The 72,089-nt window shown below is 31.6% G+C and overlaps 2 protein-coding genes across 4 annotated transcripts in view; both read left to right on the top strand.

Annotated features, from left to right (window-relative positions):
- The window catches only part of LOC139501636 (uncharacterized), a 108,756-nt gene extending 94,939 nt beyond the window's left edge, over window positions 1–13,817 (top strand). Inside the window, exons 12-14 of the mRNA XM_071290763.1 lie at window positions 6,782–8,011; window positions 9,386–9,440; window positions 12,728–13,817. Of these exons, the coding sequence (XP_071146864.1) occupies window positions 6,782–8,011; window positions 9,386–9,440; window positions 12,728–13,551 (2,109 nt within the window). The 3' untranslated portion in view covers window positions 13,552–13,817. The remainder of the gene's footprint in view (window positions 1–6,781; window positions 8,012–9,385; window positions 9,441–12,727) is intronic.
- Window positions 13,818–43,688: 29,871 nt separating this feature from the next.
- On the top strand, window positions 43,689–71,431 carry LOC139501639 (uncharacterized). Of its 3 annotated transcripts, none has more exons than XM_071290767.1 (9): window positions 43,689–43,934; window positions 51,866–52,017; window positions 55,300–55,863; window positions 56,909–57,475; window positions 59,104–59,202; window positions 60,245–60,535; window positions 63,704–63,898; window positions 67,014–67,052; window positions 69,659–71,431. In XM_071290767.1, exons 3-9 carry the CDS (start codon window positions 55,329–55,331, stop codon window positions 70,498–70,500), a joined length of 2,568 nt encoding a protein of 855 aa, XP_071146868.1. In that variant the 5' UTR covers window positions 43,689–43,934; window positions 51,866–52,017; window positions 55,300–55,328; the 3' UTR covers window positions 70,501–71,431. The 3 variants fall into 3 exon arrangements, with proteins under 3 accessions (XP_071146868.1, XP_071146867.1, XP_071146869.1); XM_071290766.1 differs by lacking the exon at window positions 43,689–43,934 and adding an exon at window positions 47,448–48,571; XM_071290768.1 differs by lacking the exon at window positions 43,689–43,934 and adding an exon at window positions 48,915–48,992.
- Window positions 71,432–72,089: the final 658 nt, after the last annotated feature.

Raw genomic sequence — 72,089 nt, 5'->3', positions numbered from 1 at the left:
ATGCCTAACTCGAATCCAATCTATTAGAAAAATCAGTTATTACAGAAGAGTGTCTACCTTGCACTGCACTTATACTAGAATTTCTTTTTACGACCCGATATGAACATATCATATATTTTTTGTATATCATGTATATAGAATGATCATATATTCAAATGGATGAAAATCATGTACATTTAACATGCGTGTAAGTGTATAAACAAATATACAACTATGTATATAACAATAAACCAGAGTATATACTGATTTGTATCACTACAATGTAAAATAGTTATTACGGTGACGTAATTACCTGTCATTTTATTTATTCATCGTCCATCCACGAACTTTTCTCAGAAAAAAATATATCTCTGTCATGTCTGTTCACATAGTACATTTACCTCACTTATACATGTAGGTTTATATATGTGATAAATTTGTTGAGAAAAACCCGGCGAAATATAAACTCGATGGTTAATATGTTTGCGTCCATGTGGAGAGCTATTAATAAAGACAGTTGAACCTCAAATAAGACACCACTCGGTACAATAACAGTACACAGTTGAGTAAATCTGACTAGACTATTAAAAAACCCGGTAAAATAATATAAATTCAATTTAAATACAAGATATTAACGAATATTTCAGTGTTTTCCATAGCTACAAAAGATGCGTTGAAAGTTCAGCATAACTGAGATTTTTTTTATTTATAAATCAAAATTGTTAGAACGGAGTACGGTAACTTGTATACTTTTCAAATAGTCACAAAAAGCTTAAAAACAAACAAATGAATTCTAAAAGTGTCCATGTCGTATGAACTAACCCCTAGGCAGTTTTCTACGGGGATAAGTTTGATAAGTGTGTATATTCCCGCTGCGTTTATAGTATATTGACCGTTATTATAAAGTAATGTGATTCTCAAATTGGAGGTAAAACCTTACATGCATGAATGATTTCACAACTAGGTTATAAAATTAAAACGTTGTCATTATGATAATTTCGAAAAGTGTCTAATATTAAAAGATACATTTTTTTACAAATAAATTGAGACACCTTGTTCAATTTATCTAACAGGTGTATGTCCCAGGAACCAGTCCCATGTGAAATTGCAGATATCAAACGGTGGGCTTGGTTTTTTTTCGAAGAGATGCGAGACAAGGGAGTGTCAATTGAGTTATTAATTTACAACATTTACCAGATAAGCGGGGAATCCCAAAATTTTCAGCGGCAGATATTTCAATATGTTTTTTGTTTTTACAATCAGTTTCTATTTATACTAATTTATTAAATGGGTGTGACGGTTATGTCTTTTTTATAACAACCTTTTAAAAAAATTGCACACGATGTAATTGTATTTAAAATATTTAAACCTATCCCGGACTGTCAGATAGAAATTTTGTATCCGTGACTTTTAAGTCTATAAAATGACTACCAATATTTGAAAGTTACGACACTTATGGATTATTCAACTGTTGCTGTATAATGGTTGTAGCAATCATATTTTAACTGTAACAACCTTTTCGACGTTTAAACAGTTTATTTACGACTGTTTCAACATTTTGCGTGTTGGGACAGTTAAATAACTGTAACAACTTTTAAAAGGTTGCAACAGTCGTGACAACATTTTCGGTGTTTTAACAGTGTATTTCTGACTGTTACAACGTTTTTCGAGTTGGGGCAGTTGTAAACCAACTGTTACAACTTGAAATTAGTTGTATCAGTCCTTTAATGTTTGTGACAGCTATTTCTAGCGTTGTTGCAGTCGATTTATGTTGGAGACAAACACTTTAAAAGTTGGGACAGTCACAAAATAACTGAAACAGTAAACTTTTACAACTGTTACAACTTTAACAAAAAGTAAAATCACAAAAATACTGAACTTAGAGGAAGATCAATTGGGAAAGTCCATAATCACATGGCAAAATCAAATAACAAAACGCATCAAAAACTGTCATATTCCTGACTTGGTACAGGCATTTTCAAATGTAGAAAATGGTGGATTAAACCTGGTTCTATAGCGCTAACCCTCTCACTTTAATGACAGTCTCATCAATTTCCGATATTTTTACAATGATGCGTTAAATAAACAGATACAATAAATAAAATAGTCAAAATATGGGTACATCAGTCGTCATCGTTTAACAATTTTAAAAGGAACAATTTAACAGAACACAAAAACATCTACTATCTACGAACACATTTATTGATTTGAGTGTCTGACGTCAGAAAATTTTATACGTCACATAAATTTGTCGTTCAATGTGCGTACAAACAATTTTTAAATTTTTTAAACAATTACAGTCTTAGAACGACTGTTACTGGTATGGACAGTTGTTATTTCGTCCAGTAGTGTGTGTGTGTGTTACATTTTAACGTTGTGTTTCCGTTGTGTCGTTTGTTTTTCTTATACATTTGTATTTGAGTGTGAACTCACATTACTATAAGACGTGTCACGGTACTTTTCTATCCCAAATTCATGAATTTGGTTTTGATGTTATATTTGTTATTCTCATCGGAGTTTGCCTAATGTTTAGTCCGTTTTTGTGTGTGTTGCATTTTAATGTTGTGTCGTTGTTCTCCTCTTATATTTAATGCGTTTCCCTCAGTTTTAGTTTGTTACCCCGATTTTGTTTTTTGTCCATGGATTTACAAGTTTGAACAGCGGTATACTACTGTTGCATTTATTTATATTAGTGTTACTGGTCGTATTCACTACAAACTCCTCAGAGTTTGAATTGACCAGTTTTTGTGCTCGACCAGTAAAATCGAGCACACATTTTACTCGACTAGTCTCGACATTGTCTCGACTGTACTTAACTGTACTTAAGTGTACTCGACTAGGTCTCGACTTTACTTAATTAGTCTGATTCAGTACTTGATGATCTTTGTGTAGTCTGAAATGGTCTTGACCAAGGCTCGACCTGTCTCGACCTGTCTTGACTAGTCTCGACCTGTCTCGACTAGTCTCGACTCAGTCTCAACCAGTCTCGACCTGTCTCGACTAGTCTTGACCTTAAAATTTAGTTTTGACTGGTGTAAATCAGCCCATCTAACTAAATTAAATATTGATCTTACAAAATTCAAGCTTATTAGGTAGTTTGATTTATTGCTGTGAAATGAAAGAATTTAATTTTACAATATGTAAAAAAAAAAAATATTATAGAAAAATTCAGATAGGCATCTTTAATTTTTTTTATAACTTTTTCAAATCAACTTGGATTTTCATCAAACTATGCAGCTATCTTACATATATATCAAGCTGACTGAATCCCATTTCATTTAGTTTTTTGTTGTATTGCTGTAAAATTTAAGAATTAAAGTAATCTTGGTATAAAAAGCTAGGATTTGCAATTCGGACAAAATAGAGATAGTACACTTTAATTTTTTTAATAACTTTTTCAAATCAACCGGGATTTTCATCAAACTATGCAGCTATCTTAAATGTATACTAAGCTTACTAAATCCCAGGTCATTTTGTTTTTTGTTGTATTGTTGTCAAATTTAAGAATTAAATTAATCTAGGTCAAAAAAGCTAGAATTTGCAGTTCGAACAAAATAGAGATAGATATTACACTTTAATTTTTTTTATAACTTTTTAAATTCAACTTGGATTTTATTGAAACTATATAGCTACCTTGGTGATGTATTCTTCTTACTGAATCCCAGGTTGTTATAAAGTGTGTTGTATTGCTGTCAAATTTAAGAATTAATTTAATCTAGGTAAAAAAAAAGCTAGGATTTGCAGTTTTGACAAAATAGAGATGGTATACACTTTAATTTTTTTCATAACTTTTTCAAATCAACTTCGATTTTCATCAAACTCTACAAATATCTTTGCAATATATTGATCTTACTGAATCATAGATTGTTATTTTGTTTGGTGTATTTCTGTCAAATTTAAGAATTTAATTAACCTAGGTCAAAAAGCTACGATATTAGAAATATATCTTTTCTCATAATTTGGAAAAAAGTATATATAGAATATTAAGATAATTCCTTTAATGTTTTATTCCTTTTGATATACACTATATAAATATATCAAAAAGGAATGAAACATTAGAAATTATTAAAATAGTTCTTCTGATTTGTGGTGATTTATAAAGCAATACCTTCTGTTTGGGGCAAACTTATTAAAAAGATCACATCTACCAGAGAGTTTTAAATTCTAAATAACATTTATTCAAAAAGTTATAAAAAAAATTATAGATGCCTATCTGATTTTTTCTATAATAATTCTTTTTTTACATATTGTAAAATTAAATTCTTTCATTGCACAGCAATAAATCAAACTACCTAATAAGCTTGAATTTTGTAAGATCAACTATTTAATTTAGTTAGATGGGCTGATTTACACCAGTCAAAACTAAATTTTAAGGTCAAGACTAGTCGAGACAGGTCGAGACTGGTTGAGACTGAGTCGAGACAGGTCGAGACTAGTCAAGACAGGTCGAGACAGGTCGAGCCTTGGTCAAGACCATTTCAGACTACACAAAGATCATCAAGTACTGAATCAGACTAATTAAGTAAAGTCGAGACCTAGTCGAGTACACTTAAGCACAGTTAAGTACAGTCGACACAATGTCGAGACTAGTCGAGTAAAATGAGTAAAATGTGTGCTCGATTTTACTGGTCGAGCACAAAAACTGGTCAATTCAGACTCTGAGGAGTTTGTAGTGATTGCTGTGTTTAAAATTTAGAACGGAAATAGGGAATGTGTTAAAGAAACAGCAACCAGACCAAAGATCAGAAAGCAGCACAAGGCCATCGATAGATCTTGAAATCCCGCGCCCGGACAATATTTTCAATGTTTATTCCATAGAGCTAGAGGTATAAGGAAAATTGAGATCTCACAAAACATATTGAACCCTGTCGCAATGTTGCGCCTGTCCCAAGTCAAGAACATGTAACATATGTTAGTCATGTATGTTTTTTTATCTTTAATTGTTGGTACATTTGAATGTTTTGGAGTTAAGTGTGGCAACCATTACATTATTGTTGAACTGAAGTTTTTAAAATTTTCAGTTTGTTTGTAATTGGTTCCGAAAAGCATATGTTTCACCTTAAATGACCAATCATTTTGATGACTTGAGAAATAAGTGTATGAATAAACAGAAGATAATAAGGGATAGCATATTTTAAACTTTTAACTATGAGCAACCGATATACTTTTTTTATTTCCATTTTCACCTTATTCTAAAAAAAAACATTGTACCCGAGTAGTTCTATTTAAGAAAACTTGTAAGTATGGTTTTAATAATGTACCACAATTTTATTCCACTAATAGTTCTATTAGTCTCATAGAAATGCATCAAATTTGTTTGTCAAATCTTTCGTGTGTGTAAATAAACTCATCATAGATACCAGGATAAAAATTTCTTATTTACGCCAGACGCGCGTTTCGTCTACAAAAGACTCATCAGTGACGCTCGAATAAAAATAATGTTTAAAAGGCCAACTAAAGTACGAAGTTGAAGAGCATTGAGGACCAAAAAAGTACAGTACATGAACTAGTCATGTTATCTCTCTTCTTTTATTCGCCCCTCAAAAACTAAGAAATGAATGAGAAAGGGAACGACAAGAAATAAAATAAAACCCTCACTTACCGACTGCAAATATGCATTGCTAAACGACGTGTCTCCGAATTTTGTATACAAACATTAATTTGTTTATTTTTTGTGTTTTTGTTGGGAAATGTGTTATGGCTTATTGCTTGTAGTCTAATTGATTATAAAATAGCCTTTCAATACCTTCATTCTCGTCATAATTGTTTAGACTAAAATCATGAAAATACTTCTCTAAAGTTCAGGTCTTCTTATTCATTTCATAAGTGTATCACTGTTTGTGATGTCTGTCGTTGATCGACAATGTTTGTTGTTGTTTTGTGGTTTGTATTTTTTGGGCGTTTCTCTGTTACCAGTGTTACCAATGTTCTTGCTAGTGTTTGTGCTGTATTTCTGTCACGTAGTGTTGTCATTTTAGCTATTTTTATAACATTGTCATATTAGCAGAAGGGTATGTCAGCCGTAAAACCCTGTTTAACCCACCATTTTCGTAACATGTCCTTAACCAAGTCTCAGGAATATGGCAGTTTTAAATTTTCGTTTCTATGTATGTTGGCGTTTTCCTCATTCAGTTGATGTGTTTCCCTCTGTTTGAGTTTGTAATTCGGATTTGTTTTCTCGTAATCGATTTACGAATTTTGATCTACTAATGCCTTTAATTATGTTAAAAAGGTGTATGTTACTTACCAATATTTGTTTTTTTGTTTTTAACAACCTTTTATTTAAAAAGAGGAATAATCAACACAAACCATATACGACAAGAAATACAAATAAACATTTGTAAATTACAACGTGTATGCCGTCACGTACATCAATATAATATGTAGTATGAAAACGAGTATGTTCATTTACGTCTGCTTGAACAGTATGTTGTATTATATTTGTTCACTAGTTTAAGTATTTGGAGTTTAAAAAAAAGGAATATAAATCAAAACGCTAAAACAAAACCATTAACGATATAACAAAAATTACGATATGATTTGCATAAACTTATATATTTTCGCGTCTTCAAGTCGATTAGCGTGTATTGCATGTTATTAATTGGTGTCATGTGTGTTTGTTAGATTTAACTTGTACACGAACAAAGATATAAAGATTTTAAATTCCATGTTGCAAAAGAATTTTGTTTTAAGACGTTTAGAACACTTAAATATCACAGTAATAGTTTGTGCATAGTTATAAAATGTATAAAGGTTTATTTGTTTGACAAAAGTATTTCATTTTCAGTTGTTTTTTTTTCAGTTTGAAAAGAGGAAAACAGAATACATCGAAAGATTTGAAGAAATTTTTGGAGGTCAAGATAAAGCTAATCACAATAGAGGCATACATTTTATTTCTAACACAGAATTTCTTGAACGCGACTGTAAAAAATTGAAAGACAAAATTTATGAAGTTGCAAATGAGACGATGTTTTTCGAGGAAAAGCTTCCCACGCAGTGGATTCAACTAGAAAATGCGTTAAGCGTGTTGAAACACGAATCGAAACAGAATATTTTGTCATTCCAGAATTTTGTGGAATTATCCCAAATAACTTTCATCGAAGAAGAAGAACTTCTTCCTTTCCTTACTTACCAACATAAAATTGGGAACATTATTTTTTTCGAGGAAATTAAGGAGTACATCATTTTACAGCCAGAGTGGTTGGTTAAATGTTTCAGGTGCCTAGTATGTGATGACCATGAATTCAAACGAAATCATGCAATAGTAAACTCCACTGACTGGCAACATCTGAAAAATACAGGACAGTTATCAGATGACATAATTGATAGGCTTTTTGAAAAAGAACTTGACTTAGAGTTTGGAAAATATAAAAATCATATACTTCATGTAATGGAAAAATTTGATATTTTAGTAAAACCCAAGTTTACAGATACCAAGGACGATTCTAGTCTAATACCAAATTCATACTATATGCCATGTATGATTAAACAGCAATCGACTTCTCTCGATATTATTAAGAAAATCTTTGAAGGTGAAAGGAGTAGTTTTAGATTTTCACCATGGTTGATACTTGAATTTAAATTTCTCCCCCTGGCTTATTTCAATCACATTCTATTCTATTATATCACAAGATATACAGTCTGTGAGAAAGCGGGGAAGAAAACGTTATATAGAGGAAAGACATTGGTCAATTTAGATAAAACTGGTCTTAGAAAGTTATGTATATGTTTCTCAAAGAATGCCATAGCCTTACAAATATGGAAATTAACTGATGTGGAGGATTACACATCTAGCACCATTTTAGTAGAGCTATGTAGAAAGATAAAAGAGTTAAAGAAAAAATTAAGACAGAGCATATCTTACCATATAAAAGCAAAATGTAGCAATGGTGACTATTCTAACAAAGAAGGCAGAATGACTTATAAAGAACTAGGTGACATGTGTGAAAATGAACACTACTTGTGTCCTGAACATAATGAAATGCATAGTAAGGACGACGTAGAGAAAACCTGGTTACAACATGCTGACATAGTAAGTAGGATTTGTTGTTTGAGTATTCGATTTTGTTTTGGTATTGTATTGCCTTGTGTGTATGTTCGTAAAATGATGTTGCTTTTATTTGACTTACGTAATGGAGAATGAATTTAAATGTAAATGAAGACCTCTATCAGTATTATCAAATAATATGATATGGAATATAAAGAAATATAATAGGTTTTGATCATATCCTCTCTTTCGCATTATTTGAAAACATGTAAACTAATATAGCTTATCCATGTTATCTGTTACATGTTTAATGGCACATCAAACTTGTTAAATATTAGTGTTTTAAATTAATTCTAAACAAAATTTTACTTCTATGTTGATAGTGTAACCATCCAATCTCACTGTTGTTTTTTTTTCTTCTTCTGCGTTTCATTTGTTTTCATTAATTTGCTTTTCACTTTATCGTTAAAACCTAACTCTTTATCATCAGATAATGGTTTTCAAAGTAATTTGACTACTCTTAAAACACACTTTGATTAATCGTATTATTAATTGTTGATATTCACCATACATGCCAAAGGTGCCGTTTGTTATCTTTTTTTCTCCATTCGTCGAAGTAACAGCACAAAAAAACTAAAGATAACTACGAACATGTTTTATGTAATTTTCTTTTGGTAGTTAGCTTTATAAGTGATAATTACTATCACATTGGTGTGATATTCAATCTTGAAAAAACAAAGGCACGAGCTAACGAATAGACGATAGCACCACATGGTAGTAACTTATGAATATGTATTATAACGATCGTATATATTATTAGATGTATATACTCCATTTATGCGATGAGAAAAGCTCACTCGGCATTTTTGTGCCATATGTGTTAAATACATATTATAGTTCAACAAAAGAAAACCGAAATGTCATAAAGACAGTTTATGGACAATGTATTTGAGCAAAAAGGAAATACTAGAATACAGATAGGACCATAGCACTATGACAGGTTGTATAAATACCTAGCAAAGCCAAAAGTATATACCAAAAACTTACTGAACAGTACAGGTTTAAAAAATAAACAACGTCAAATAAAGAGAACACTGTAACACGTTATCAAGATGATGAACAATACCAATACATAGCATCTATGCTTCAAGGCCATGATGTTTTATTTGTGAAGTTGATACGGAATTTTTATCAACGAAGTCTTAGTATCTTCTGATAAACCTTTTTAGGAAAAGAAGATCCATTCTTTGACATGACGATGATTCATCAACTTTGATTCATCGAGATCGCTTGTCAATGATAATATTTGTATATTATTTGAAATTAAAGAGGACAATGTAGTTGCCTCATGTAAGTTATCGTTTAATTGTTCATATTTTCGTGTGTTGCATTCAATAAAATTACTCATTTCTTTTCCAGGTAATTGCGAAATTAAATAAAGAGCAGGCTGAAAATAATCCACGGAATATTGTTGGTAATTGAATACATTATATAATAGTTCATTGAAATTAAGAATCATTCACATTTAGAAAAGTACCTCCACTTTGTTACACATTTTCTATTTTGTCTCTCCATATTTATACAGAATTGTACATAATCAAATGTACCCCCGTTTGTCACTGATTCTTTATAGCCTGCTAAAAATGTTTATCTTGGTTTAAGCCTAGGACATATTCATTTATATTCAATATTCAATAACATCAACCTTCGGTAAATTAATAAAGCTATATATTGTTTTGATATAAACATTACGATAAAAGAAACAAAAAGTTCTTTAAAAAACAATACAAAGTAAATGCCATATGTGTTTTTACCATACTTTAAGGAGGAGACATGCCCTACGAAATGTTGATATAAAAATAACTACGCTAGTGACAGAGTTAGAAAACCAGTGTATAGCCTGCAGAAATTGATTAACTGAAACGAATCATTAGGTTTCTGGATATTCTTTAACACTCAAAAGATAAAATATCCATGACGATGATTTAATCCCGTCCAGATCAGTAAAATTGGCATAATCTTTATTAAAAATATTGTATTTAATGTCTTATAAATGTATTCCATTATATGCACATCATATGAGAATTATAAAGCGATGTCCATTGTGCATTTTTCATACAATAACAATCTGTCTCACTTAAAACAGAAGCCCGAGATACTGCAAAATAATTACGGTATTTAATTAAGGGGTTCGCGGGTCTAAATCATTTATATAGGATTTCATAATATTTTTCTATAAACACATGATAAATGAACTTAGTTAATAGAAAAATAAATAAAAAAGTGGGGTCACCGTTCATTTGCGCTCACAATCTGCTTTCGAAAGAAGCATACATTTTTGTAAAGGTGTTTTTTTTTCTGTTGAAGTAATAGTAGAAATAAAAAAAGAAATTTATAACAGAAATCGCTAAAATTTTACAATAATTTAGTTTAAGTACAGCTTATATGGAAATTATATTAAAAAAGATATGTCACCGATGAGTTGGAAAAGATATTTCAATTTTAGAGCCAAAAAATGGTATCTTTCCACCAAAGGGAGATAATTTGGAACGTTTTCAATGATGTATACATTTTGAAAGTCATCTGGGGCCAACACGAATTGATTGTTTTGAATGATTTTTGTACCATATGAAAGTAACAACTACATGTACAAAAGGAAATAAATAAAATTTGTAATGAAAAACAAATGTTTGATTTTTTTCTGAAATTTTTATACCCTCGAGCCTCCTTAGTACGAGCAAAAACTATAGTACAAGATTGCAAACAATGGAATACATTTGGGTGATGTCATGAGCTTCAAAACGGTAAGCAGATCCTTAACAGGTTTTTAAAACCGAAGAGAACATGACCCTCACTTACCAAGATATCAGATTTACAATTTCGACTGATCGGGGCTGCGTAATTAAACATCACACTCAGCCTTTTATAAGGGTGCAACTCCATGGACACATTGGTGTAGGGGTAAATCTATAAAAAATGTCTTGATACCCTACACGATCTGACGTAGATGCATATTGATACATCCCAAAGCGCCACCTGAAGCGTCTTGAGGTGATACCTCACCCCTCAGATTGAGACATTTGTACCGCTTTCTCAATCCTAGTAAAGAAGCTCCTTCCTTGGAAAACTTACTCCATGTCAGGTGTTTTCGTTACCGGAAGACACGTAGTATGATATTCATAATTAAAATAATTTACTTTCCCCTTCATCAAACATAGTTTTAGAATATTCACAGACACAAGAAGTTGGGACACCACCAACCTTAGAGAAAGCCTTTTGAAATGTTATCTAGAAGTATCAGTTGTTTTATTTCAAAAGTGATGTACAACAAACAGAATACTCTCTTTAGCATGTATGTTAATCAATATTCAGTACCGAATTCAAGGTCTTAACACGTTCCGAGTTATACCCTTTATAACGTCATATGAATGCGGGGGCTTCATCTGTGTTCCATGGTGGTATTCTCCATTTATTTACATCTTAATTTGATTATTAGAGAAAACAGCATAAATATAGATATCTAATCGAAAAAAGAACATTAATGGCCTGTTTACATGTACAGTGGTTGTCGTTTTTTTTTATGTAGTTCATAAGTGTTTCCCGTTTGTCGTTTTTTTATATAAAGATTAGACTGTTGGTTGTCCTGTCAGAATGGTTTAAATTAGTCATTGAAACTCGCTCTTCGGCGTGAGTCGAGGCTCCGTGTTGAAGGTCGTTCTTTGACCGATAATGGTTTACTTTTCCATAGTTTGACTTGAATGGAGAGTTGTGTCATTGTCACTCATACCCCATCTTTTTATATCATTATGTTTACAATCTTGTAAATTGCACGTTCCAGCAGCAAGTCTGAGTATTCCTTCGTAAAGAAAGAGCCCCCCCCCCCAAGGGTGTCTAGGGAATATATTTGTTTGTCACATCAGATGTCTTCCGATTGGCAGTAAAACCCTTGACTAAGCAGAGCGTTCATTTAAATGTGTGGGATGCACAAGAACACAGCCACGTCCGGTCAGAATGGGGACATTACATCTAAGACTCGTGTTAATAGTGCAATGCTCTCTGCTCTGCGAAGGGTTCGTATATGACATTTTACCAGGTATCTCTGTCCCTATCCAGTTAACCCTCGTTTGTCAGTGGCAGTCTATATTTCACTGACCTTAATCTTGCACGGCCTCCCTTACATAACCTACCTACCAATGTAGTATGTATTGTTAATTTGTTTTCTCGTTCTGAACATTCACGAATTATTTGTCACTGGACGTTAAACAACCAACAAACACTCGTAAAGAAAAGTCCACCCTTTTCTGTCCATTTTTCTGTCCGTGGTTAAGGTTTAGGACAAAGGAATAATATTGACATTTTTTTTGGCTCATGATTTAAAATTGGAAGGCCAAAAAAATCCAAACATATAGCATTCCACTGCATTGGTATGTCCAGTACAAGACAACATGTATGCTCTACACATATATGTTTTTCTATCACTGTCATTTATAAACTTTTTCAATTTTCCTTTTACTATATACATATGATGTCATTGAATTATGCTAAGCTTCATGTGTCAATAGTGAAAATAACACTTAATTAAATTGTTTACATCTGAGAGAAAATTTGAGGTCTTGAACAAATCAATATTACGTTCAGAAAAAGTGTGCAAAACAAGAAATTTTACAACATTCAATTCCTTTAAGCGATAAACTAAATTATAGATTAAGCAATCGCTTGTATTAATAATCAATTCGATACTTCATTATTTATTTTTTTTAGAAAATGAAACAAGCAAAGAAGAAACATTCACCCATGATCAAGCATCCGTCAAAACCAACCTTCCTGTTTCTGTCACTTTACGTAAACAGATAAATATAAAGATGTCAGAGAATGAAAGTCAGATCATTAATAGTTGTATAAAAACAGGCAATACATTAGTGTTTACTAGCTCTTACAATGACCGACTTATTATTTGTAATTCAGACGGTACTGATATCCATCACATTCCTGTGTCCTATGAACCATGGTATATAACAGAGATAGATAGTAACACTGTAGCAGTATCCTGTGATGACTGTATCATACTGATAATAAATATATCTACACGTTCTATCACCAGTACACTCAAAACCAGTGGTTACTGCCGCGGAATATCATATAATGATAATAACCTGTACGTTGTTATTGATAGGAGTATAATACAAGTGATGGACCTGACAGTTAAAGTAAGACGTACTATACCGGCACCTTCAGACGGTATCTACGACATTACAGTAGACAGAGACAGGTTGGTCTGTATAGACGTTACATCATTATACTGCTGCTCGTTAGATGGAAAGTTAATGTGGAAGTTTAAAAATGATAAATTTCAATTTTTAACTCGTGTAACAACAGATAATGATAAGAATGTCTATGTGACTAATGAGAAGACACACACTGTATTAGTTGTATCTCATGATGGAAAACATCATAGAGAACTTCTTACTAAATCAGATGGAATGAATTGGCCGCGTGGAATTTATTATGACAAAAAAGAAAGTATTCTTCTTGTTTGTAATTATTTTAACGGAAATGCTTTTTTTTTACGTCAAATATCAACATAAATAAACATGAATAATTCCTTCAGACAATGAGTGTATTCGAACTCGGATCTGTTTGTGCATGTAGTCATTCAAAATAAAAAATTTTATCAAATTTTGTTTTCTTTACTATCAATCTAACTTAAATGGATTTTATTTTATGTACAGAAAGACTTTGTTATGTACATGTTTTTTGGTAAATAAACACTTTTATTTCATGTATGACAAGAGGGTAACTTGATATGGAAAGTTTGTGAAATGTTACAAAGATGTATTGTTTTATTGGTTAACAACACAAACCAATATTAAAAATATATTTTATGATATCTTTTTAAACCATAATTTTTTTTTAAGATAATACTTAATATAAGTCATATGTATGTCATCATTAATTTGTGTTATTCGAAACACATATTCTATATAATGGTTGTAAGCAAATTCGGAAATAAATTACACATCGTAGTGTGTCGTTGGGTTGCTGTATTTTTGGTGACAACAAATCAGATTTATTAAAATTTAGAGAAATATTACAAAGATCTTATGTTGTTTGATTTACTTCCACTTACTGTTTTAGTGAAACCACTACTCAAGAAATACTTCATCATATCTTTGAAAACTTAAAAAAAAAATGAATTTTAGTCATATGTGTCTCCTTATTAAGTTGTAGGATGTGTAGTTTGTAAATTAAAATCAGAGCAAATTTTTAGCTCACCTTGCCCAAAATGGTTCATTATGTTAAGATCTATCTGCCCTGAAATTATCAGACCAATCAGGCAACCCGTTGTTGGGTTGCTACCCCTGAATTGGTAATTTTTAGAAAATTTTGCAGCTTTTGGTTATTATCTTCAATATTATTATAAACAAAGATAAACTGTAAACAGCAATAATGTACAGCAAATTAAGATCTACAAATAAGTCAACATGGCCAACATGGTCAATTGCCCTCTTAAGGAGTTTTTTGCCCTTTATAGTCAATTTTAATCAATTTTCATAAATTTTGTAAATTAAAAACAAAATATTTCCCTGTTACTTTTGGGCAAAGTTCATTCAAGATAGAGCTTATTGTAATCAGCAAAACATGTTCAGTAAAGTAAGATCTACAAACACATCACCATCACAGATAAACTGTAAACAGCAATAATGTTCAGCAAAGTAAGATTTACAAATAAGTCAATGTGATCGAAATGATCAGCTGACCCCTTTAGGAGTTATTGCCCTTTTTAGTCCATTTTTAACCATTTTTCGTAAATCTTAGTTATCTTTTACAAAAATCTTCTCCTCTGAAACTACTGGGACAAATTAATCCAAACTTGACCACAATCATCATTGGGGTATGTAGTTTAAAAAATGTGTGGCGTGACCCGGCCAACCAACCAAAAATAGAACATAGGGTTAAAATGCAGTTTTTGGCTTATAAATCAAAAACCAAAGCATTTAGAGCAAATCTGACATGGGGTAAAATTGTTCATCAGGTCAAAATCTATCTGCCCTGTCAGATGAATCGGACATTCCGTTGTTGGGTTGCTGCCCCTGAATTGATAATTTTGAGGAAATTTTGCTGTTTTTGGTTATTATCTTGAATATTATTATAGATAGAGATAAACTGTAAACAACAATAATGTTCAGCAAAATAAAATCTACAAATAAGTCAACATGACCAAAATGGTCAGTTGATGACCACTTTAGGAGTTATTGCCATTTATAGTCAATTTTAAACCATTTTTCGTAAATCTTAGTAATCTTTTAGAAAAATCTTCTCCTCTGAAACTACTGGGCCAAATTTAACTAAACTTGGCCATAATCATCATTGGGGTATATAGTTTAAAAAATGTGTCCGGTGACTCGGCCAACCAACCAAGATGGCCGCCATGGCTAAAATTAGAACATAGGGGTAAAATACAGTTTTTGGCTTATAACTCAAAAACCAAAGCATTTAGAGCAAAGCTGACAGGGTAAAATTGTTAATCAGGTCAAGATCTATCTGCCCTGAAATTTTCAGATGAATCGGACATTCCGTTGTTGGGTTACTGCCCCTGAAATGGTAATTTTAAGGAAATTTTGCTGTTTTTGGTTATCTTGAATATTATTATAGATAGAGATAAACTGTAAACAGCAATAATGTTCAGCAAAGTAAGATCTACAAATAAGTTAACATGACCAAAATGGTCAACTGACCACTTTAGGAGTTATTGCCCTTTATAGTCAATTTTTAACCATTTTTCGTAAATCTTAGTAATCTTTTAGAAAAATCTTCTCCTGAAACTACTGGGCTAAATTTAACCAAACTTAGCCATAATTGGGGTATCTAGTTAAAAAAATGTGTCCGGTAACTCGGCCAACAAACCAAGATGGCTGCCATGGCTGAAAATAGAACATGGGAGTAAAATGCAGTTTTTGGCTTATAACTCAAAAACCAAAGCATTAAGAGCAAATCTGACAGGAAGTAAAATTGTTGATCAGGTCACGATCTATCTGCCTTGGAATTTTCAGATGAATCGGATAATCGGTTGTTAGGTTGCTGCCCCTGAATTGGTAATTTTGAGGAAATTTTGCTGTTTTTTTTGTTATCTTGAATATTATTATAGATAGAGATAAACTGTTAACAACAATAATGTACAGCAAAGTAAGAACTAAAAATAAGTCACTATGACCAAAATAGTCAATTGACCCCCTAAGGAGTTAGTGCCCTTCATAGTCAATTTTTAACAATTTTCTTAAAATTTGAATATTTTCAATAACATTTTCCACAGAAAGTACTGTTATAGATAGAGATAATTGTAAGCAGCAAGAATGTTTAGTAAAGTAAGATCTACAAACACATCACCATGACCAAAACACAATTTTGTCATGAATCCATCTGTGTCCATTGTTTAATATTCACATAGACCAAGGTGAGCGACACAGGCTCTTTAGAGTCTCTAGTTTATTCGTTATACTGTTTGTCCATTATTTTCTATTTGTTATACTGTTTGTCAGTTATTTTCTATTCGTTCTACTATTTGTCCATTATTTTCTATTTGCTATACTGTTTGTCCATTATTTTATATTCGTTATACTGTTTGCCATTATTGTCTATTCGTTATACTGTTTGTCCATCATTTTTTTTTTGTCATACTGTTTGTCCATTATTCTCTATTCGTTATACTGTTTGTCTATCCTTTTCTATTCGTTATACTGTTGTCCACTATTTTCTATTCGTTATACTGTTTGTCCATTATTTTCTATTCGTTATACTGTTTGTCCACTATTTTCTATTCGTTATACTATTTGTCCACCATTTTCCATTCGTTATACTGTTTGTCCATTATTTTCTATTCGTTATACTGTTGTTCACTATTTTCTATTCGTTATACTGTTTGTCAATTATTTTCTATTCGTTATACTGTTTGTCCACTATTTTCTATTCGTTATACTGTTTGTCCACCATTTTCTATTCGTTATACTGTTTGTCCATCATTTTCTATTCGTCATACTGTGTTTCCACTATTTTCTACTCGTTATACTATTTGTCCATTATTTTCTATTCGTTATACTGTTGTCCATCATTTTCGTTTCGTTATACTTTTTGTCCACCATTTTCTATTCGTTATACTGTTTGTCTAATTATTTTCTATTCGTTATATTGTTTGTCAATTATTTTCTATTTGTTATACTGTTTGTCCATCATTTTCGTTTCGTTAAACTGTTTGTCGATTATTTTCTATTCGTTATACTAGTTGTCCATCATTTTCTATTCGTTATACTGTTTGTCCATCCTTTTCGTTTTGTTAAACTGTTTGTCCAATACAATTACATGACTTCATTAAACAAGTAAATTCAATCTTGACAAATTGATTTGAATGTAAATATCCTCAGGTTAGTCGAAACCTAGTAAAGACAATTAAACTCTCTTTCATATATTGTGTAAAACTACATTAAAGAAAACTCAACAAAAACTTAAAATATTTTTGAAAGTAATACATAGAGTACAAGTTGTTTTCATAATAAAATTGAGAATGGAAATGGGGAATGTGTCAAAGAGACAACAACCCAACCAAATAAAAAACAACAGCAGAGGGTCACCAACAGGTCATAATGTATGTTATTGTTTTGAAATTCAAATCAACGTGAAAATCATGATTGTTTGAATAAATGCAAACGAAAAAGTCTTTAAAGAAACATGCAAAACCTGAGAGAATCGCAAGAACTTCATATGCGTTGACAGACAAGCGCCATTTTCAAAACAAACAAACATACCCACCATGCTAATAAACAATCACTTACATTGTCACAATTGCGTAGATCACAACCTGTAGATATACAGTACAGACAATCCCTATGATATCTCAAAAGACCACGCAGCATAACTGTTGAAAGCAATTATTGATTATATATGAATTACGATCATTATAATCACATATCTTAATCAATAATTGTTATTGTAGGATCACATTATCATCTGTGTAAGATCTGATATGTGATCGTACACAAGAATAATTTAAAATTGGTACATGTAGTGTTTTGTTGATATTGATTAAGAAAGAATAAAACATGTTAAGTTTCTTAATGCATTAAAACATGCAAGACGTATACATACAGATCAATACAATTCTTCAAATCGACTTAATGAAAACAGCACCATTCACTGCTTCTTTTGTTAATAGGATATAAGTTAATACTATCATGGGAAATAGTTTTAACTGTGTATTATTAAACCGGTTATGTTCGTCATACTTCGCAAACATTAGAAATGTATAAACATATATAGCGTCTATTCACAATCAGTCTTTGTCATGTTTTCAAATACATTAAATATGTAGATTGTTGGAACAGATACCAACGGACCCATCAGTGATGCTCATATCAAAATATCTATAAAGCCAAACAAGTACAAAGTCAAAGAGCATTGAGGATTCATAATTCCAAAAAGTTGTGCCAAACATGGCTAAGGTAATCTTTGCCTGGGATAAGAAAATCCTTAGTTTTTAAAAAAAATCAAAATTTTGTAAACAGGAAATTTATAAAAATGACCACATTATTGATATTCATGTCAACACCGAAGTGTTGACTACTGGGCTGTTGATAACCTCGGGGACGAAACGTCCCCCAGCAGTGGCATCGACCAATGAGTTTTAGCTTAAAGTTTGACTTAGAAGCAGTTAACTGAAAAAAATCACAACAAGTGTCATAAATTTATCTGACGGACCTTATCTTTGAGGTTGGGATTGTAGGTTAATTGCCATAAGTCGTATTGTATGCTAAAGTGTGTATTTTTTCAGTATTTATATAATTAAATATGTAATTCTTCTACATTTCACATTGTGGAGCCTTTATAACCATAAGATAACGAACCACCTTTCAAACGATAATTTCGAAAAAGCACTTACAAGTCAGAAAACTCAAATACTAAACAAGAATTTATGTGAACATTATCAAAATATACAAATTTACTATATAACAAAATGTATAATAAGATGAGCTATTCTACAACTCTCCAGACAGGTTAGTGTAAAACGAATGGTAAAAATCTTATTGGGAAAAGAAAACCTATCTAAACGATCCGGTTATGTGCCGTTCTTTATAATAATTACCTTTTGATAAGTTTTGGTATCAAGTATGAAGAAACAAGATAATAGTCTTACTTTTTATACAAAACAGAAAAAAAGAAAGGGGAAAATTACATTTTTAGTGATGATGATAACATAATTTAGTGAATTTCAGGATCATCTGTTAATTTTTTTTATTAGTATTTAAGAATAGTGAGCACTACAAGTATTGTATATCAAATTGTTTCAAAATGTCCTATGATATTTCTAGCCTTAATCTACAAGTAATTGTCCCTATTCAATCCGGTGAATGCATTCACCCCCTTTGTCACCTTGTATGTTCTGACATAAACGTAAGCGCGTTTTATTTTTTCCATTGATCACCTGCAAAATCAAATTTTGGAATATTGAAATTTCAAACATAATTCAGAAGCTTTATATGTAGTGTGTCCTCTGTGTGCAACACGACGGGTGCCACGTGTGGAGCAGGATTTTCTTACCCTTCTGGAGCACATGAGATCACCCCCAGTTTTTGGTGGGAATCGTGTTGCTTAGTCTTTAGTTATCTATGTCGTGTCTTCTGTACTTTTATTTGTCTGTTTGTCTTTTTATTTTTAGCCATGGCGATGTCAGTTAATTTTCTATCTATGAGTTTGATTCTCCCTCTGGTATCATTTTCTCTTATTTATTAATATTAGATTTGTTTAATGTTTTTCTTTTTAGATGGCATTTATTATAAATGAAGAACAAACATCATGAACATGTTGATCCTACTGACTCTTCTTCAGGTGTGTATCATTTATATCTGACACATATGTTTAATTTTCTGTATCTCCTTCTTGTTTCGGGTTAATGAGTATGGTTAAAGAAGTTGACCACACAGTTGTAACATAAATATTGTACTTTGTAGAAATAGAAATTTTAATAAAAGTAGAAAAAGAAAGGATATGGGTAACCCACTATTCTCTGAAGACACTCAATCCGTAAATGCACAGCAAAAAAGACAAAATCGCAATGAAACATCCGCTTTTCTTGTTGTTCTTCATCTTAAAGTCACAGTGAATGGATTCGAGCGTCACAGATGAGTCTTCTATTGATGAAACGCTCGTCTGGCGTTAATATAAATTTTAATCCTGATATTCATGGTGTCTTGTTACAACCACTGGGTCGATGACTCTGCTAGTTGAGTGTTAATCCCCGAGAGATTCACCAGCCAATTGAATTATCATTGATATGGTCATATTTATAAATTGTTTACAAAACATTTGAATATTTGAAATACTACGGCTTTTCTTCCTCAAGATTTGAATACCTTAGCTGAATTTGGCACACATTTTAGAAATTTTGGTCCTCAATGCTCTTCAAAATTGAATTTTATTTGGCCTTTTTTTAATCGAGCGTCACTGATGAGTCTTTTGTAGACGAAGACAATAACAGTCAAAACCAAGGAGTAAACAAAGACTCACAAAAACCAAAGGACATTTACATCAACAGTAAATAATAATTAAGAAACAACACGAACTCCACTAAAAACCGGGAGTGAAATCAGGTGCTCCGGAAGGGTAAGCATTTCCTGCACTAATGCGCGTCTGGCGTAAACATAACTTTTATATCTATTGTGAGTTTATTATCAATGGAGCAAAAACAAAAACATTCTCATTTCACTGTCATTTAAAGATGCCCCTATCAACGTTAAGGGACTTTTTTGCCAAACTGACGATCACCAAATGCGTATTTCGGCAAAACCCGTCTATTTCGTGATACACGATACCTATTTTAGGGGTGGCGTGATTCAGATGAGCAGACTTAAACATTCAAAGATCTTATAGAGTACCTAAAATCCAAGACTCGTTCATCTTGAGATCTAGATAAAACTTTTTTTACTTTTCCACATTTTATAGAAGATAGGGTTACCCATTCCAAACTAAAAAGACATATTAAAAGGGTTTTTCCTGCTTTTTTACACAAAAAGAAAGAGTAGCCAAAGAAGTTTTAATTATAATTAAACTTTATTTTCTGCTATAACGATGATGTCACGAATTGGTTGATATAAGAAGATGAGGTATGAGTGCAAGTGAGACAACTCATCATCCAAGCTACAATTTGTAAAAGTAAACCATAAATAATAATATGCTGAGGTCAAAGTACGGTCTTTTACACGGAGCCTTGGCTCTATATATTTTATAAGATATCTTATATAGTTTATTGGAGATCTTATATAGTTCATGGGATATCTTACAAAAAATGTATATAGTTTTTAAAATATCTCATATAATTTTCTTTATAAGATATCTTATGAATTATTTGAGTTATTGTAGCGTTGTCGTTTTGTATGGATTCTTGTTCGTCAGTGTGTTTTATTTGTTAGCGTTACATAAAATCCATGGCACAAAAATATAAATTCATAGCACACAGTCTCAAATGAAATCACAATGTTAAGATAGAATATCTATTTAATATAATAAAACCGTACAATTTCTGTTACTGAAAATAAACTTTTCTCTCTCTAACATAATAATACTGATCTCGCGAACTATCTTTTGGGCATCTCACGGACTATCTAATACATCTCTCTCGTATCTCCTTATACATATAATTACAGTTGGTAGGTATCATAACTATTCCAAAGATGGGGTACCTGACAGTTCTTAAAATATACTGGACGGTGAAGTTACATAATTTAGACTCTGTTCAAATAAAGAAAATAGCGGGTAGTACCCTATTGAAAATGTATTTTATATTTAATTGTAATTTATATTGAAATGTAATGCAACCATTCAGTATTGACGAAAAGGCATGTTACATAACGATAACTTAAACTATCAAAACTAAAATTGTTACAATATCTTAGAAACTATATGATATATCTTATAAACTATACACGCTATACAGATATCTTATAAACTATACGCGCTATATGAAATATCTTTTAAACTGTACGCGCTAAATGAGATAACTTATCAACTGTAAACGCTATATGAGATATCTTATAAACTGTAAATGCTATACAATATTTCTTATACACTATATCATATATCTTATAGACTTTAGAGGACATCTCATAAACAATATCAGATATCTTTTAAAAATAAAATTATCTAAGATATAAAACATGTATGTTAAAAAAGAGTGGCGAAAGATACCAACTCATAGATCGAAAACAAACTGACAACGCCATCGCTAAAAAAGAAAAAAAGACAAACATACAGACAAACTACACAAGACACAACATATAAAACTAAAGACTTAGCAACACCAACACCATTAAAAACTAGGAGTTATCTCAGATGCTGCTCCACATATGGTATGCGTTGTGTTGCTCATCTTATAACAAACACGGTAAACAATCTTATTCGGTAGGTCTTATTCATGAAAAGGGAACATGATTTTTAGTTATATGACATAAGGAATATATCCGATATCATCTGTGAAACGGATATTCAATAACTGTCAACCAACTTTGATGGCATTCGTAAAATTTACAAAAAAAGTAAAATCACAAACATAATGAACTCAGAGGAAAATCAAATCGGAAAGTCCCTAATCACATGGCAAAATCAAATGACAAAAACACATAAAAAACGAATGGTCAAGAAATGCATAATCTTGACCTGGTACAGTCATTTTCAAATGTAGAAAATGGTGAATTAAACCTGGTTTTATAGCGCTTAACTTATCAATTTGAAAGGAATGATTTCAACTTCACTAGTTGGAACTCTTACATTAATAGCTTCCTTGAGAGTAGCAACCCTCTACCAAGGAAATCATGACAGAAATTCAAGCCTGGGAACATCGTATCAATTCGGAGATATATACACCGTATGGAGGATAAATGAGATATCTTGAAATTCAAATAAATTTAACATCCACATCCTTTGGTCACAGGTTATTCATCCCATTAGCAATGATCAACACTACACATCTTTAATTTTTGTCGGGCTTCGACTGTAGTAAGCGATCCTACACTCCGTCTTCGTCGTTGGCAGCGGCGTCCACACATATTCACTCTGTGGTTAAAGTTTTTGAAATTTTAATAACTTCCTAAACTATCCTGGATTTCTACCAAACTTGGACCGAAACTTGTTTATGATCATAATATAGTATCTAGAAGTAAATTAAAAAAAAAATCTATTTTTTCCGTTTTTTACTTTTAAATGGACTTAGATTTTCTGCCAGGAAACAACACATTCACTCTGGGGTAAAACTTTTTAAAATTTTAATAACTTTCTAATACTATTTTCGATTTGTACCAAACTTGGACGGAGGCTTGTTTATGATCAAAAGCTAGTATCTAGAAGGAAATTTTGTTTTCTTCCAGTTAACATTACATTCAGTTTGCAGTTAAATTTTTTAAACATTTATTAGATTCATAAACTATCCTGGATTTTTCCCAAACTTGGACAGAAGCTTCTTACAATCAAAGGATAGTATCAACAGGACTATTTTATTGATTTATTTCCTCATTTTTGTTGAGCCTGCGATTAACAGAAAGATTAGACGAGACACTGGGTTTTGCAGAACCCATACAAATTTTCATTACTATAGATCTGATTGGAACTTTGTGTGACAGGTAATACGAAATGATCATAACAGATATATAGATACTCATGCACTTCTCAAGATGAACCTATGAATATTCTGTCTTTATCTCCCTTTGTGATTTGTCGATCTTGAGGGTTGGCGAGCACTGATTTGTTCTTTGTGTGGCAGGTTATAAGAAATGATCATAACATATGTATAGATACTCACTTCCCAAGATGAACCTGTGAATATTCTTTCTTTATCTTCCTTTGTGATTGGTTGATCTGGAGGGTTGACGAGGATCCCTTTCCTGTCATTGGTAGGTGGTACTAATTGGACCAGTGATGCGTCTATTCAATTTTGAAAATAAAAATAAAGTAACAAACTTATAGACTTTAATGACGTTTATCCTGAATCAATCACCTATGAAATATTTAATGAGACTTAATATATTTTATTTAGGACAAGTTCAATAACATCATACATGGGACTCCGGGTGAATGCCGTTTTATCATCTGTTTGTGGTATCATAATTTTTAGTTTACTGTAAAGTTTATCAGATAGTCTAACCAGATGCCTCGCAGGGCGCAGCTTTAAACGACCGCGTAGGTCGAACCCTGAACGGTTGGGGATAGTATGGCACAACATTCAAACTGGATACAGCTCTGAATTTGGATTGTGATTAAATAGTTGACACAGCATAGGTTTCTGACACAGAATGAATGTGGTCTTATGAACTTTAAAATGTTTCTTTTTTGCTTTTGAGCAATTCACTATGCTGTTGAATATTAATCCTTTGATATTTGAAGAAATTTTCTTTTTCATTTCTGAAATATGAAATAAGAAAAATTGAACCCCACCCCATTTTTTTCACCTCCCCCTTTCCCTTATTCCAAAAATGATCTCAATTCAAATTTATAATGGAGTTTTCAACAATAACTACTCATTTAAATACATCATAAAATATAAAATGTCTTACAGTCATTATTTAAGTTGATTTGACTACTATTCTGGACAAAGAAAGATAACTCCAATGCAACATTTTATATTGGCAAATTTCCAATGAAGTTCATTAAACTAAAGTTTTTGGCAAATTTCCAATTGAATTTATTAATAACAAAGTTTTTGGCAAATTCCCAATATACATAATTTAAGAGAAGCTAGGTGAGCTGTTAAAATGAGTTCCAATTGCCAACCTTACACTGCTTTTAAATTATGCTTTGTACTTAAGTAATTGTCCATTAACCTGGAAACCCTTTTTCGCCCTTAGTTTGCACCTTATTCCTTAACGGTTTGAGTCATAACTCCCAAAGACAATTCTTGCCATCCCTTTGTGGTATTCCAATATCCAAAATCTAAATACATGGTTAGATTCATTATATCAAAGAACCCCAAGAATTCAATTTTTGTTAAGATCAAACTAAGTTTAAGTTTGGACCCTTTGGACCTTAATCATGTTAATGTAGACCAATTTGAAAACGGGACCAAAAATTAAGAATAAAAGTACATGGTTAGATTCGGTTTATCAAAGAACCCCAATAGTTCGATTTTTGATGAAATCAAACAAAGTTTAATTTGGACCCTTTTGGCTCCTAATTTGTTGGGACCAAAACTCCCAAAATCAATCCAAACCTTCCTTTTGTGGTCATAAACCTTGTGTTAAAATTTCATAGATATCTACTTAGGTAGATAGGGTGTCTTCATACATCTTGGATTTTGAAATACCTGAAAACAAGATCTAGATCTTTGATAAAAAGTGCAAATTTTGAGAGTAGCAGGTAATTGATGTGTAAGAATTTTCATTATAATATAAAAAATGCCTTGTTTTATCATATTTATGGTTGTATTTTACAAAAAAAATGAATGCTTTTGTTTGATTCAACTTTCTACAACTTTGCCAAATAAGGAGAGGCAAATCAAATATAAGGGCAGATAATTCAAATAGTGTTACTTTTACAATAGAATGTGTTAGGAATTTACCCATTGTATTATGTAGCAAGAAAACGAGTCCGGTGACCCCCGATTTTTTTTCTTATCTGTAAGAATAATATTGGGGCTATCTTCTCATATTTTATCTCAAAATTCTATGGTGTACTTTTCGTTTTATGGGGGGAAATTGGGTTTTCCATGCATATTCTATACAAAATCTGACAAATATGATCAAATATGCACAGCCAGTAGTATCAAAATAAGTCCCGTGACCCATTATTTTTATACATGTTTTTAAACAAGCAGGATATAAACTACATTTTGGCAAATCATTAAAAAATTCTATGGATTGTAATTTAGACACCCCATCTACCTTAACTGATACTAAAGTTATTGTGCAAAAACCATGAAAAATGCTTATTTTGGGACCTGTTTTGTGGCTCCTAATTCCTAAACTGTTTTGACTTAAACTCCCAAATCAATCCCAACCTTCCTTTTGTGGTCATAGACCTTATGTTAAAATTTCATAGATTTATATTTACTTTTAATAAAGTTAGATTGCGAAAACCAAATGTCTTCGGACGACGACAACGGACGACGACGACGGACAATGACGACGCCAACGTGATACCAATATACGACCAAAATTTTTTCAATTTGATACATGTACCTCTCATACTCAACTGTTACTTATACTTTACAATAATTATTATGACAGTAGTCATAAATGCATGAATCGGTACCGTAATTACTTCAGTTTTTAAGTCCTATTTGTCAACTACACTTTTCAATAAAAAACTATAACTAAACAAGAATGTGTCCCAAATACAGGGATGTCCCATCCGCACTTTAATTTTCAAGTTCAGTGGACTGTGAAAATGGGGGAAACATCTCTAATTTGACATTAACATTAGAAAGATCATACCATAGGGAACATGTGTGATAAGTTTCAAATTGATTGCACTTCAACTTCATCAGAAACTACCTCGACCAAAAACTTTAACCTGAACCAAAAACTTTAACCAGAAGCGGGATAGACGGACGGACGAACTGACGTACAGACCAGAAACCATAATGCCCATAAATTTTTTATCTAAAATTGTTTCCTCATGCTTATAGCCAAAAACACAAACAATTGTAAATCAAGGGCACTAACTCCTTAAAGTAATTAATAAACAAGTTGGGTTTGTCAATAATTTGGACATTGTAATAATAGTTCTTTTATCTACTTAAATTGTCCATCCACCATTGTCCACTGATCAAGATAGAAAAAAGGAAGGTTGAGACTACTAAAACTGGGGTAAACCCGCCATATATGTCTGTCATCGTGACTGCCTTATGACTTCTATTCATGTTTTTCTCTTTTTTTTTGAGATTTGTATTTTGATATTTTCTGATCAGTATCAAAACATCTGATAACCTATCTAGGGTTGAAAATGTAACTGTTATAAGGCCTCTACAAAATGCATCTCTTGTTGTGTATTTGATAGTTCCAAAATCAACTAAATTGTTCCAAAATCAATCAAAGTCTTATAGATATATCAATATGCATGCTCTTGTATAAGGTTGATTTCTATCCGATACAGCTCATATCTGGTCCGAGACCACAATTCTTTCGTAGCGCATTTCTTTTAGAACATGACTGACAATTAAAAAAATCCCACCTGCGCTTTCTTAATGAAAGTTTAACAGTGCGTTGTACTACTTTTGGGACAAATTATATCGAAAGTATAGACAACTTCATTGGCTCTAACTTAAAATATGGACAATTATATGTTTAGGGCGTCATGAAATCTTGTGACAGCTTCCGAAGTGGTAATTTTTAACCTTTTTCAGCTGAACCAAATCACTACTTTCCTTTAAAATTCTGGACCCATTTTTTTTAGTTTAATTTCACCCCTCCTACTTGCAATTTGAGGCATTAAACACGGAGAAATAAATTTGGAAGGGGTATACAAATTCATGGCATTTAACCCACTGTCAACACTAGGGACTATATTCGTGGACAACGAACATCAAGGGACGACAATTGTGGTCTCTGACCATCTAATGTTGAAAGCTGTATGTTGCACACATTTTGTCATTTGTTTATGTTGTCTTTGGGATGCTGTCTCATACTCCCACACTGGAACATATTCTTTTATCTATATTTTTACAGAGAAAACACAAAATGGTGACTTCTAAAACACAGCTTATGCGATAAACTTGCATGTTCAAATAAAAGGAATGGATTTTCTTCAGCGAAAAATTAAAAACCACCTATCAGCAGGTTATGGAACAAAATATATAAAATCAATTTCAATATGTACTTCTACTTCTACCATATAGTGACCGCCTTCAACAAATTGAAGATTATGTCACAGGAGGAAACTTACAACAAGACATAGATTGAAAAAATGTACAAGTTTTTTTTTTAAAATACGAAAAATTAAAAATATAAAATGTTTTGTATAATAAAGTAAGATGTTGTAATTAATATTGATGCTTTGAGATTGAAGATTTGAAAGAGTCTACTGAAGTGCAATTTACAATGTTATCTGGTAGTTTGTTCCAGTCGGTAATAGTTCTTGGAAAATATGATTCTTTTCTGTACTGTGTTTTGCAGGATGGAATTTGGAAGCTGTTCGAATTAGAATGTCTTGTTTGTCTTTTTTGAGGAATTAATTTATTATTTTTAGGAATTGCAACCTTTTCGTGTTCAATTTTGTAAAGCATTACCAATCTGGAGTCTTTTCTTCTGTCAGAGAGACTGCGCCATTCAAGATGTTGTAACATGTTACCAACGCTTGAGGTGTTTCTGTATTTGTTGGTAACAAAACGGGCAGCCCTCCTTTGAACTTTTTCAATGCTATCTATGTCTTGTTGTAAGTATGGATCCCAAACAGAGCAAGCATACTCTAGTGATGGTCTTACTAGGGACTTATATGCTTGCTCTTTTATGGATGTTGAACTTATGTTCAGGTTCCTCCTTAGAAAGCCTAGTGTGCTATTAGCTTTCTTGCATACGTTGTTAATATGCACATCCCATTTAAGGTTGGAACTGATGGTGACCCCCAGATATTTTGCTGTTGTTACATGTTCTAATGAATGATTGTGTAATGTGTAGTCAAATGTGATTGGTTTTGTATTTCTGGTGACTGAAATTACATTACACTTATCTGGGTGGAATGCCATTTTCCAAGTAGTTTCCCACGATGCAAGTTTGTTTAGATCTTTTTGTAATGTTAATGCATCGGAGTTTGATTTTATTGCCAAATAAACTATTGTGTCGTCTGCAAATAAACGTACTGTAGATGTTAGACCAGATGGAATGTCATTAATATAGTACAAGAAGAGACTTGGTCCAAGAACTGACCCCTGTGGAACCCCTGACTCAACTGCAACATACTCAGATTTTTCCCCCTCTAGAACTACTGCCTGTTTGTACAACCTATATGTACTGGATTCAGATCACCATGAAAGTGAACTTCGTGTACTCGATAACCACGAGATTTCACGTGACGTCTGAGCCAATCGATGCCTATTCTATTAGCTGTCATGCTCTGCTGCACGATCAGATCTATTCCAAGTCTCAAAACTCCAGCAGCGTCAAAACACTAGTAAAATTGAAAAAGATACTCTACAATTAATATAGAGATAAAATATGTCTAGTTTTTACTTTACATCTGTATCTGGAGAGCATGATTCTAATTAAAAATAGTAAAAGTCCTCTAAGATTCTAACTCCGTGTAAGAAAGTCAGCGCTCTAACTGAAAAAGTTCAGCAGCTTACGGCTGGATTAGTATCTACTACCCGTACTAAGGGAAACAATCCTGTCACACAAATGTTGTATAACTCGCTGCCGGAAATGTAGAACATAATTTCCTTTGCGTGTAGGCAGCTTACAATTAGTGTCGTCTGCATCCATGTGGTTTTGTAAAGGGCAGTAGAATACATTTTTTTGATATAAAGCGTGACTTCAACCTTATAGTCTCCCAGACAACAAAAGGGTTAAGGTCCACGACACATTTATATAAATATCAATCGCCATATTGGTTTTCAACTATTGTCAATCTGTACCAAGTCAGTTGCCAGTATTTCTGTGTTTTTTTCTCTGCTATATTTTATTTTTTTAATGTTTTAGTATCAGTCAGGCAGTTACTTTATTTTTTTGTTTAAATTGTTTCACAACATAGCCAGAAATTAGCAGTGCTTTTGCTATTTAATATTCATAATATGTAAATGAGAATTGCACCACGTGATTATAGTTTGAACTAGACTGGCTTGATATAGTTAAAATCTTTAAAACACGGATATAATAAGTTGTCCGTCACAGAGTCCTTGTTTATAATCACTCTGATACTTCCGTCAAGTTGTCAGGCGGTCAAATCAAAACAATGAACGCGAATTAAGTGAATTTTTCGTGTTTTCGTGAGTTTTTTCTTCTTAAATTATTGGCATTTTAACTTTACGTGTGAACCTAGAGTTCAACGACTACACATACAAGGTTTGGACTTGCTTATTCTTTGGACATCCAAGTTTCAAGTTTCACCCCGGCAACTTGTTTTTCTAATGACCTTGTTAGCCAATTTTCAACACGAAGTTTGCAAATTTGACGTTTCAGCTATTTTAGCCTGTATTTTATACTGCAATGTTAAAAGCCTCTCCCTTCGATTTTCAAAATAGCTTAGGAACCTTGATTTTTGCAACGACAGTCATTATGTTTCGTATAAATGGTGTATATTGTTGTGTATATTTATTTTCTGCCCAGGCAACCTGTCTTTCACTTAAATTAAAGTTAAAATAGACATTTTTTTTCAAAAATCCCTATCATTTCAATATAATTTCCGTGACCCGTATCCGATATCATTAGTATAATATTCAAATTAGCAAAGTGGCGTTGATTTCTGGATATGATTACTCATGCAAGGCTTTTAATTGCTAAACAATTGGTATGAATTTGGCTAATTGTTGAAGGCTGTATAGTGACAAATAGTTAACAGCATAAAAAAAAAATATCCACAAAAATCACATTTTTGTTCTCAATGCATGAAAATTAATATCCATAAAAGCTTGTGTCTGATTTCCGTCATTTTTTATTTATTTATAAATACTTACCGGTTCTGCTTTATTGATTACATACATGTATTTATAATTTTGTATCCAGTCTTAACGTTCTACACAATTCACATCAAGAGGAAAATATAAATTCTACATATTTTATGACATGGTCGGCTTGGGAGCCATCGTCCATAACATGTCTTTATCTTTCTCAAAATAATCGTTCAGTATTGTCCTGCAAGAAATTTTTTTTTATTATTACAGTATTTTTTTTAAATTTTTAACGTATTGAGCAAAAAATTGTGTAAAATACCAATTTTATACATAAAAATTATGCAAAAATAGAAAACTTAAATAAAAAGAGGCTTCATTTAATTTCATTCTTTTTTTTCTCCGTAACAATCCTTAAAAAAAACTTTCATTTGTACATTGTTTGTATTTATCTGCCTCCCTAATCATGCCCTTGTGGGACTGCTGTTGTTTTTCATAAACCCTTTTATAATGAGCTACAAACGTAAGAATCTTATGGATTGTCTGGGTAATGGAAATCTTTTTTTTTATTTGAAAATTAAATAATGCAGTATCTTTAAATTATAACTTCCACTCTCCTCCTCTGATTTTAGGCATACTTTTTATTTTTTATTTTGATGCTGTTGTATACCCTAGTTAACACAATGCTTATCACTGTAATATTTACCTGTATGTCATAGACTCGAAATATCGAGCTTGACTGCTCATAGTGGATTCAATTATTTCATTTCAGATTACCAGCAGGGTGTCACGTTGACAGAGAGCTCCATGTTGATTCTCAATTGAATAGAATGGTGTCCTCACAGGTTGTGTAAAATCAATTTTCTCAGGTCTCCTGACTGTGACATTACACTAGAATCTAAGTATCCTCTCTAAGTTGTCAATCTGGAGATCTGCTTTATGTATGTTTTCGTCACTTTCTTTCCCGGTTCTTGAAAACAAAAATAATATACAATTGATAAATTAGATATAATGTCAATCATCTGTTTTAATTTAATCCGTCTGCTATCCTCGATGTAAATTACTGAACATGGCGGTATTTTTTTTTATAAATTACAAGCAATTAAATATGATTACTGTGTGTATATTTGTGTGTTTGAAACAATGGCGTGCCCAAGAGGAGGTTTCCGGAATTTGGAACCCCTATTTATTTGAAGATCATCGGAAAAGGGGTTGGAAAAAGTAAAATAGCAAAAAATACTGAACTCTGAGGAAATTTAGAAATGAAGAGTCCCTAATCAAACGGCAATTTTCTTATACAGAAAACGGTAGATTGAACTTGGTTTTATAGCGTATCAATATTGACAACGATGCGTGAACGAAACCAACTGCTTTTCAAAAACGTCTGGATCGGCCACTGTAAATATTTCACATAGGCTATTTGTACATGTTGTATAGATTGAGGGATTAGCCACACTTGCAACTGCCTTTGTTAGTATTGTTTCTATTTCTTAATTTGGTTCATTTAGTATGTTCAGAGTTACATGAATTTTTGGTGAACTAGTAAATGTTTTTGATAGAGGGCCAGCTGAAGCCCACCTCCAGGTCTTTATTTTTACGCTGTATCGAGGACCAATTGGTGGCCATGGGCTGTTTTATGCTGCTGGGTTTGGTTGTTTTTATTTTAACACATTCCGCGTTTTCATTCTTAATTATATTAAAACTTAGATATTTGTGCACATGTACATGTACATATAGGTCTAAATTAAAATCAAAAGTTTTCTTTTTTGCAATGGGACATCATCAATTAATGAAAAAGAACATTTAAACTGTTTTTTCAGTATCAAAAAAATTCAAAATTTACAGAAAATATGCCTATTTGTTTGTGTGCATCTTAATTATACAAGTATTGGAAATATGATGGAGGCTATAACATATATCTGCCGTGAGCAGGCGAGTTGTAGTAAACCATTTAGCATTTCAGAAAATATGGAATCTCCCAAACAACATATCAAAAAATTATATTTGTAGGCTATTATTATTAAAAAGTTATTTTCATTTTAAATTCACCGCTTTTTCTTACTATTTCAAGAAAGACAACTCTGGTTGAACTTCAAAACAAGTAAAACAAAATATTTCATAATGTATTTTGCATTTTTTATAAAACTGCAAATAACAGTGTTGAGAAATTGATAATTTAGTAAAGATTCATTGTTTATTGCGTAAAATTGGATAGATAAATCATTTTTACTGATGACTTTTGTTCAGTGCATCGTGTCTTGTAAACAATTTATCACTTCCGGTTCTGCCTCACTACATGTGGGTATCAGGACCGTTCGCCCTAATAACATGTTCGCGCTAGGTCCGTTCGCTCTGAGTTCGTTCGCCCAGAGTCCGTTCGCCCTACTATAAAAATATTAATATTCTGATAATTGTGAAACTTGTCTTTTGATGGATTAATAATAAAAACAAACGTTTTATTTTGATAAAATATTCAACTTGAAATTAATAAAACTAATGATGTACGAACTGTAAATTATGAAACGGATTTACAAGTTCATTTATTTATACTGCATACTTTCGTGATTGACTGATTACAATTATTTTGTTAACAAATATCAATAAAGATAAATACATTGTATTCCAGTATTCTACTCTGCAAATCAAAGGGAAAATGATCAATTGATTGCGGCAATATAAATATTGTGTCAATTTTTCAACAAACTTTAATATAATTTGTTGAAACACTTAAAATAATGCGACTAGACGACAATTACAAAAAAATAATAATCAGGGCGAATGGACCCTGGGCGAACAGGTATCAGGGCGAACAGGTACTAGGGCGAACATGAATCAGGGCGAACGGACCCGGATTCATACATGTGGAGGCAAATTTACGATGTTGTTTATCATACTATATGCAGCTGTCATCAAAGACATTCTTGTTGTGGTCTTTACTAATGTTACTCTACAGACACAACTAAAGCTAAGTTTGTGTCACAGAGATGTAAAATATCATTTGAAATTAGCTTTTGGACTGAAAAGTATCGCTCCGTACAAAATAATAACAACTGAAGAAAGCAGACTTGTTTATAGTGTTATCCCACAGAGAATGTATGTTTACTACTAATATTTCACTCAGAGTATAAACACCACACTGTTACAAACTTGGTATAGAGTTTCAACAGGGTAATTAAAAGTTACAAATGGAAACTTACCATGAGGATGAAGACAAAATACAGACAGTCAGAGGCCTTTTCATAGCCAAAGGAGCCTGAAGGAATACAAAATACTTCTCCCAGTTGATATTGGTAGGTTTAACAACATGATTACTTTTCTTTCATTAAATATGGAATAAAAGTACATTTATAAAATGGGATATTTTTATTTTTTGGAAAGGAGGAGGGGCAATGACTCAATTTAGTATTTGTTCAAGTGTTTACTGGATTTTATGTACATGTATGTGACCAATAGCTTTCAAGTAGCTGGTCCCAGTGAAATGTAGTCATGACAGTTAGCATGTTTAGTTAAATTATTTATTTTAATTTTATTAATATTAAAAGAACCTAAATATTTGAAATATCCAAATAGGAAGATTTGTAATGATTGCCGTTCGGTCTGATTCACGTTCGCCCTGATTTTTTTTTCCAAAATGTTTTCTAGTTTCTTTGTTTATCATGTTTACTATGTGAACAGAATATGTTGAAATTTTGTTGAAAAATTACCCTAATATTTGTATAGCCGAAATGAATTTATTATTTTTCCTTTGATTTGTTATGTCATTGATCAATAATTGATCCAAAACAAGCCTTCAACTTTTAAATATTTCTATGTTACAGTTTTCATGGTTTTCATAAATTTAAAGAATAAAAGTATTTTTATTCAACTTCAACATGTTCAATGCCCTCAATATTATTTTTTTGAGTAGGGCGAATGAACCCAGGGTGAACATGTTATTAGGGCGAACCGACCCGATAGTAATGAAGGCATTCTTTATTTTCATGATAACTTTCTATGTTACTGTCATTATACATCCTTCAACAATGAGTTAATCCATACTGAATAGTAAGATCTAAATAACCCAGTAATAACAAATGTAAAGCATCCCAAATAGAAAACTATTAAGCGGTCTGATGTATAAAACAAATGCCGGTATGATATATACAAGATATATATGTGCATGATGTACAACATTTAGTTAGTACATGTACATAAACAAAGGACAACCACATGCACTGAATTATATGTATTACAGATTTTTAAGGCTACTTTTAAAGGATTTATAAGTCAATGTACATGTACATGTAAGTGTGTAATTTGTGTGCTTTCTTGTTATCTTTTATGTTATATTTTTTTGCCATTTACATGTAGTTGCATATTTGGAATTTATGGATGCAACTCCACAAAGACAGTGAAAGACCAGGACTTAGATTTCATGAAACTTTCAGAAATCTTCAATATATTGATTACTATGTCATGAAGCCTTTGCATTGTGAAACTATATTATTCTTAATATGTCAGAGTGAGCAACTGAAATTATACATACATTTTTTTTACTGTATTTTTGTTTGTTATATATCACAGTGGACATCACTGACTCTATATTACTCTTTATAATTACTGTTTCCAGACTCACTTTTAGGAATCTTGGAATTGCATTTGTATTTCACTTTTTTTCCTATTCCTAGTTAAGCTAATATATATACAAAAATATGTTTTGAGAAAAGGTATGAAGTTTATAATTGAGAATGGAAATGGGGAATGTGTCAAAGAGACATCGACCCGACCATAGACACATGACAGAACAGACAGAAGGTCACCTGTAGGTCTTCAATGCATTGAGAAATTCCCGCACCCAGAGGTGTCCTTTAACTGGCCCCTTAACAAATATATATACTAGTTCAGTGATAATGAAAGCCATAATAAAGTCCATATTCTATTTTTTATTTATTTTTTGTTTAATTTAAAAATCTTATGAATATTTATTATTATTAATCTGTTTTTAGGGTACCTTCTACCAGTCATCTAGTGTCATTTAAAGTTACTAGTGCAGAAATTTAAACTATGAAGAAAGTGATACATTGTTAGTAGATTGTGCCACTTTTGTTCTCTTGTTCATATTTTTAAAGCCGTTTTTTCAACTGAACTGATCCTTTTGATTTCTATACATACATTATGTAAAAGTAATTAGATTACAACTAGGCTGAAAAAAGTTCAATTTCATTGATATGAAACTTTGACCAATATATACATGTATATATAGCATTTGTAACTCTATATCATATATGTATAAGGTGAATCAAAGTGCTTGTAACTTTGGATAGAGTCTCATGAACTCAACCGGTGAAAATCACTGTATCCCGGTAAAAAGGGTTGTCAATAAATAAAAACTTAAAACTAGCAGAACTTAAAATACTAATACATATTACAACAACACTTTAAAGAGTCATTTTTTTTTTAAACTTGGATCAGATAAATATACATGTAGAAAAATATATTTACTATTTATCAAATCTATTCATAACTGCATGCAATATAATATTTTCATTTCTGTTTTGCAGATTTTCTAGAGGAACTACATATCCATCATGCTTGATATTGAGTTACATAATAGACATATAGCTATCACAGTCACATATAATGTCTTGGAAGCAGCATTTTATAAGATATCAATAAGAAAGTGGACATACTACCCTTTTGGATGAATTATAGCCTGAAGAAGTTTTGATCTGACATTAAGGACTGGGCCATACAATTTTGCCTTAATCCTTCAAGTGTTTTGTTTAGAAGGGACTGAATTGGCTTGTGTGTGTCTGCATCTTTAAAGAGAAAGACTTGATTGACTAACTGTAAAAACAAAAATTTTATAGAATTATAAAGAAAATAATGCTAACTGATTTTTGTATTGCCTGTGAAAATAGAGCTCTATATATGGGAGACTTAAAGATTTACTGATTACTATCTGGCTGCAGCAGTGTAAAAGCTATTTGTATAAAGCTTTATATTTTAAAGGGGAGAAGACATGGATGCTTCAAACCTTTTATGCAGATACCTTATGCTAAGAAGTTTCCTTCTGTCAGATGTCCCCTTTCCTTGACAACATTTTCATGTTTCAACAAAACAATAAAAAAATACTTACCAGGTAGTTTGATCTGCTCTTGACCTCATTTTCATGATTCATTGGTCAATGTTAAGTTTAGTTTTTTTGGTATGTTTTTATCTTTTGTTTTAAGGAATATATTACTACCTTAGCCGTATTTGGCACAACTTTTTGAAATTTTTGGTCCTCAATGCTCTTCAACTTTGTATTTGTTTGGCTTTTTAACTATTTTGATCTGAGCGTCACTGATGAGTCTTATGTAGACGAAACGCGCGTCTGGCGTATAAAATTATAATCCTGGTACTTTTGATAACTATTTCAATTATCACTAGAGCACACCCGTGATATCGCGGGTCTGTGACTGAATTAGAGTACCGGTATATAACTATACGTAAGCCTTATTTTAGTATTAGTATTATCATCTGATAAAGTCATGATGATTATAAGATGCAAAGGTTTTTTCTGCTTTAAAAATTTTTTTGCTTGAACCCAGCCACCTGGAACTTATCAATTATTGGTTAATATATATTTTTTTTGGAAAACAAAAGGGTCTGGAATGGAGTATCTTTTAATCAACAGTATATAAGTTATAAACAAAGTTGAATTCTTTGATTCGCTGTTTTACGTCATTCCAGCTAACAAATTGAAAACTGTACCTATATGCCTTATCTTAAGTCAAGATTTTTAGTCTTCGTATCGTCATCTGAGAAAGTCATACTGATTAAAATACAACGATCGGGAACGATGTGACAATGATTGAATTTAGTAGTGTCAACCCTGTGATTTAAACCCGTGTATATCGCAAAATCCTGAATACATCGTTTGGTTGTGCGCCTGTCAGATGCAGGACGTACAGATAAGGTAATAAACTGAATATATTATTTGTATTGGTATCAGATTCGACCCTGAGCTTCTTAATTATTGGCAATATTAATTGTGTGGGAAACAAAAGGGTCTTGAGTGGTGTAATTTCTAATCAACACCATTGTCATATATTAACTATATATAAAGTTGAATATTTGATTTGTCGTTTTTACCCCATGACGGCTGACAAATTGGACCTCGTTATTTTAGTATTATAGATAAGCAAAACAAGATATAACTACTTTAGTGTACTGAAGTGAACAATTGTAAGGTGTACATGTCTGTCTGACTTTGACCGAAATGTCTCATTGTCATGGATTAAAAAATGTTTAGTTGATGAGATACATGTGTATTCTGATCCTATAGAGCAACCAATTTGTTGTCCTTTTTAGAAGCAGTGTTGAGCATTATCTTGAACCATTTCTTCTATATTGATAGGGTTCATACCTCCTTTTTCTTGTCCAAATTTCACATTGAATTCTTGAAAAAAATTAGGAATAAGTTCACTTTTAAATGATTTAAAGGCAATTTCTTGCACTACAAACATATCTGAAAAGCTTTCATTGATTAATTATAGAGCTAGCTGCTTAACTGTCAGAGTTAACATCCAGGAGGAGGGGGGAGGGGGACAAATATCTTCAAAGGGTTGTTTGAAAGATTTAAGTATAGCATCAATATTTAATACTTTTGCTCCTTACAATGATTTTGTACAGAAAATGATAGTTTGAACAAATATTGTTAAAGTGATTTTGTAAATCTAGCCATTTGTCTCCATGACATTTTGAAGAATTTTATGTTACAATGTATTACACGGAGAAAAATTAAATAAAATTAAATGCTTGATTAAAATTTTATTATTATAAAGCATACATTTATCAAAAATAAGTAATTCTCAAAGTCGGTGTGTACTGTTTCCATTGAAACTGGTAGTTTGATTTGAGGATAATGATAAATAAGAAACTGTGTTCTTTACTTTGTTTCAATATTTAGGTGTTATACAAGCTAAAAAGACACAATCAAATGAATTGTGCTATAAATACATGAAAATAATTTAGCTTATTGTAAGAAAAAAAAAATGCAAAAAAAAACAATTAGACAAAAAAACCTTTTTTTTTCTGAAAAATCTAAAGGAGGCTACAAACGATTATTTTTGATATGTTATAGACAAAGGTCCAATGAACAAATGCAAACAAACAGGTTATCCATAAGACCCTGCTCTTGGAAGAAAATAGAATTTGGAAAACGTAATTTTCACTCCTTATTAGAAAATGAAAAACTGCAACAATTGGTTGCCATGGAAACAAGAGTTGACATAGTTGCAATTTCTGTTTATCAACTTTAATTTTTAGAACAAATATGGAACTATGATAACATATATTTGTTTTATCGAAATTAATTAGCAGTTTATAAAAAAATCTGTGATGAAAAACAGAAATTTTTAAGGTTTTAGGACTGAAATTAAAGGGTTGTTATGGTGCCATCGTTACCATAACAACCAAATGTACGACACATGTGTAATTGTTATTTTTTTCTTTTTCTTATCAAAATAGAACATAAGAAGCCCAAAAAAGTCAATTTGACAATTATCACTGTATCACCCTCTGCATGATTCTTAGGTGGAGCCATACTTAACATCTATCATTTTTTTATTTTTTTTATTACAAAATGCATATTCAATACGATTACTTAAACCTCAAAATTGTACTCATTCATTAAAAACATGTTTTTCAAAATTCAGCCATATAATCTACACGTTTATGTAAGGTGCTGAGAAAATTCAGAGTGAATCTGAAAGTGCAAAGCTGGAGTTAAATATTAAGAGTTTAAGGAGCCTGTTGTGATTTCTGATTCCCACATGATCATATTTTCATTTATTGAATAATATTGTTCAGATGTTATACATCGTACAATGTAACCGTATTTGAACATTTTTGGGAATGTGAGTCATAAATGCTCTACAAGTCTGTACTTGTTTGGCTTTCTAACTATTTCGTTCTGAGAGAATGAATTAACAAACTAGGTCATAATCCTTATGCGAAGATCTCTTCTTGATGATAATTTTGACTGTTTTAATTTTATATAGCTATTATATTTTTCAGACGCAAAAACAACTCTTAATGTTAAAAGTCCTCATTATATGGCAAAAACGATTTATATGTAAATGTTGTCTTTGAAATTACACGAAGAAATCAAATGAGGTATACTCCAAAGTCAGAGTTATGTATTTTTCTAATACCTTTAAACACAGATGACTGGCACATAATACCAACATTTGTGTTTATTCTTTTACATTAGAAATTTGTTGACTAAAACGGCATTTTAATCTGTCAGCGAACCAGTCAAAAGCTATTTTAATTTCATCGATATTTTGGACAATTTTGATTTTTAATCAATCGAATTCTTTCTCTTTGAGACATTCAGAAATGTATATTCATTGTTATGGTGACAACGCGGTGTAATGTTATAAATGTGTCTCTGAATCATCTATTGGAACGTGAAAACCAAAAATTGAGTTATTTGAATGAAACGGGCCAAAAACAAAATCAAATTAAATCAACAATTACTGAAATAATTGACAGAGGTTATTCTTTTCGTCAATTTATCAATTGACATGAATTGGAATTATCACAGTTTCACTCTCATGTATTTTTTATTTTCACACTAAAATTATAAATCTTTACAATCGTATATTAATCAATAAAATATCTTAGTTAGATTACAATAAATAAAGGCAACAGTAGTATACCGCTGTTCGAAATTCATAAATCGATTGAGTAAATAAAAATCTGGGTTACAAACTAAAACTGAGGGAAACATCAAATATAAGAGGAGAACTACGACACAAAAGAAACACAACAAAATAAAATTTAACACACATAGAAGCGAACTATACTTAAACAATGGCCATTGTCCTGACTTGGTACAGGACATTTTAATACAAAAATGGTGAGTTGAACCTGGTTGTGTGGCATGTCAAACCTCCCTCTTTTATGGCAATATTAAATATATCATTAAAATGACAACATTACATGATAGGACTACATTACTAATAAATGGGAGAACATATAGAACAAAGAAACACATGAATAATAGCTAATAACAGGAGTCAGGTTTAAAATTTTTAAAATATTTTATACGCCAGACGGCAGACACACAAGACTAACCAGTGACGCTCTGATGAAAACATTTCTAAAGCCAAAAAAAAAAAGCACCGAGGACCAAAAGCTCCAAATTGTTGTGCCCAATACGTCCAGGGTTTTTTGCCTGGGATAAGAACATCTGTATTATTTAGAACAATTCATGGTGTAAATACACTATTTGAAAGAAGTCCATTGTCCAATAAAAAAAGAGAGAACAAAAGTGCACCAATGTATTCTAGTTTCAATGGAAAAAAGGAAGGAGATATGTTTTTTAGTTTTTAATTGACCCAATCATAGGATTAATTTTCCATTGTCGACAAGTTGTGTGTCTTCATAAACAATTTCTTTGTAGAATTATTCAATTGAACTTGATATATTAACCCGTCAGTTCATATCGAAACTGTTTGTAAGATCAATGTTTATAATCAATATGTACAGTTAACGTTAATGGAATAACCGGATATTTATCGGGTTATGCAGTGCAAATTTTATGTTTATTGACAGAAAAGGAATATTAAAAAAAAAACAATTTTATTTTATAAATTCAGCGCGACCAATATCCTTTTTTGATAATCCTTCACCGGGAACGCTAAAACCACACAGTTTTAAAATGGGTTGGCGTATAAGTGCTGAAAATCAGATCGGTTATTTGACAAAGACTTAGAAAAAGGCTCATTAACATAACGTCAAATTTCCATGAAGGAATTGGAATTTTATTCTAATTTATCAACAAAAATTACACAAATTAATTGTAAAAATTATGTCAGAAAAAAAGACCTACTAGACTGTACTTAATTATCAACAAGGTTTACTTATAATCGTCCATTTCTGGAACCTCAAAATGTGTTCATTCAGGCTGGATGATGGTCTGCATATTGAATATATGAGAATGTAAACATATTTAAGCGTAATGTGAGCTTTATGTATTATATTTTTACAAATTACCTGCTTGTCTAAGAGATGTTTTAAAAAAAAAAATCACAAGTTTTTTTTTCACTATATAATGTGAAGATCTTCATCAAAATCATTGTATAAAATTATATGACGAACATCGACGTCGTTTAGTAGTTTTGAATGGATGTCAAGTTAAAAAATGTGTGTTATAGATGAATAATTGCATCTTAAGGTTTTGTGAAGATTTATATATTACTAACAGAGACATGTATCGGTGTGTTCAAGATTTTTTTCTGAAACTGTGAAAATATCAATTAAAAAGAAACGTGTTAATTTCCTTAGGTAGGAAAGTAGTTTTATATGTGTATTTGTTAATTCTAAGGAGAAAATAAACTGGCATTATGAAAATGTCTTCAATTTCAAATCCACTTTACTTACTTTCATGGGAAAAGTATACATTCGACTTCAGTTTTTCAAATTTGACAATCTCTATTTTTAATGATGTAAATACATTTAAAAATTAGTATGACCTCGGAGGAATTGCCTAAATAATACTAAAAATTTAATAGCAGATATCGTCAAAAAGGTATATCATAGATTGGGCAGTATTAGACGTATGGAAAATAAACAAAATAGGAACTTTTGAAATGCCCGTGATTGTATCTGACTTGATAAATGATTAATAGTGTCATAAAATAATGACACTTATGAATTGCTCCTGAATAAAATAAAAATCGTTTATTTTCTACATAGAGATATTTAATAAAAAAAACCACTTAGATACCTTTCGATAATCTTAAATGATTTTCAATTTAGATGATGTAATAAATGATAGGCGATGATGGTTTTTGAATGCATCCACTATTATTCGTTGAAAACAAAATTTTATTTAAATGAAACCGGTTTAAAGCAACGCAATGTCTATTGTTTGTCGTTATGTCAGACTACCTTATCTGTAACCGGGTTTGTCTTTTGTTTATCTAATCATGATACAAGACCAAAACATTAATCAGCCGGTATTCATATTGAATCAGCACAGGTACGTAGCAATGAGGTCCAAGAACTGTTTTCCTGAGTCTATCCTGGGTGACCCTAATTGTTTTAATATAAATAAGATGGGGTATGGGTGTCAATGAGAAAACTCTCTATTGAAGTCACAATGTGTAAAATGTAAACAATCACAGGCCAAAGTACCGACTGACATATGGCATCTGACATTGTGATGGCGTTGTATAACAAAAAACCCAAGTTTCTTCAATTATACATGTTACTAAACATGTATTCAATCCTAATTTTGTACTTTTAAAATATCTTACTGTATGTGTGTACCTTAATACTGTATCTGTATTTCTATTGTATGTTTCTCTGTAAACTTGTATTTAATTTTTAGAGAATAAAGTATATATCTATCTATCTATCTATCTATCTATCTATCTATCTATCTATCTATCTATCTATCTATCTAACTTCAGACTAACGTTTGCCAGCCGACTTTTAACTCAGTTCGCCAACGTTAGGACCTATTTGAAACAAACATCCACTTCTGTAAAACCTTCTCGAGGTAGTTTTAAACACTTTTCCAATAGAAATTCATATAGTTTATTCAAACTAGAACATACTATGCTTTCCAGCGTTGATTACTCTTTTTTTTTTGTTATAGATGAATATTTTTGTTCCTTATGCATTCATTCAAAAGTTTCGTTTACTTCAACATAAAAAAACATTTAAACTTTAAAATCTGGACGAGTTTTAAATACATTTTTTGCAATTCTAATTTAGGTCAATGCCAAATACTAGACTTCAAATTTTAGTTCATTTGCATGGTCTAGAAGTTTTCTATTGAAAAATATCAGGTATCTTGTTTAAAATGTTGATTTAAAATACAACGAGTTATGTTTTAAATTAGTCGTAATGTAAGGTACATAATGCAATAATAAGTTTTGGGTTTGTCCGCATGAATCACAAAATATCTTTTTAAAGTTCAGATGCGGAATTTGTTGTGTTAAAATGGAAGTTATATCAAATAACAATTCACTAAAATGATGAATGCGTGATGATAAATTACAATTCTAATTCAGGTCAATGTTAAATACCAAACTTTAAACTTTAGTTTACATACAATTTGCATGGTCTGTGAGTTTTTTATTGAACAATATCAGGTATCATGTTTAAAATTTATTTAAAGAACAACCAGGTATTGCAATGTAAGGCACAGACTTCAATCATTAATATTGGGGTTTTACTTCATGAATCACAAAATATCACTTATCAGTTTAACAATCAAAATCCGTTTTGTTAAAAGAGAAATTATATGAAAATAACATTTCACTTCAATGATAAATATCTGATGGAATTATAATGGACATCATTAAGCATGCATTTCATCATCTAAGTCTCATTTGATTCTGGATAAAGTAGTTTCAGGTAAGCATATAATGTTTTGTTTACATTGTCATTCTATGTTTTATCAATCTTATTCCAATTTTTTCAATGTTATTTTTATATCTTAAGATCTCAGACTACGCGGCATGTTCTAGGGTATTGAGACACTGACGCATCGTTTCTGTCATTCAATTTATGATTTGTGACCGTAACACTGTAGTTGGTCTTCCCCATAATTCTGTTGGGTCAGCTGTTGTATCAACTTGGATAAAATCTATAAAATGAAAAATGTACAATGCTATATATAAACCGTAAATGATAGTTGAAATTCTGCATTTGTAATAATGCTTCCACAACAAATATCTGTATGTGTAATGCAATGTTATAAACTTTTAAAACAATAAGGTTTAAAAAAAAATGAGATTATATCAAAAGATCTATTTGTTATTTTTTCTAAATTCATTATTTTGTCTTCAAACTTGTTTTCGTATTATCATATTATCATTTGTTTAACATTGTAAATCATTTGTGTAATCCGTGATCATCTTCCAGAATTTGAGATCGTTATGATTTTGATAAGAGTGACCACGACAGAACACGATATATTTTCTTTGTGCATGAAAGACATATACCTACTTCAAGAAATACAATACGTGTACTTAAAGATCAATACTATTCTTCAAATCGACTCAATGATGAGATCACAGTTCAATGCGCATTTTGTTATAAAGATAAGATTTTGTTTATACTATGGTAAATGGTAGTATCTTGAATGTGTATTTTAAACCAGTTTTGTTCGTCATACCTGGTCCACATATTAAATGTATATATCATCTATTGACAATCCTTCTAGGTCATTTTGAAATACATTTGCTTTTCGCAAATGAGTTTAAATCGACAGTTAAGTGTTCATGTATGATACATGTTTTTTTTTCAGGTTATAGAAAAGGAGTTTAATGTGGTGGATCTTTACTGGATTCTTATCCCTTAAGGATAGCTCGTATCTTCATCCTCTATTTCTGCAGTTATATATTGATAATTGCGTTAATTTCTGACCGTATATTTCATGCAGTTATCATAAGTAAACAATCAGCAGCACTTTAACGTGAAACTATACGATTTATTCATTTTTATCTGGGTTAATTAAGCATGATGATCTTATTTAGTTCTTCCACGTCTTCTCCCCCTGTTTTCAAACGATGTTAAATGTTAGTTCCTTCTGTAAAACTTGGCATCGTGATTACGGAATACAAATACCGGGAACCAGATTTTCCAATTGCCTTTAAACCACACCCATACACAATATTTAACGATGACCTGTGCATAAACATCACACTCGACTTTACCTTTTTATTGATTTGCACAAATGAAAACGACTAAACCGATTATAATATGAACTTTAAAATTGATTAATCAAGTCTTTTAAAGAGTGTATTGATGATTGTGTCACCTAAAGGGGTGCACATGTTCCTTGGAAAAGGGTGTGCGGTGGTATCATGGATACACATATTATTTATATCAGTAGAATGCATTTTTTTTTTAAATTGCATTATATTTTTAGTTGAAAATTAAATGCATATAACAATATGATCGGATACTATGTAATTCACAAATATATGTTCGTGTACATGTGATTCTAAAAAGGCACTAGTTGCGAGATACATAAACATTTAAATGTTCATGTTTATTAATGAAAGTAAAAAAGTGAAACACTAATTCGCTGTTATGAGTTCTGTTCAATTTTGTCAAAATAAGCCAAGAAACACCGAGGATGAATTTTGCACTTGCGAGTGAATAATTGAACCTCATTGAATCCGTATTCCTGTGAACTTCAATTTAACCCCTTAGCTAGAGATGGATTATGCATGATTAATGCGTTTTAGGTTATTAAAAGAATGTCTACAGTGAAAATGAAACAAAGGTAAATCACTTTTATCGACTGATTTGATTTACAAAAAAAGTCTTTGTTTTGTTTTACAGGCAAAATCGAAAATTAACTTTTCTTAACCTCAAAATTGAAATCGAACATACATAGAAAAATTAATTTGCACAAGGTCCACATATCTATGTATATTGATGTTTATGTGACCGTCGGTTGTTTTCGGGGTTAATAGTTAATTAGATGGCGTCTATACTAAAATACACACGTAACGAATCTACACATTATCGAGCTTATGCACTGCAAATTGTTTGTTTTAAATTTTATAATTTGGATAAATGTTTCACACTGTTATAAATCTAATATGATTGTTTGAGTCGAATCGTTGAACATGAATTTGACAGCTAGTGCCCCTTTAATATTTTATATAAATTCATACGTCTGGCAGACATATGTCATAGTTTTAAACAAATTTAAAAAAAAAAACAATTATTTTACACTACTACTTATGTTATCAACCTGTGAGGTCATTACTCGTTTGATTTGATTATTTTCAGTATGTTTTAATTCCAATGTTTCCTTTGTTGTAAAAAAATACTTTAAGATCTAGACGATGTTTAAATCATTGGTTTTTGAATTTAAAATTTATTACCTAAATTACATTTCTAATCTATATCAAACTTTAATTCAAATATCATTGCATGGTCTGCTAGTTTTCTATTGAAAAAAAATATAAGGTATCCTGTTTAAAATTTTATTTAAAATACACACAGCTATTTAAATATTTCACCTTATATGGTGCATACAAATATAATAATAATTATTGGTGTTTGTCCATAGGAATCACAAAGTATATTTTTTGTTTAGTTCAAATGCGGAGTATGTAGTAATAAATAAAAGTTATATAAAAGAACATTCACTATACTGCTGACTTCGTGATGCTATTGCACAGTGGACGTTGTTCTTCCTAGCCAATAACTTATAATGAACAAAATAAATCATCCATTTTTGTCATATTTAATTCTGGATCAAGCACTTTCATGCAAGTATATGAAGTATAATAAACATTGTCATTCTTAGTTTTATATATCTTAAAAACTGTTTTTAATATCTTTCAAACGTAACGTTAAACAAACGACAATCACACGATTTTACTGGCCCTTCAGTGTATTGCTTCTTCTAACAAATCAAAGTTTGTCATATGTCATGATTCGTAACAAAATATCAAAATTAAAACCCCGTTAATTCTAACAATCCTTTTGTACCTAATCAGACATTCATGTTTGTTATTTATAAAAGAAATTAGAATATATTACAAACCACTCCATTGAATAACAAAACAAAGGCTAGTTGTTTTTGAGTAATGATTCGCTGTAACATTTTGAAAAGACTGCATTTTTGTCACAAGAACATTCTAAGTTGCTAAGACAGGGCTATGAATCAATCAAATTAAGATCATCACTCAAGAAAGTATATGGTCGTCATAATGAGCTGATTGGCCCTTATGACAAAAGTGTGTCAAAAGTCATATCGGATATTCTTTCTCAGTCATAATAACCTCCCATCGTTACCGAACTGAAAAAAGAAATAACACGACGGGTGCCGTGTAAGGTGCAGGAAATGTTTTACCTTCCGTAGCACCTGATTTCACTTTCGGTTTTTAGTGGAGTTCGTGTTGTATCTTATTTACTATTTGTAACTGTTTATGTAAATGTCTTTTGGTTTTATGAGTCTTTGTTTATTCCTTGGTTTCGATTGCTTTTGTCCCTTATCTTACCTCCTATACATTTCTAGGAATATGATTGGTTAAAAGCGTCCCCGTGGAAACTGTGTATATTTAAAATAAGGTTAGTTGGGAGGCGGGGCTTATTTCATGCACGGTTAGTAGTGGAGTTGCGTCCCTTTATATTCCATATAAGGTAATAAGGAGGCGGGGCTTATTTCATACACGGTTAGTAGTGGTGTTACGTCCCTTTAGAAAAATAAAACAGTACTGAGAAAAAATCTTAATGGTTTCAACAGACGAAGAATGTGATGATAAAGTGAAATAAATTCATAAAACACATTTAAATCGAACAAGTTGTCATTGTTGGCATCTGTTTTTGTAGGATCAAAGGAAGTAGTTTCTTATTAATCATGTTAATGCTAACTGTATTGAAAACTTTCTCATTTTGATAGGTCACTAGTCTAAATTTTACACGTTCAGATAGTCGGTAAGATAAAATCGTTACATAGTGTGCTAGTGACGTAATACGGTATATATGGGGTCAGTAAATTCCATATGGGGATTCGAGCTTCGCTCTCACCCTATACGGAATTTACTGACCCCATTTATACCGTATTAGGTCACTATCACCCTATGTAACTAATAATATCATCCCTTCAGCTTAATGTATAATAATTTTTTCTCCATTATATAGATGGGTAGATGTTTGTTAATTTCATTAAAAGGAAAAGTTATAATTCTATTGATCATTTACATTTATGTTTGTGTTAGTCAATGTTTAAAAGGAGTCGTCTGTGTTCTTTTGTATCCTTATAACACACTTCAACAAAAAAAAATACAATTTAGGTTTACAATTGGTAATTGATATGGGTATTTATTGAGTTGTTGACATCACTTATAGTCTCTTTCTCGATCATGTGATCTTAATTTCCACAGGTAAAGTGTGTGGGCTTTCAAAATTCAAAATGGCGAAAAAAGAGAATAATGTAGTTTTATATTTGACATGTTTGGGATATAATATTCACTGACAAAATTGATGTGTACCACACTTAAAGAGATATTAGACTTCAGACAGTAAGTTTTGTTTTAAATAAATTAAAAATATTTCACAATTTTGTAATTGTGTTTCTAAGTAAACAAACGGTTTGTTTCTTTTTTGCAAGTCAGTTGAAGCTAGCATGTCAGTAACTGCTAGTAGTCCTTTGTTAATTTATGTTGGTCATGTTGCTTAGTTTTTTTATGTTACCTATTCTAACAACGGATTGGGATTCTATTAAACTGGGTTTTTCTGTGCGTATTGCTGTATGTTAGTTTATGCTTCATTGGCTGGTATGCTTTTTAAATTTTGGTTCGTATATATGTTTCTACATTAAATGCGACAGTCATTTTCGCTAAACTAGTATATATTTTTGTTTAGGATCCAGCTGAAGCCCGCATTTTCGCTGTGTTGAAGACCTATTGGTGGCGTTGAGATGTTTTTTGTTTCTTTGGTCAGGTTGATGTCTTTTATTACACATTCCCCGTTTCCATTCTCAATTTAATTTCAAATGGTGTCCGCTTCTGATCTTACATGATCTTTATAACGTCATACTTAGTTAAGTGAAATAGTGTCTTACTATTGGAATAGTTACTGAACGAACCTTTTGAGATATGTAAAAATGAAAAAAAAAGATAAGAAACAGCTGCTTAATTATTAAGTCAGAGCCCCTTGAATGTTCTCTATGCCGTCACTAAAAACGAATGTATATAGAAATAAAGTATGAAGACAACTAAACCATAAAGCCAGTTATAATACTATTTTGCAGACTTAAATGAGGCAAGTATGCCACAATGAAAATGCGACTTAAATTTATCATTTCAAAATCATGACTTACATATGTTTTTTTGCTATTAAGAACATTTAAAAGTTACCGTAGATAATAAGATATGTAGCACACGAAAACAACCTAATGGAATATAAAATATTTATACCTTTAACTTTTTCAATGAAAACCGGTTCAGCAGTTTTTAATTGACATTTGCAAAACACATATAATCCATCAAGTATTAACATTTAAAACGGAAATTCCGTACTCAAATGGCAAAATCAAAAGCTCAAACAAATCAAACGAATGGATAAAGTATATAAAGTTTGAAAATAAAGAAAAGTAAGAACTGAAATTTAAAATACCACTAATTATAACTCTTTAAACAACATGAACATTTGCCGTGGCGTCAGCCTATTCATTTACCGTGGGTTTTGTTTTTTTAGATTCAACGCATCTGAAATCTGTGTGCCTAACTTCATTAAGTTATTTTTGGCTAATTTACAGATTTCTATTAACAATTGGAATTAGTTTTGAAACTTATACTTTTGTAATTTGTATATGTTTAAGAACCGAGCCCTTCCTTGACATATGTTATGTAAGACTGACATCAACACACCAAAATGATCAATGAAACATCTCGGCTACCAATTGGTTGTATTTCAGATGTCTATAGATAAATATAAGCGAACATATGATACACATCGGTAAAACCGAAACACAGGGCTTGTTCCTTTATTTATACAAAATATACAATTGTGTAGTAGAAGTTGAATAATATTCAGATGTATAATAATTTAAAGACGGACGCGTTATGTTATGTTTTGTTTTTCTCTAAACAATGAACTGCGAAGTTTGATTTAGTAATGTACCATTACATAATTATTTAAACTTAATTACATTAACTTCTTAGTAAGGATGTATACTTTTGACATTTCAGTCTCGTTGGAATCTCGTTCTGGAATTATTTTCAAAACATGTGATACAAGTGCAAAATATCAATGAATATTTCAAATAATCATAATAGTCATAATCAAACACAAATCTGTGAAAAAATTGTTTACTTACTATGAATAGTTTTAGTGTAATCCAGTTTTCAAATTTTATGACAAATCAAGTTATTCTGTTTAGCTTAAATTTTGACAAAATGGGTGAGGGGTACAACAATTGATTTTACAAAAATCATGTACATCCCTTATAATTGTTGTCTTTTCAAATTTCTTAGATAGGTATGTTTTCAATCATTTATAACAAAAAAATTTAAATAATATGCATTTTGTTCTTAAAACGGAGAAAAAAATCACAAATTGACAAAATTGACAGCATGGTAAAATTGACACAAAAAAAACCATTAAAATATTATAAAACTTTCCTATATAAACACTTACCTATTAAATTTATTCAGATTGGTCAACTTGATCTTTATTGAAAGTATGAACAAAAGTTTAATTGTGGAACTTGTTTTCTTGATAATAACCCCAAAATAGGTAAAAATTTATGAAAAATAGGAAAATCATCAAAATTTGCTATTTTTAAAGGCCCGTCGCAAAAACATAAAGTGCACCACAATATGATTTTTTTCTTCAAAAATATTTTTTTTACAGTTTTATAAACCCAAAAAACCGGTTAAGAAAAAGTGTTTAATTCTAGAAATGTTTGGCTCCTCAGAGGTGTACATCCTTAAGAAAAGACTTCAATTTTAAAAGATCAACAACACAATGGGCCATTCCAGTTAATTTCTGACAGGTGGGGATGGATGAGGAGATTTTTTTTCATACCTATCAGAAAAAAACATCATGAAAAACTACCTATCAGATCTATAAATTAAGACCTATCAGATGTAGAGTTTCTGTTCATATTGGGTGGATGGGCTTTCATGGGGAAAATTGACCTATCAGAATTTTTTACTGCAAGGATTGTACCCATCAGAATTTTTAATACAATACCAGATAATGCATGATACGAAACTGTCTACATTCCAAAGCACCCCTAAGATCTAAAACATGTATTTTTTGAAACCCCTAAGATATAATTATTTTTAATTATTTACTGCTGCAAGACCCTCAGAAATTTTTGCGTATAAGTGTACCTGTCAGATGAAAAAACCCAAAATTTCACCCCTAAGATGTATAAATTTTAAACCCCTCAGAAAGGACCATCCATCCCCCTTTATCAGATATTAACTGGAATGGCCCAATAGTTCAAGCTTGAGACGCAATGGATAAGCGATGGTTCATGAACAACATACCATTTGCCCTCTGTCACAAAAATAACATCAACTATAATTACTGTAACAAGATATGTAGTCCAGTGAACATTATTCCGTCATTTTACAGATTTTACTCTCTTAAAAAGTTTACAAGTTTAAAAAAAAATACACTGTGTTATACACTCATTCTACATTTGATTCTGAAAACCAAAGATATTTTGAATGAAATATTTCTGATTTAAGGCCCAATACAACACCTTCTCTTTAAACCCAAAATATTAAAATTGCAATTTTCATTTTCATGATGTATATTGTTTTCTCAAGGTTACAATTTTTAGAAGCCTTTCATTACAGGTGACTTTTCACGTGAAACTATGTTTTACGTATGACATAAAATTGCTTACATGGCATTTAAACACTCAATATGGCGAAGAAACAGAATAGTTCAGCTGTGTATGTTGCTGGACTTCTCTATTAACATAATAAAAGGAAGAATTTATCAGCTCGTAAGTTTATTTCAAATAGATTTAAAATAGTTCACAGTTTATATATCTTATTTCAAATGAACATATCTATTTGATTATCGCATATGTTAACTCCTTTACCATGTTTACACAGTTTTTGAATAATATAATTGTAAAATAGTCCAAATAACTTAGCTCTTCCTCAATTAGAACATCTTTCTTCATTTTTGTAATTACACAATAGTCAGTGGATCTCCCCACTTTTTGGATATTCTCAACAAAATAATAAATCGATAAAATATTAAAGGTTTTACATTTCGGATTAAATCCTTATCATCTTAATAACGTGTTATAGTATTTTTTTATTTGTCTTTATTAATATTACTTTAACTGTTAAGTCTGTTTTTTTTGTGATATCAATTTGACATGCCTCTGTACTTATGTTACCGGTCATACTTTGAACGACAACATTATTTTATATCTACCTGTGCGACGTCAAACGCGCGATTCTACATCAGAGTTAGTGTCAATGTAAGGATTCGGTCCCAGTACTGAAAAATCTGTCGATCCGTTATGGTGGATTTTACATAGATACATAAAACCGTATATTAAAAAAGTAAAATAATGTTGTTAAATAGGACGTATGCCTTTTTGCGCTTCTCTGTTACATGTGTTTGTTTTTATAGTGATTAAGATGATAGCACACTGTTGACGGTTGTGCCCCTTTTTTTGAATTTTTTAGCTATTGTGTCTGTTTAGTTCACGCATCGTTGTCAATGTTGTGGGATTTGAAGCGACTGTCATACAAGTGAAAGGTTTAGCTAGCTATAAAACCAGGTTTAATCCATCATTTTCTTCATGCGAAAATTCCTGTACCAAGTCAGGAATAGGACAGTTGTTATATATTCGTTTGATGTGTTTGAGCTTTTGATTTTGCCATTTGATTAGGGACTTTCCTTTTTGAATTTTCCTCGGAGTTCAGTGTTTTTGTGATTTTACTTTTTCCTACTATCTTTTAAATTTACTGAAGGAGTACACGTCTGTTTATCTACGTAAATCTGTTAAAATACTACTAAAAAGACAGTGTTTTGTAGCCAGTAAAGGTCTTATGCAGATTTAAAAAAAAACAAGTTTGAAACAAAATAAACTATTTTGTTTACTATTTCTCAGAATATAATGATGAAATAAATGTGTAATGTCATGCCCTAGGTAATATCAACTGTAAACAATTTGGTGGAAAATGATAACATTGAAACTATCTCAATGTTTATAGCACAGAAGTGTTACAATGATGTTTGTTACCAGTATAGATACTTTATTTAAGTTTGTAAGATGGTGACAACAACACATATTTTAAAGATTTAAATGCCGAGATTGTTAATTTATTATGCTTGAAGCAACAAAATTCAGTAGTGTTAAATATAATCACGGTTCCTCTAAATGACTGGAGTTAAAGACGGTTTCAAACAAAGTTGTCTCTCACATACTTTAGTGTTTTATAAATATGTTTGTCATAGCATAGTGTAGTTGATCAAAACTAGAAACAGTAGAAACAAGAATAAATTGTGTCATTTTCGACATGTATTTTTTTTTTTTTTTTAAATATAAATATCAAATAAAAACGCGTTTAATTAAATAATCTTTATTTGTCATATAAGTAACATTCTAATGCAATTATGTTGTAACAATTGTTCTGATTGGATGACAGCAAGCGTAAAATTCTCTATCTCCTTGTCTGTAACTAAGGAAGCCGACATTTTGAATTTCGCAATGTATTGACATGTTATTTCTACAATAATAGACACAAAACTCACTTGTTGATCCTAAAAATCTTCCTTTTATCAAATTTTATTACATTCTGAAGCGGCACAGAAGCCAGAAAACGCACGGTGTTTATGTTTGACGCCGGAAGCATACATATGACGTCACCTAGTGTAGGGACCAAAGAAGATAACATCTTTTCGTGGAATTTTCTTTAATGAAGGTTTTACACTGAAATAATGATTGCAATTTAATTATGAACTTGTTTTGCATTAGAATAGAGATAACTGTATTGTATTTGAAGCTTTGCGGACGTCCATCGGTAGTTTTACTGTCGCAAATACCCGTTTACCTGTCTCCGCTCTGCGTCGCCAGGTAAACTAAATTTGCGACAGTAAAACTACCGATGGACGTCCTTAAAGCTTCAAATACAATACAGTTATCTCTTAATTATACTTGTGACATAAACAAAAGTAACAACAACAATAAAATAACAGAGTTAAACACACACATATCTATATATATACAAGTAAAACTAACTAAGAGTCCCCTGTCCTCAGCTCTAAAGACTGTTTTATAAAGGAACCTGTGTTTTTTTCACTTAGTATATATTAGAAGGATTTAGTAGGACTACTAGTTTTTTAGTATCAGATAGATTTGGAAATATAGGATCATCTATTGCCATGTCATTAAAAAGTTTTATTCGTAAAACTTTATTAATTTGACAGTGGAGGAGAAAGTCATTTTCATCTTCTAAGGTTTTACAAGTTGGACATGTTCTATTGTCTCGAGGTATTTTTAGATATCTGCCCTTCTCAATAAGCAAATTATGGTCACTAATTCTAATTTTTGTAAATAAACGTCTAGTTTCAAAATTGTGATATTTTAGATAAAATTATTGGTCTTGTTTGACTTTAATATTTTTGTAAAGAAAAAGTTTGTTATTTTCATTTAAACTATTAATTATATTTTCCAGTAGTTCTGAATAAAATTTACTTGTCATATTCTTAATATAAGTCTTTAGTTTGTTAACTTGTTCCATATTTTGACAGGACATTACTTTTTGTATATCAATATTCAGTTCTTGTGTTGAATCTTTTATAAAAGTGGACCAAGTATAAACTCCTTGTGAATCAAGGTGTTTACTTAATGTATAACTTTCTTTTAGCAATGGGTTTATGTTTTCAGTATTTAATCTAGCCCAATAAAGAATTGCTTGTGTTTTTATATATTTTTCTATTGGCTGTCTACCAAGTTCAGCTTTAACACCTAAATTAGCAGATGTTTTTTTAGTACCTAAAATATATTTACAGAAATTAACATGAACCTTTTCGAAGGGAGTCTTATCCAAATATTGGAAATTATCTATATCTTTGTTTTGGGATTTTAATCTGCCTTTTGCTCTATAATAAGATTGATATGTATCCATGTATAATATTTCAGCATTATATGTTATCATTATTTTAATATTGACTATCATTTCAAATACCAAATAAACCATATAGTTATTGTTTCTGAAGATGGAAAGTACATGCCTTTAATTCTTTCGAATAACTATTGCAGTATATTGTTCGAACACAGCAACTATAAATATGTCTGCAGAATCTAACGAAAGACTTGCAAGACTAGGCAATATTGCCAAGAAACTATTCCCGACAGTAATGCAAAAAATATTAAAAGAATGTATAAGTCCAAGAGGATTACAAGTGAAATATCAACTGAATAACATACCTGCCGATTTCACAGAAAATGAAATAACCTTGATGGAAAACCTACCAAATTTTAATAACTTCACAACCGAATTGTGCTTTAAAATATTGCGATTTGAAAATTTATTGCATGAACCGTCGTGTAAGTGGGGGAATAGTCCACACGATACAGAAGTTGAAATCGGCGACGATGTTCAGAGAATACTTAATGCAACAAATGACGTTATTATTAGGAAGACGGAGGAAATATCAGAGCTTTATTATGAAGAATTCAAAAACAGAATACAAGAGGTGCTTAAGAGAGTGGATGAATATCTTTGTCAAGATACGTGTATACAATTATACCAAACGATTGACAGCTCTGATATTAATATTACTGATATTCTACAAGAACTGACTATGATGCAAAAAATCAATGGTAAGCCTAATTGTAGAATAAAGCTAGATGCATTTACTCCAGCATTTTTTAGTCATTATATCTTAAACAATAGAAAATAAAAATAAAAATAAAATCTTCAACGCTTTAGTCAAAACTTTAAATGTATAAATATGTTTAATTTAAACTACAACTAACGAATACAAATTCAAATAAAAATTGCGTCCAGCGTCCATATGTACATGTATGTTGCTTCTATTATTTTAGCATCTAAAGATATGTAGTCTCCAATGCATCTGTTAAAGTCATATAAATTTAGATGAGTTTCTATTAATTTTATCATAATTATTGAACCAATGCTGCATCTATCATAATCTAAGTCCTGTATGCACATTTGTTCATATTTATTACAAATCAATATCGTATTTTCGACAATTAATTTTATCAGTGATCGCAAAGCTAATCAACTTCATATATAGTTTATAGTCGTACACGTAAACGTGGAGCACATGCCAAATAAGTGAGGTTAAAGCGAGATGTTATATATTTTATTTTCAATGCGTTAACTTTTACATAACAGTTGTTAACTGATTTGTTGTACTGAATTTGTTCTGTAATAATTAGTTATTACTGTTGATCTTCCAGTTCGCAATTGTTTACATGCTTTGTGATATGCGGCCGCCGACGTACTAATGAGAGGTCTCGTAGTTAAGTTCACTGCATACAGGGAAAATAGCAGTACATTTATGAAAATTGTTGATAATATAAAGGATTTGAAGTTGTAATAAAGCTCACGTACACTTGTGTTATAGTCAAACTAAGCCATTCAAGTATTTTAGTAATATTCAACTTTTGTCTTAATTTTGTTTAATTTAAAGTTTTATATGACTTAAAGGATACGATGCATATTGAGAGACTTGAACCAAACGTTTTTATTGCATCCTGTCGGCAAATGTATCAAAATGTTAACGTTAGCCTCGTTTTCTCTATCTGTATGTTAACTTTGTAACCAACACTGGCAATAATCAATCAATCATAAACTGATGATGTAACAAAACAATATAATTGTGTAACCTGTGTCTTGCAGCTATCCACATCGTTGACGAGGAAAGTGAAAAACTAGAACGCTATTCAAGAGTGGCGCGAGTTATCACTGACACTTTCCCAAACATCCTTAGAGATATAATCAGCTCAAACATTACTGCAAGTAACTTGTACCAAATGTGCTTATCGTATCTAAATGATTTCACGTCTGATCAGAAAACCAGCTTGAATGATTTAAAATCGTTAAATTCATATGAATCAATGGACATTACATTGATCTATAAGTTGTTGAGACAGTTTTCGCTGATAAGTTCTCCTACAAAAGGATGGGGAAGTAACCCAGACAAAATCGATATAAAATTGGCAGATGATGTAGAACGCATACGTCGTTACAGAAACCAAATAGCTCACCGATGCGACACAAACATTGAAAAGGATGAATTTGATGAATTTTTCCACAATTTTCGTCACATTGGATTACGAATGGATCTAAACTTTTTTCATAAGAGAAATTATGAACAATTGATTGTCAGACACAAAACATGCAGTATGGATATGCAAATGCAGACCAAATACAAGAACGCCTTGAAACAGTTGGAGAATATACGATGTAAGATGTATACGACAATGATTTTAAAACATATCGGTGTTATACTATTACCTGATTATTGCTTATATGTTCTGACAGTTTATCTAAAAATCATAAGATGTGGTCATGATTGCCACATGAGTTATTTTCGTAGTTTTATTAGTCGAGTCATTGTGAGATCGTTTGTATCTATTCGACTGATATTTCCATGTTTATGTTCTGTGCATATATTTCCGAGCTGACGTATACATGTATCCCCTTAATCGAAAGAGAGGCGAAAGATACAAAAAATATATTCAAACTTACAAATCGAATTCTAGTGACACTGCCATGGAAAACGCACAGAAAAATGACGAAAACACAAAAACAACAGAACACAGAACCAACAAAATAAATCAGAAATTGAGGAACACAAACAAAACACAAAACTAGGGGGTGATCGCATATGCCCAAGAAGGGTACGAAAATACAAACTTGGTGACGTCCAATTCGGTGGGTCACATTGGAGGAAAATATGACGAGATTGTGGTTACAACAATTGAATATTTCCGTCGTCATCTGTGAAACATATATTCCATTACGGTTAACCAACTCGAGATTTCGCCTGTAATCTTCTTTAAATAATTTTATTTAATGATATGTTTTTCTTTTATGAATTGAGATTCATTAACGCACCGTAATAAAACAAAAACGACTGGAATCGTAATTAGAGGGATGCATAGAAGATGATTTTTAACATGTAGATACATCCGGTGCGATTTTTAAGGAGTATATGCTGTGGATCTTTTAGTTTGTATTTGTTGTCTTGATTATAATCGTCTTAGGGGCAGGCTGAGAGGCCCGCCACTGGCTGCTGGATTTTCGCACTGCGTTGAAGATCCATTGGCGGTTATCTGCTCTTTGGTCAGATTATTGTCTCTTTGACATATTCCCCCAGTTCCATTCTCAATTCTATCAAACAATGTATATAGTTTAAACACTGAAATAGTAATGTTGCCTTAATTTGACTGATAAAAAACAGTTTTAGTTCATTTTTTGTACATAATCAAGCTGTAAGATGGTTAGTTATCTCGTTTGAATTGTATTATATTTGTCATATCGGAGCTTTTTATAGCTGAATATGCGGTATGTGTTGCTCATCTTTAAAAGGCCGAACGATGACCTTTAGTTGTTACTTTCTATGTCATTTGGTCTCATGTGGGGATTTGTCTCATTGACAGTCATTCACATCTTCTTAATTTTATATTAAGCATGTTATTATTGATTAGTAATGAATAATATAAACTTGTTTTCAATTGCCATGGTAAGGACTGATAGAATATAAAATGAACATCATTGTGTTTATGCCAGATTTATATATCCCGATAATTTCTTAAAAATTGCTTATAGTTTATCCATTTGTTTCTGCTCTACATAGTTCGTCCATTCTATTTACAATTGTTATTTATAAGGCTATTTGAGTTGTCGTACTTGTAGGGCTTAAACATTTCTGATCTGGAACATATGAAGGATGTGTCATTTTTTAATATATACGTTCGAGCATTATAAGCCCTGTAAACACACCATACTATGCTTTTCATTTTATTTTTATAATGTGCATTATTTTAGCTTTGATGTATATTATTTTATAATATCTTTTAATTTTACAGTACAATTTGAAAAAAGGCCACTAAAATTTTTCTGGGGAGAAAGTTTTGATAATAGTTTGAGGGACTTGAGAACTTTTTTAAAGAACGAAAAATCAGAAGGTAATTGTTTTAGTATATAGAATATTTGATAAGGTTTTTTTTTAAACACGAAAATACTATAGAATCAATACATAGTTAGTTACACTTTCCAAAAGATAATTGATTTGTTGATTGTTGCTTTAAGTCAAGTGGCAAACATTTCAGGACGAGTACAAATCAACAATACATACAATATGCAAGTCCTGTAAAAGAGGACGTCCGGGATGAAGATCATGGATATTGGACCTGCCACTTGAAAACGAGGGGTATTGGGTAGAGACGTAATTGTTTGCCTTGCAACAGGTCACCTATGGACCAGTAAAATTATTCTTGCAAGTGTTGTGAACGTAGCATGGCACTCTCTCGACACTGCATTGGATCTAAAGTTCCCTTAATGAACGATCGTGGCTGCACACTGCTGAATTCCACACAGCCAAACGCACGCCGCGCTTTGGTTAGGTTTTTACAATGGGTTTGGTAAAAGAAAAGGAAATTACCATATATCTTTTCGTTATTCAGAGGGTGCTAAATTTCAAAGGAAAGAGCCAGTTTATGTTTCAATTCATGAATAAGCAGGTAGGACATTGCTGTAAAAGGAAAAAAAAAGGGATAAATTCAGATTCCGGTTTCAAATTTAAAAAGCATTTAACGACTATTTGTTGCATTTAGTTTCTTGATAAATCTGTTACAGCATATTAAGTTGTTGCTAAAAAAGCAATATCATGGCTGTAGTTTGAACATCAAAAATGTTTGATTTACAAATGTATATGCATTTGCACCTCTTTCTTAAAAAAACAAACAAAGAAAAGTAATTGGTGCCTTTCTTTCATGATGGGAAAATATTTAGTAATTGTCCAACAAATACATATCCAATGATTTTTTTAGTGATAAATATACTAAAATAAAAGACTTGTAGGAGTACAACACATTTGCCTTTCTTCATGTGTAAAATGTTGTGATTATATAATGATATATTCATATCAACATAAAAATGGTTGAGGACATCGTTATGTGGTATTTCATATGATCAAGGGGATATAATGAACAACTTTATATTATTTAGAAGGAAGACGTAAAGTCCGTGTACAGATCATCTTCCAGAACGAAGAGAATGTCGAGGCAACTATTGATATTCTGAACTCCCTCAAAGACGAGATAAACAAAGACTTGAGTGGAATTGAATTCATTGTTGCCACCAAAGGGAGTATAGTTCTACATGTAGAGATATTGGTAATATTGCTGGAAACAGATCAACTATTACAATCTACCCTGGCTTTATTTTTTAGAAAGATTTTAGAACGTATTACGACCTTCGATACTGAAAGTATTGATTTGGTATTGATACCTGTACAAGGTGTGTAATTAATGGTTTATTTTCAAAATATATATACCTCGAAATTCGAAGAGTTTAAACTTATACTTAACTTCAGTACCTTCAGTACCTTCACTTTGGGTCTCCCTCAGACTTCAATTTCGTCGCTATTCATGTGAATTTATACTGGTAATGTTCCCAAGTTATGTTTCTATGAGATAAAACAGATATATTATCTAGGAACGTAACCTAAACAAAATATCTATGAATATTATATATCCCCCCAAAAAGGCGTGTTTTGTGAAACAAAGTGCAACAAAGTGAAAATTGATAAAAATTGACTGTAAAGGGCAATAACTCCTTAGGGGTCATTTAGGTTTACAGTTAATCTCTATCTATAGTAAAATTCAAGAAAATAATCAAAAACAGCAAAATTTCCTTAAACTTACAATTTCAGGGACAGCGACCTAACAACGGGTTGTCCGAATCATCTGAAAATTGAAGGGCATATATATTAATCTGATTAACAATTTTACCCCATGTCAGATTTGCTCTAAATGCTTTGTTTTTTGAGATATAACCCAAAAACTGCATTTACCCTTATGTTCTATTTTTAGCTATGGCGGCCATCTTGGTTGGTTGGCCGGGTCACCGGACACATTTTTATAGCTAAATACCTGAATGGTGATTGTAGCTTAGTTTGGTTTTATTTGGCCCAGTAGTTTCAGAGGAGAAGATTTCGTTAAAGATTACAAAGATTTACGAAAAATGGTTAAACATTCACTATAAAGGGCAATAACTCATAAAGGGGTCAACTGACAATTTTGGACATGGTGACTTATTTGTAAATCTTACTTTGCTGAACATTATTGCTGTTTACAGTTTATCTCTATCTATTATCATATTCAAGATAATAACCAAAAACAGTAAAATTTCCTTAAAATTACCAATTCAGGGGCAGCAATCTAACAGCGGATTGTCCGAATCATCTGAAAATTTCAGGGAAGATAGATCTTGACCTGATAATCAATGTTTTCTAATGACGTCATTTTTCATTTTGTTATGGTCTGTTTTACAAATTCAAATGACGTCATCATTTTTTTGTCATTTTTTACAATTTCAAATATGACGTCACTTAGCGTTGAGGTTTAAAATTATTCGGATGTGTTTACATTTTGTGTTGCAAATGTCTGGTTATGTAATGTATTTCAGTTGTTTCCTGTAATTAGTTAATAGTTCAGTTCTATCATGTACAGCTTTTGTTTATTAATTTTATAAATCTACTGTTTGCTAAAGTATAAATTATTCTAAATAATAAGGATGTTCTGGTAACTAACAGAAAACCCAGACCGTTTTTGTCACAACTTTTTTGATCTTTTGGTCCTCGATGCTGTTCAACTTTGTGCTTGTTTCGGCTTTCAAACTTTTGTATCTGGGCATCACTAGTAAATCTTGTGTGGATAAAATGCACTTCTGGCGTATTAAAATGTTCAACTCGTTGGCTGTTATTCGTGTGTTTCTTTGTCAATTGTATTCTCCAATTTATTTATATTGTAGTCCTGTGGTGTTGAGTTGTCATTTTAATGTTATATTTCACATGGCTATAAAAGGAGAGGTTTGGCATGCCACAAAACTAGGTTCAACCCGCCATTTTTTTTCTTTAAAAATGTCCTGTGCCAAGTCAGGAATATGGCCATCGTTATATTATAGTTCGTTTCTGTGTGTTACATTTTAACGTTGCGTCGTTTGTTTCCTCTTATTTTTTAGTGTAAATTCACATTGCGAAAAGACGTGTCACGGTACTTGTCTATCCCAAATTCATGTATTTGATTTTGATGTTATATTTGTTATTCTCGTGGAATTTTGTCTGATGCTTGGTCCGTTTCTGTGTGTGTTACATTGTAGTGTTGTGTCGTTGTTCTCCTCTTATATTTAATGCGTTTCCCTCAGTTTTAGTTTGTTACCCCGATTTTGTTTTTTGCCCATGGATTTATGACTTTGGACAGCGGTATACTACTGTTGCCTTTATTCACCTCATGTCAGATTTGCTCTAAATGCTTTGGTTTTTGAGATATAACCCAAAAACTGCATTTTACCACTATGTTCTATTTTTAGCCATGGCGACCATCTTGGTTAATTGGCCGATTCATCGGAGATATTTTTTAAACTAGATACTTCAATGATGATTGTGGCCAAGTTTGAATTAATTTGGACCAGTAGTTTCAGAGGAGAAAATGTTTGTAAAAGTTAACGACGACGGACGACAGACGACGGACGCAAAGTGATTGGAAAAGCTCACTTGGCCCTTCGGGCCAGTGAGCTAAAAAATGAATATGTTATGAAAACACATGCTACATCGATCTTGAAATACCCCAATGCTGCTAGACATTTCTAACCTCCATGACAGAGATGATGTTGTCCCCACGGACGAACCCCAAAACATCGTTTTGTGGGTATGTTAATCACATTACATAAACTGCTTGATAATTGAATTAGATATTGACAACTTACTTTAAAACTCAATTAAATACCCACATTACATTTACTCAAGAAGAAATCCTGAATTATCGTAGGTCTGTACATTTCGAGGAATTGTAATTTGTATGGACCACTCTAATTCGAACAATTTTATTCTGAAACTGACGTTATCCCGATGCTCGATGTCATGATTTACAAATTACTTTTTAACGTTTGTTAGACAAAAAACTAGCATTCCCATAGTTTAAAAATTATGCTGCAGTTCTACTTTTTGTCAATTTGTTCCTTTAATCATTCGGCTTCATACAAAAGCTCCTTAGGGAGAATGAAATAAAACTAGTACATGTAGCATTATCCTTTCTAAGTTAACTTCACTTTCTGCTAAATATATGGTGTCCTCTCACTAACTAAAAATTTGGTGTCTATGATGCACAAATCTGTTGTCTTGTGGAACATTTTTTTCTTTTTTCAGTTTTTTTCTATCCATTATAGTTTTATAGTAACAATAGGCATTTAGATTTTAAACATGTCAAAGCCGAGAGGTTTCCTCTATATGATTGATGTCAGTTTCAAAATAGAAACATTAAGGACACAGGACAAAATAAAATTTAAAAAAATCAAATGTTATCTTTAAACCTTTCCATATTTGAACAGAAATCAGTATTTTAACGGTTTCAACAATATAAAATTTACTGCTAGAGGTAATATGTTTTTCTTACTTGTACCTTTCAGATTTCAAACAATGGAATGCACCAACAACTACGGGAGAACCAGTCTACTTAGAATTCGATATCGAGGCCGAGTTATTTAAAACTAACGACAACATGGAAGAGCAATTTAGAAAAATTTCGGACGCCATTATTAAACATTCAGACGGAAGCGGAACAAACAATAGCATTACTGCAACACTCCTACCTATCTGCCTTGGTAACTAATTTAAGGCTATTTATACTAAGCCAAACAAGTTTAGCAACAAAAATGTGAAATTTTATTTCTTTACAAAATCATATTACAACATATAATGTTAATAATAACAAAATGGAATTATGACATGTCAGAAGCAACATGAATGTTTATCACTCACATTCATCAGGATTTTCTTTGTATGGAGCACGTGGAATGTCAAAATGCGGAAATGAGTGCTGTGTTATTCAAAATTAATTTATCAGCCATGCCCTTAGTGAACCAATGAAGGATTGGCAGGCACACCAGCAGCTGTCTTTTGTCATGCACTACATTAGTGGTCGAAAAAAAACCACTTGTCACGTGTTGACGTAAATCGAAGGTAGCGCTCCTCCCCGGACGATAGTTGTTTTGGTCTACGAGATATCGACTTATTCTGTGCAATTGTAGTTTGTCGATATTTGTTTGTTAGTCTCAAAACTGTTGCCTTATGCACATTAAATCGAGCCCAAGAGCTTTCTGACGGTCATTTTCGGGGTAGTTTGGTTGTCACTCTCAGCATTTTTTCAAAGGTGTATGTGTTTTTCTTACCACAGGTGTGTTTCTGAACGTTAGTGAAAAAGAAATTTTTAATATCGTTTTACAAGTACAGAAACAGAAGGTAAAACATCAATTACACGTGCAAATCTGAAATGGCGCCAAATCAATCACCACGAACAAAAAATACGACTGTTTTTAATTACAGGTAAAACTAAGGATTATATCAATATTTATTTTCCAGAAAAAACAAAAGTGATGCTAAACTTTTTTGGCTTAGTTTACTTCATAGTCTGTAAAAATGTATTTTTCTAAAACAGATAAATATTAGTGTTGACTGTTTTTGCTTTGGTGTTTTCATATTAATCCTGTATTCTTTCTGCGAGGCAATGTAGCTGTCCTTCACTCAAAACAGCTAACTGCAAACTCATAAGACTGTACAGGAACATAGTACATTGCAAGTGGTGATCTAAGCCGTATCACCCCTACCTGGTCACCCTACCTTGATTTTCTTTGTTTTACATGCTTCTCTTAGTTTTGTAACATTTTGGCTGGAATCCTTTATCCATTATAAAACTGACGAATTATTTTTTTATTTTTATTGTATTTTTAATACACACGAAATGATTATAAACAATATCGTGTGCATGTATTGCTAATTAATTATTTTAGACTTTTAGTTTTAGAATTTGAGTCGAATCAGTTAACATGAATTTGACATCTTAAACCCCTTCAAAGAATGTATCTATATGAATGTTTCAAATATCGTAAAGGCGAACAGCTCACCAGGTTCTATATTTTTCTTTTTAATTCAAACAACCAGTTCTACGCTATTAACCTACTCTAGTTACTTGGTCCTAACTGTAATGCAACCGAGTTTTCATTTAAACTGATCCGAGTTGTCTTGGTCCGACATTGATGCGGATGTCTACTAATTTGATTGAATGTCACATATTGCTACAGAAGACAAAACTAGATAATCATTGTCTGTAAAACATTAACTATGAAACTTTACTTTAATAAGCTCTTCAAATATGCATTTGACAGTTACAAGCTGAGACGTAAAACTATGATTGAAACAAGTATGTTGCCAAAACGACTCTCTCATATCAAATATCATATTCTATACCAAATCTAAAAGACAAGTCGGAGATTTATCTTGATTTGAACATTTTTCATTTTAACAAAAGTTTCCCTTTCCGGACCATCGTAATTTTTAGAAGAGAGGAGACATCAAAAGTTTGATTTAAAACACGTGCGTCGCAAATTGGTTAATAAATTATGTATGTGACATGTGACGGACGCCATTTAACCCTATCATTTATTAATTTTATTAATGAATTAATAAGTCTTCTGTTGCATACAGCTATAAAATGCAATCAGCTGACTTTTGATTTTCTGTCAAAATCTGAACGAGATGTCTGATCCGGTAAAGTCCGAGAAACCAGAAACAAAGTAAATGAACAAGATGGATGAACTTAAATAATTATTATTTATTTTAAATGCGAGAATAGCGATCGCTAGCGGAAACCTTAGCTATGTAATAGGTAACTACGTCTTTCGTAAAGCGATGTCGTAAGAGTCAAAAGTCGGGAAGCGTATTCAACCTCCGTATTTTGTTCCGATTTGGGTGTATTTTCATACATCAGGCGAAACTACCTTGCAACAAAATCAGCCCCTAAGAAAGATATTTCAGTAGTTTTATTATCCTGATAGACCTACTAGCGGAAAAAAATCATATCAGGAAGAATATATCATTCCAATAAAAATTTGACACTTCAAACCATTTATCATTTTATTGAGCAGTTCATAAGACATAAATTGATTGAATGCTTTACGACAAGTGGCACATATGTCATTCACTTTTAAGAAGACTGATTAGTTTAAACATATTTATTTATAGTGGATTAGTAAACAAGTTTTGCAACTTTTACTAATACCTTTTTACTTTCTGGGTGCGAGTGCTGCCTTGAGCAGCATTACCCTACTGTTTCACGAAATCTACAAAGGTGTCTTTTACGTGCAAGAGATATGGCTCTCTCTTAAACAATTGATTCATTGATTGCTTAACGCCCAGTGGCAATCAATTTAGGCATATGTAGTACGACGAGAACAAATTAACATTAAATTCAAAATGTACGTACTGAATGGGGCCGTTCGGGATAACGGTCGGAGAAATTTAGACTTCAACTTGAAAACGAGGGTATATTGGGTAAATAAAGTTGTTATGTAACAGGCCACCTACGGGCCGAAACGAGTTGTTACAATGATTCTTTAAGTACAGAGTGTTTGACATTATATGTACATGAGGCTTTGGATTTAACGTCCCCATTCTTAGAAGACGTGACTGCGTACTTGTATATTCCAAATAGTCTAAAATGCGTCACATTTTTGCAAGGGCTTTCCTGCTGGTTTGTGAACCTTTAGTGACTAAATATCTATATCCTCGTCTCCCAAGGAGTATTTACCACCTGTTGCAAATGTTTCAGTCATTTGAAAGACGAAAACAAATTAAGAATACCTTTGTGATGCAAGTCTTCAATTTAATCCAACCAATTAGATGTTCAAATGATATAAACGAGGCTTTTTTAATCTATTACAGAAGAAGAAGCATCCTACGCCCAATCACTAATATCTGAAGGTAAGTTGGACAGGCTGTAGAAAAGACATGTAACATGCTAACTGTTGTCCACGCAAAGAAAACTTCCCTTTCAGCAACATTACTTTTTTATTTATTGGTTTTGAACTAGCTTCAGTTAACTGCGAGTATTCCCAGATCTGTATATTGCGTGTCAAGGTTTGTGTAAGGGTCGTTATGTGCTTTTTATCGGTCATTATACATATTACACTGTTACACATCTATCCGTGGTTTAGAAGAGGGTTTGACGACAGCAACTATGGTTAATCCCGCCACATTTTGTATGTGCCAGTCGGGGATTTATTTTTTTTATTTTTATTATTTCAGACATAAATCTCTCTGTTACTTTTTTGTTTTACATCTGTCATCTTAAGATCTTTTTTAGCTGACACTATATAGCTTTTGTTCATTGATGAAGGCCTTATCGTAACATATTGTTGTTAACTTCTATGAAATGCGGTCTTTAGTGATGATTTATCTCAATAACAATCATACCACATCTATATATCATTACCTTTACACGATAAATCGTATTCATGCATCCTTGTCCCTTATCAAATGGGAACATCAAAAGCTCAAACACATCAAACGAATGGAAAACAACTGTTATATTCCTGACTTGATACAGGCATTTCCTTCTGTAGAAAAATGGTGGATTAAAACCTGGATTCATAGCTAGATAAACCTCTCACTTGTCTGACAGTCACATAGTTTTTAATCATATCGACACCAACAAATAGACATAATATGACAAAATGACAAATAAATAGGGTACAGCATTTATCAATGTGTTAAAATCTTATTCACCAAAACAATATAAAAATATATGTCAATAAGGAAATAACAAAATGGCATAAAAAGAAAGCACATAAGCAAAAATGAAAGACAATATTACAAAAATATGACCAATACACAATCAAACAATGGCGGGATGTATAAGTACCGAGCCACGGCAAAAAGATATTACTAAAATAAGACTGTGAAGTTATTAACCAATAAAAACAAACTAAAAAAAAGACTTAAGCACGCAACTGAGATGATAAAATATCGTCAGTATCTAGAATCTACATTTCAAGGCCCCCATGTATTATTATGAAGGTGATACGAAATTATCATCAACCATGTTACAGTTTTTTCCGATTAACCCTTTTTAGATTCTTTAACAAAAGCAAAAGGGTTAGGTTCGACCATATTTCTATAGCCCAATCATCACGTAGGTTCATTATACATCAGTGGTATTGTATTTGCACAGACTTTTATTTGAATTCCCTTATTATATATACAAAATACTTTTAGTCACGACGAATATAGCTAAGAAAATAACATAAATTCTTTCTATATGGTCATTTCATAATTGATACATTGATGAATTGTTGTTACTTTGAAACGTCCAGTGGCAAATGTCTCGTTCATTTTCAAGATGAAAAAAAAATAAAAAGGTTAGTTTATAAAAGTTAGTCACTATAAAACAGAAGCCTGTAAATCATGACACGTTGATTCTTGTTCTATACATTACTCAACTCATACATTGTGTCATATACGACTGCAATGATAAAATTAAAAAAAAAAAGCAAATCCTTTCTCCCATACAATACCTCTGGTGTGTTTCAATTCATTGTGACAAGGTTTCCTAGCGTCAATACATTGTTTGGCCAACGTAGGTGTCTGTTTAGCTATACGCGATTTAAATGAAATTAATCTTTATCTGGTCAGAATGATCACGTTAAATCCGATGCCTTGTGTACATGGTGTAGAAAGAGTGCCACGCTCTCAGTCAGTTTAAAAGCCTTGAAAAACTCTTTGAGGGACTTGTACGGGGTCTGTTACAAGGCAACTTGCCTATCCCTAACCAATACACCCTCATTTTCCAGTAGCAGTCTAAATGTTTCCTCGACCTTTATCCCAGATACATTGTCATTTTTTCGTCCTGAACATGCATGAAATATTTGTCACATGACGTTAAGCAATCAACAATCAATAAATCAATCAATGCAATATTTGTGGTGTGTTTCTACTTTATTTGTTGTGCCTAAATTTTGATATTTGTTAGTGGGTTTTATCAGTTGGTTCTGAGATTTTCGAGAAAAAAACCCGAAAAAGACAATAAACTTGTATGTATCCTTAAACAACAACAATATACTGAAGAACGTTCATGGCAGAAAGAACACAGGAAGCTTAAACATGTTTTCTCTTTCTAGAACATGACATTTATAGATAGCTCCAAACAAATTAGTTCTCCCACTGGATAGGTCTGTCCAGTACATGATTTGCTTAGCACATTTCACTTGTTTTCAATCTCTCTCATTATAATTCCTTGAATTCAGGGACGATTCGCTGTGGAAATAAATATTTTTTTTCCGAAAAAACTGGATGAAAGGAATATTCTTTGTTACAAAATACAGGATAAAGTGCAAAAGTGAAAATAAACCCGCCAAAAAAAATAAGCATGTGTAGTATCCGATTAAAATGAAGTCAATCTGCCAAAAATATCCCCCTATTTTTCCCCAATTAACCATCCATAGTTTACTAAACCAAGATATTAATGTTACAACATTCAATCTATTTCTTCAGATATTTGTTCAATGTTTATTTGTTTTTATCTATTTTAGAAAACACAAGAACCACAGAAGAATCATTTACCCAAGCTCAAACACCCGTCAAATACAACCTTCCTGTTTCTGTCACTTTGTGTAAAAAGTTAAATATAAAAAAGTTAACAAATGAAAAACTGACCATTATTAGCTGTATCAAAATAGGCAATACATTAGTGTTTACCGACTTTGATAATAACCGACTTATTATTTGTAATTCAGACGGTACTGATATTTATCACATTCCTCTGTCCTATAGACCATATTATATAACAGAGATAGATAGTAACACTGTAGCAGTATCCTGTAGATATGACAATACCATACTGATAACAAATATATCTACACGTTCTATCACCAGTACAATCAACATCAGTGGTTACTGCGGCGGAATATCATATAATGATAATAACCTGTACGTTGTTATTGGTTACAGTATAATACATGTGATGGACCTGACAGGTGAAGTAATACGTACTATACCGGCACCTTCATTCGGTACCTACAACATTACAGTAGACAGAGACAGGTTGGTCTGTATAGACTATACATCAATATACTGCTGCTCGTTAGATGGAAAGTTAATGTGGAAGTTTAAAAAGGATGAAATTCAAGATTTACAAGGTGTGACAACAGATGATGAGGGGAATGTCTATGTGAATGGTCGGATGAACAACACTTTATTAGTTATATCAGATGATGGTAAACATCATAGAGAACTTCTTACTGAATCAGATGGATTGTATGAGCCGTGTGGAATTTATTATGACAAAAAAGAAAATATTCTGCTTGTTTGTAATGAAAGAAACGGAAAAGCTTTTCTTTTTGACGTGAAAAAGAACAAAAATAAACCTGAATAATTCTATCAGACAATGAGTTTATTTGGACTTGGATCTATTTGTGTATTTTGTCAATCAAAATGATTCCTATTAATTTTTGTTTTCTATACTATCAATCTTAATTACATTTTGTATATTTTTTTTCTTTACTATTAGTTTAACTTATTTGCTTGTCATGATCTGTACAGTTGTATTCTGACAAAACATCAATATACTGCTGCTCGTTAGAAGTCAATGTGGAATGTTTATAAAAATGATGAAATTCAATATTTACAAGGTGTGACAACAGATGATGAGGGGAATGTGTATGTGACTAATGCGAGTACAAACACTGTAATAGTTGTATCTGATGATTGTGAACATTATAAAGAACTTCTTACTGAATCAAATGGATTGAATGAGCCGTTTGGAATTTATTTTGACAAAACTGAAAATATTCTGCTTGTTTGTAATGAAAGAGACGGAAATGCATTTCTTTTTGACGTGATAAAGAAATAAACATAAATAATTCTTTCAGACAATGAGTTGATTCAAACTCAATCTATTTGTGCATTTAGTTATTCAAAACAACTTGTATCATTTTTTGTTTTCTTTACTATCAATCTAACTTAAATGAATTTCATTTTATGTTCAGAAAAACAAAATTAACACATTTGTTATGTACATGTTTAGGGGAAAATTAACACTTTTATTTCATGTGTGACAAAAGAGTAACTTGATATGGAAAGTTAATGAAATATTACAGAGACGTGTTGTTTAATTGATTAACACCACTTGATGTTTGATAGTTGAAGACAAAAAAAAAATTAAAAATATATTTCATGATATCTTTTTAAACCATATATCACTAGTTTAAGAGGAAATTTTAATATTAGTCATATGTATGTCCTCAATATTTTTTTTATTCGAAACATATACGTATGTAATGCATGGTTTTAAACAAATTCAAAATAAATTAAAAACCAATTGTTCAGAGAACAATTGAAAGTCTTTCCACATCAAAGAAATTTTTCATACTGATGCGATAAATAATGGTTAAATTATAATTTTTAGTTAAATAAGGGAGATAATGTGCTACTTCCGGTGAAATGAATGTCACTTCCGGTCTCATAGGATAGCTTCTTTCACACTGATTCCAAAAATATATAGTTTCTATATACTTTTGTATGTAGAATTGGAGATAATTGGCCACTTCCGGTTTGTTGGAAGTCATTTTTAGTCTTCAGTAATCAGTGTATTTATCTATATGACAAAATATATGGATTCCGAGTATTTTTTTCATGAAAAATGTGCAAAAATGGCTACTTCCGGTTTTTCCCAGGTCACTTCCGGTTGACATTTTTCAAGGTCAAATGTCACTTAATATTTTGGTAAAGGTCATATGGCTATATAATGAACCAAGTTGAAGTAAACATCAATAAACATGATAATTAAACATTTCAGGGGCACTAACTCCTATAAGATGCCATTAGATTGTTTCAGACCAAATGTAACAAATCTACATTACAATTAAGCAAACATTTTGCACTTCTTCTTTTATGCATATCTTTAAAGGTGTTGGAGAAAATACCAAAAAAAGGAAAAGTCAACATTGAGAACTTGACCTTGAC

The sequence above is a fragment of the Mytilus edulis genome, chromosome 13 (assembly GCF_963676685.1).
Source record: "Mytilus edulis chromosome 13, xbMytEdul2.2, whole genome shotgun sequence".
Classification (NCBI taxonomy): domain Eukaryota; kingdom Metazoa; phylum Mollusca; class Bivalvia; order Mytilida; family Mytilidae; genus Mytilus; species Mytilus edulis.
This window is presented reverse-complemented; position numbering and strand designations above follow the sequence as displayed.

What these genes read in the sequence shown, in the direction of transcription:
- LOC139501639 (XM_071290767.1), top strand. Translation starts at nt 55,329, where the DNA reads ATGTCTGCAGAATCTAACGAAAGACTTGCAAGACTAGGCAATATTGCC. An exon ending in AAAGAACGAAAAATCAGAAG is followed by an intron (nt 59,203 to 60,244) that starts GTAATTGTTTTA and finishes TATATTATTTAG; the next exon opens with AAGGAAGACGTAAAGTCCGT. An exon ending in GGTATTGATACCTGTACAAG is followed by an intron (nt 60,536 to 63,703) that starts GTGTGTAATTAA and finishes TGTACCTTTCAG; the next exon opens with ATTTCAAACAATGGAATGCA.